Genomic DNA, 72,089 nt, shown 5'->3' with positions numbered 1-72,089 from the left:
ATGATTTTTGATTTCATTTCTTGCTGTTTGAATGCCTATAACACCTTAGACTACTTCACTTTGCCTTAAGCCTGTTTGTATTATATGCAAGGACTATAGAGTACTCTATCCTCCCAATGCTTTCCACTAAACCTATGAAATTGAATATCCACACTTTCTTTCCAGGAGCACACCGGGGTTCCTAGGGTTAAAGACCATGTCAGTGTAAGGGCATTTAGAATGCACAAGAAGAACACCATTTTTAATTTAATTTCTATCTCATGGGTGTGTTCTCTTTTTCTTTTTCCCCTGAGCCTGTCTGTCTGGATTGGTGCCACTTGCCCCTTGTCATGCCTTATTCTGAAACAAATGCAAAGGTCAAACAGTGTCAGATGTTCCTGCAAAAGACAGAACAGAACAAGTCACAAGTCTTTCTCCTGCTGGTCTGGAGTAAAAGACGTTTTCTTTGCCACATCTACCCATTCCAGCTGTTCTCTGTAGTAAACCTGCAATGCACAGCCTATCAGGGACAGCTTGTGAGTATGCATTTATACTCAATTCCCTGAAATGAACAGCACAAGCTGCAACCAACACATTGGACTTTCTGAAAGAACAGACGAATGAGGCAGCTCAGACATGTCTTCTTTTCAAAGCCTTCCTCCACTCTCACAGGAGGCCAGAAATAGCAAGTGTTCTGCTTATTCTCTGTGGACACAGCTGCATCTCAAACGGAGAGCAGGGGCTTCAAAGACAGATCTGATCCTCAAGGAGGGCCGGCTTTTAATTGCTGGCATATTGCATCAAAGCCTCTAAATCCAATGTAGATCCATCTCAAATACAGCTATACCACAAACTAATTCTGCAAACTATTTGAAAATAGTTTTTTAAAAAAAAAATTAAATTTTTTTTCAATTTGTATCTAGCTGTTCATCATAGTCTATGATTTATATACACACTCAAAGTGAACAGAGATGGGTCACTAGGCATCAGCTGGTACCACCATTTCTAAGATTGTCATGATAAGTCATGGTTTCTTTCATAAAATAAAACACACAAGGCCCACTATAAAGAAACCAGCAAAAAGATTGTTATTTTAAAAACAGTGTTTTGGTTTACATTTAACCTAAAGTGTAAATGTTGTATAGGAGCTGCAAACTGTGCTGCATTGCATTTAATTGTCAAAACTATTGGACTGTTTGCAGTTCAGGAATTTATGTCCTAGCTATGGTGCTAAAGCAGCCACTGTTTTGGGTTGAACTGAGGGGTAGGTATGAGGCCGGTTTGCTCAGGACAATGATTGTGACCTAAGCTTTATGACAGGAAGTCTTGTCTATACCAGGATGGAGAGGAAGAATGCCTTGTTTATTTGTGTAAATAAAAACTTGCTAACTTCATAGAGTGATGTAAAAGTGAATTGCTTGTTACTTGTAAAACTGTGTCTTTAGATTTGAGATCTTTAGATTAGATTTTAATTTGACATCTGTGGATTTAGAATGGAATGAAGGAGGGAGCCTGAGCAGTGAGAGTGGACAGGTGGGGAAGCGAGGTGGAGACATTTTCGAGCACTACTCTTCTTCCTCTTCAAACCACAAAGCACACTCCACACTTTTTTTTGCCACCACAAATGGTCCTGAAATTTGAAAATGAATCTGTGTCATGTACTTCATCAATTTGGTGATATCATGTACTATATGATACAGTATATAATTCATAATATGTCTACAAATCCAGATAAATAAAATCTAGTGAATAGTGAAATAGGAGCAGTGCTTGCTTGTTCAGAGACATTCATTCCTGTTTCTAGAGAGCAACGCTGTACAGGTTTAGTAATGTCAATCACGAATGGCTAAACACCAGGAAACAAGTATAATTTAGGTCAATTAAGTAAAAAAACTGATTACATTAACTCATTACAAGTCTGGTGAAATGAACACCAGAAGGCTCTGTAGCCCTGCTGAACCATGACCAACTGTTTTTGTTATAGCTTACTGTTCAACAGCTCCCAATAAACACAAGGGCTAGCAGCCAGTACCTCACATAGTACCTGAATAGGAGCTTTTAAATACAGCTCAGTATGTCGTTCCTACTTTCTCACCAAACAAAGAAATTAAAAATTAAACTACTGTATGTTACTGATTCTTACTTTAAATCAGCCTGGAAGTATGCACTATCCCAGAGGGCGGCAATTTTTTTATAAAATCAACTTTATCGCAAGAAATTGTTATCAAGGAAATGGGGGTCAGTTCCCATTGAGCAGGAAAATAAAAAATAGAAACAACCCCATTTAAATTAAGAATATTGATTAAATTTAAAGAACCTTTAAAGCAGCTAAACAGCTAATTACTGCACATGTTGCCTCCCTTGGAGTCCAATATTGTTTGTTATTTTGGAAAATGGAAAACACACTGGCACTGTTTTATATAAGAGGGAGGTAAGACAATAACAAGGTCTACAAATGCAGTCAAACCACCTTCTTAAGCTTTAAAGATGGTATTCAGTGACTACACAAGTAAATCCAGTGAATCTTTTTTTTTTACATCCGTTTATTAAATATGACTGGGTTCTATACACTCAAAACAAGTTTAATCAATCCTTTAAATACTCTTGGAAGTAAGTAATCAAGCTGTAACGTTGAGTGCCCCTTCTGCTATCATCAAATACTATACCAGAAGGAGGAAAAACAGAGCACCCCAAAAGAAAAGACCACTATACCAACCCAGACTTTGAAAACTGAGGACAGAACAATATATTTAAATAATTCAAAATAGCTATAATAAGGCCTTAAAGAAGTACAATGATTATGTAAGACCAAATTACTCTTTTTCATGAAGAAAATGTAAAAAGTAAAGCGAGTTAAATTCAAAGACAGCTATCAACAATAACTATCTTTTTTTTGAATGGAAATCATTTCTCTTCTTGACACCTAATTTTATTGTGTGAGAGCTTGGAGTTTTTCCCAAAAGGAAAAATGGTGATAAAGGAAGATCAAGCAAGAGCTATATCATTCATAACAAAATAAATCATACAAGTAAACTCACTGATGTGCTAACATATCTTTGAAACTGGAAGATGTCTAATTAATAATCTATTCATCCTTACAGAGAGATATTTCCAGTGAAAAGGATTTTAGGAGAAAAGGACTTGTCAATGCTGATGGGCTATTTGTAAGTGCTGTTCCTCCTCATAATGACCAACTCACTCTGGGAGGAAGAAAATCAATAATTACCTAAAGTTCTGTGCCTCACTAATAGAAGTGCTGTATACATAAACTATTCATAATGTCTTTGCAGAAATCCTCTGTCTCCCATTCTGAGGTGTCTCCGACAACAGACAGTGCTAACCGTTAGAGTGTGTGGGTCCATCTTACTGAATGGCTTGTTCAAATCAGAAATAAAGCACTGCTGCTAAAACTACCTGATCCTGATGCAAAGCTCTGCAGCCTGGATTACCATGGGAACACAATGTATAGTGCATTAAACGAGCTGCACAGAACCAACAAATTAAAAGATTCCATTTACAAAGGCAAAGTTTTGCTTACACCTCTGTAAACAACACAATTGATGAAAAAGAAAAACATGAGACTTAAGGTATATAAAGATACATGCAAATTATAATGACATGAAGGTGACCATTACTATACAAATAATTATTATCATAATAACTGAAGAGCTAATTGTGTTCTGCTTTATATTAATCATACAAGTCTAATAATCTGCAAGAGTCTGAAATTTAGTCAGGTGTCAGAACCACCAAGTTATAAAATAGCACTGTACATATATAATGTAAATCAGCAGATGTTGTACCTTCAAGTAACAAAGCATGTGGCTGTGTTTGGCCCACTCAGTTACAAGCATGCTGCATCAATAGTGTAGTAACAAAAGGAAAGTATTAATAGTTGCACTGACCCCAGGGGCTGACTTCACAGCTTCACTACAGTTCCAGGCAAATGTCATTAAACAATACAGGCATACCTGGCAGGGAGCTGCACTTTACAGGGCTTTGATACTTTACATACAACATTTCCTACAGTTTTTCCTTTCTCTATAATAAGACCAGCTCTGACTTAACGCTGGCGACTGACTTCTGCAATAATGCATATCACACCTGGTATTCGGGAATAATGGAAAAACATGCTGTTTCTGGCTCAGAAGCTCAGCGAGATAAAGTTTTACATGCCATTACAGAGGCCAGAAAAATAATAGAAAAAAATGGCAATAATTATTTCTGAGTAACACACCAAAGCAAAAGCACTAGTGGGCTTATTTTGAAGCTGACATCTCATAAAACTGTTTCTTGCTTCTAAATAATTAAGTGCAATTTCAAAAAGTCAGATACAGAGAAGAAGAAAAAGAAGTTGGCAGCACACATGGGCTGCATATGGTGGGAAAGGTAGAGAGACAAAGATTCTGTGTGAAAAACACTGTAGCTTGACCTGCGGTGATGAGAGAATCTACACCACTGACAGCGCAGAGATAAGCAGATTGGCACAGCCAGCTAGGGCTCCGTACACTCAGAGCATCTGTTTGCCAACAGTGATGCCCTCAGCCAGAATGACTACTTTATGTACAACTAATAGTGGACTAATGTGGGAGTAAGATCTAATAGAAAATAGCAAATATGTAATTAACCATATAGGGAAGTAATTGTGTAGTTAACTGCTGTACTTCTTCATTTGTTTTAGTCCTGTTTTAGAAGGTCCGTTACAAGTCAATTTTTTACATATTGGACTCTTTTATGTTCAATTTGTTACTGTATTTTCAAAGCAGGCAAAAGAATATTACATGGTACTGACCCAGTAGTGCTGGAAAAACTGGCCTTGTACTGTTTCACTTAATACTAATTAGAGAAATCTTTACAACTACATTTATGATCAATCCACAGCTCTATAGGAGACAGTGCTTTGTCTATTCTTGATAGGGTATGGTGCCTTAATGTATTGATTAATTGCAAATGCATCATTCTTCTCATAGCTCCAGATACATTTGAGAAGCAGAGTCCCCTATAAAATATGGATCATTCAGTGATGGATCTCATGTAAAAGAGAACTTATCTACTTAGTTTTCCTAAAGGAAATGCACAATGAAAGCAAATGTCATTGAGCTAGAAGCTCTGGGATCTCTGGTCATCCTTAATTAGGTGTCAGAAGTCATGGGTAAATCATGAGGGAGTGGAGATAAATGGATTATTTAAATTGAAGTTAGAAGTACTGATCAGAAGAGTTTGTGCTTTCAATGTTTGTTCTGTAATGTGCTGTGTTTTTTTAGAACTGGCATCTGATTTAATATTCTTCTTTAATAATAAGTGGAATTATGAATAATAAGGGCAAGGTTTATTTTTTCTGTTTCTGTAGAAATGTCTTTTTATAGCTTGTTTAATTTGTTCATTAAACCTTTGGTTTATAAAGGAATATTGTTATCAGCTATATATGCATGTCCCACTCAGTTTCCACTTGTATCCTCTGGTTTGCATTTCACAGTTGATTATGAAAAAGACTTTGAGTACTTAATTGGCGGTTTGGTATGAAATGCAGAGACTCCACTACTCCTGTAGTGAGCAACGAAGGAATCAGAACATCATCAAATTAACACAGAGCAAATCTAACAGTTCTTCACATGGCTTTTCTGACAGTGCTGTCAGCTCTACAGACAGTGGACCTTCTAGACAAGAGTGTCTTTTTAAAATGATTTTTATCTTTGTGGTATTTCTTGTGCTGGGATGTGTGTATTCAGGCTCAGAGTACTTGTTAATTATTTTCAATGCTGCACTACACAGCAAAGGCAGAATAACCTAACTTCATTTGTATTAAAGCATACATCACGGAATTTAAAACAGTCATAGATACAGAAGCAAAAAAAACAACGTTGTCAGCACACTTGCAGGTCTAATATATTAAGGTAATGATACTTAGCTGAATACAATGGCTTTGCCTGCAGAGATGAGAGAATCTGTGCCGCTGACAGAGCTATGCCAGTCTATTAATTGTAAATGGCACCAGTACCAGTCCGGAAGTGAGGCCCCAGGCTAACTGGATCAATTTCCTGAATTAATAAAATAAATTGAAGGAGTCTGTTTCCCTGAACGAGTGAAAGAAGTGAATCACAGAAGCTGTGAGACAGTGAGTTAGTTGCAGGACATCTTCACAATCGCATCAATTGGCACGCCTTCACGGCGGGCCTGACATTTTAATGGCAGTTCATTAAAGTGTCGTTAAAAACATATGTGGCTATTGGTGTGACGCTGCAGCTAGTGAAACTGTTGCCTCAGAACTGTGTCTCTGCTGTCACAAGTTTAGGAGCACCACTGCTCTGGTGCATTTCTATATCACAGATTGATAGCTCTTTCTTGATTCTGTGGGTGGTAGTGCATGGCTGTTCTTCGTTGGTGGAGCGATATATCACAGTAACACAAGCTTTGCAAAGTCCACAATTTTCCATCACTCACCATAATTCCCCTCAATCAGTTGCTTGGGTTAAAGGCCATAAAGCTGTGCATTACTGCGCCTCTGAGACTTGTGCAAATCCAGGACACAAACATGAGAGGAACTGTAATGATAATGTTCCAGAGGGGTTTATATACATCTCACCTGAAGTGCACTCATATAAGATTTACACACTGAGTAGTTTAGGGAATTAAGTAGGAATCATGCTGTATACTAAGGTATGTACAGTACATACTGTACATATTAAAAACTGGCCTGTAAGCACATGACCTGGGGTCACCGAGATACACCTGCAAATACAGTAGTCATACATTTCTAATGCCATTAGAACTTAAGAAATGTTACAAACAATATAAGGCCATTAAGCCATTAGCCTATTTGGTAGTAGGCCTGACTAGTTTACTATCTTTACCAGAATATAGGTCACTGATATAACTTTAGAAGAGCAGGGTTCCTAGTACAGCACCTTGGTACCCTGCAAATTAAGTCACTTCAATTTGAGTATTCATCCTTATCTGTACCCTCAGTTTTCTATTAAACAATTCTAAATCCTAACACACTTCTCTGAATGTCTCCTACCTGTAAGTGGAGAATAAGTCTTTTATGGGGATCTTTTTCAAAAGTCTTCTGAAAATTTCTATACACCATATCATATGCACTATACAGTATACTGTATTTCCATTACATTGTGTCAGTTCACAAAACTGACAAATTGGTTAACCAAGAACTATCTTTTCTAAACGAATGCTGACTGCTGCGCAGTATCTGCTGATGCTCTATTTCTTGATACATTGTTTTAAATGTTCCCTGCTGGATCTTCCTTTTCTTGGAGCTGTGAAAGATGTCTGCCACATGCAATTCATTATACTGTTAATGGCTTAAATAATACAAATTATTTATTTTTTGGAGTGTAACTAGGGAAGCAAACATTATAAATATTGATTTTTAAATATATGGGACACAGTATTGTCGTGTTATGTGACATACATATTATCAGTACAATGAACCTCAAATCACTCCAGATGGGTTTAATAGGGTGATCACATTCTGAGCCTTAGGTCAGTCCATTGCTGTTTGCAATTTTGTAATAATAAAGCACTGTCTGCCCCACTCACTAACACAGTTCAAAATCAGTTTGCACTTTCACATGTCTAATGGGATTTTAAAATTCAATGTTAAAAAAAGTAACACCCTGAGAGGAAAGACCTTTCATGTTCCCCTAAGACTGGTACTGATGTTTAAGGATAACACATGCATTCCACTGGCAGTTATCAACCGAGAACCTGAGAATTTCAAAGCAGATTAAACAATCAAAAAACATCAAACAACTCACCTTTTTAGTAGTATATTAAAAGAGAACATAATAAGCATGACAATTCCAAGGAAGGCTTAGAGGTCTTAATATCATCATGATATGGAATATCAGAATATAGGAAATCTTACAAACAAGAGGAGTGTGGTCAGCCAACTTAGCTTGTTTGGTTGCTAGTAGCTAGGTGACCCAAGGATCTTATTCAGCCACTTCTTGACAGACGCCAGGGTGTAGTTTCCAGCTCTGTCCTCTGCTTCATGTTTCACTGCTGGTTCAGAAGAACTCCATTAGGCTGATTTGGTCAATGTCGATGAAGGCATTAAATCATGTCACCTCATAGTCTTCTCTTTCAAAACTAAAATGATTCAGTTTGTTTAACCTGTCAGAATAGTGCATTCCTTCAAGTCAGGTAATACACATTTTCACTCTCTTCCTTATGATTCCAAAGCAGATTAAACATGGTTTGTCAAGATTGAAAAACATTTACTACCATCAATATATTGGCATTGCAGCAACGTTTGCATTACATTTCCTTAAGGATTTCAACAAAATCTCTCCACATATTAAAAGAAATTAAAGCAGGGAGATTAGGGATAACAAAGACAACAGGTAGGAAATCCTGCCTATTTAACAGAAAGTCTTTTTAGGAGTTTCTGCAATGTAGTCTGCTTGGCACTGTACACAGCTTGGCAGCATCCAGATTGCAGGAAAGCTGAAAGCTTTAATGCACAATGGGAGTGTGAGTACAGAGCGAGTTTTTATTTCTAAAATGTAATACTGAAAAAAATCTATAATCAATTCTACAAAGGAAGTCATGGAAATGATTATTCACCTCAATGTGTAGGATGAAAGAAATGCAAAGATGAAGTTTAATAAGTTAAAACAACATTTTCCTCTAAGTGCAAGCTTTCAGAATCTTAAGAAACTGGCTACAACACACAGTGCCAGATTATCAGTCACATGAAATATCCTGCATGGAACTGCACAACGGAAACGCTGTAACAATTTGCCTTTGAAGCAGTCATTGGCATCACTGGAACAAATCCACAGCATATGTCAAAATGAAATGAAGTAAATTCTCTGAACATCAGCAGTATTGACTGGTAAAAGTAAATAAGACTAAAGTGTTTGACAGACGCTGAACCACAGAAAAAGCTGACTATTATTGTATTGAATTTATGAATAATAGTTGCTATTATGTGATATATTGCAGAAAAAGGGGAAGGGTTAGCCTTTAAAATATTTCAGTCTGGCAATATCTTAGATGTCAGTAGATCTACACCTACAGTACATACTTATATGGCAATAATTGGATGGACATCCAGCATTGATTCTTCTTCAGTTATAACTGAGCCACTACATGATATTAATCTTGTTAAAATCAGTTTGTGACCATCTGCAGATACATAGTAATTTGGTGTTAAAGGTTGTGTTCATAATAAAATATTCCTGAAAATGTTTTGGAATGTTGGGAAGGAGCTTTAGATGAGACTATAAACGTACGGAGCTGTGCTTTTATATATATAGGAAGGTAAAAGGTTTCCATAATTGCCCAAATCAAAGAGAAACCTCTACTGTTTCTCAGTTTACTTTACATTTAACACATTCTAATTCATGTATTTTTAATATCAATAAGATCTAAATCTAAAATGTTTAAATTACATTTGTTAATAAGCTACATTACATTAACGATTCCAGATAGCCAGGAACAAACTAGTGGACACATGCAGAGGCAACTATTCAATATCAATGCTGCTACCTCTAAAAGTAAAATTTCAGAGTACAGCATAGTTTTAAAAGGCTAAATATGCAATATTAAATAGATAATTGCAGTTAATGCTTCAAAATAAACTTTCTTGTTTCTTGATTCTTTAGTATATATTTTTTTCCATTCACAGGCAATGATGCTGCTTGAACTAGAGATATACACGGTTACCTGAAAGTGCATTAATTTATAAAATAAAAACACTGGATATACAGTAGTTAAAAAGAACTAAATTATCAACTAAAAATATCAGTTGCTGCAACCAGTATATTTAGAATATTTGAGTCAGGCAAATGTATTTCTGAAGTATGGTTTCAAACTTTTAAGGCTTGGACTTGGTTCAGTTACTGCTTCCTAACCCTGATTGCGTCTCTTGACCAGAGGGTGGTCCTTCATTATGGATGTTAGACTAGCAAAGCAGGCAGACTGAAATGTGATCAAGAATATTCTTAGCAACAAGGTATTAACAGAGTCTGGAATAATGAGATACTCTGAAGAGGTTTGTGAGGGGAGCTGCATGGGAACAAGTAGAGGTTAATTCCACGCTGAAAAGTAAAAAAGAAAAAACACAATGTTTCACTATGACACTCCCCAAGAAGGCTCCAAAGCCAAATTCTATTTTTTTTCTTTTTTACTTTTCAGAATGGAATTAAACTCAAAATGTTCATAATAACACTGACTCACATGTGCAGACCTATCTATGGTAGAGACTCCTGAGGTACTTAACAGCCCATCACAAAGCTCTTCACTTTACTTATAGAAGGTGAAGTTATTTATAGTATTAGAATTGCTTATAGTATGCATGTCTCCAACGTATATCCTTATATCACAATCTCCTACTTCCTTAAACATCTCCACCTCCTCAATAAAGATATTTTCATTTCAGGCCTTGACTAAGTATCATTAAATGTGCATTTCTTCTGGTTGTAAGAAAAGGTTTAAAACTCAAATTTGTGAAACATACACAAGCTATTTTTCATTGAAGGACAGATTATAAAAACACCGTACCAGACTTGCTCTGAGTTTTTTTTTCTTTAACTTGTTTTGCTTTTTCATTAGTCTCGGAAAATGTTCCTTTAGATAGAAGCCAAGTAAAGGAACATGCTGTGATTCTTTTTCTCTTTATCTTTTCACACCATGTCATGTTCCTTTCAATTCAGAGGTACTTTCATACAGTATACTGTATTAATCAAACACAGGGTCAATACTTAACTTTTTACCACTGTGACAAAAGCATATAGTAACGGTCTTTGGAAATACATCATTAGCCGTGACACTACTTAGCACTGATATCTCTTATGTAAGTACTTTTCCTGTTATTTTGAGTATTTATCAGCTTTCCCTATGATGTTTAATAAGCTTTAATTTTTTTTAAATGTGTATTTCACTGTTTTATCCCACTGTCCTTTTCCTGTGCAAATGTCATTAATCTACAGAAATAAAAAACAGAATGCAACGGTTTTCAGTATATTCATATTCTCCCGCATTCACAAGCTGGTGTATACTGTTCTCTGCAGGGGAGCCAAGCAGAGCCACAGTTTGTACTGGATCAGGAGGAATGAAAAAGGTTCCTTGCTGAAGTCCCAATGGACTACCCTCTAGTATTCCAACAAGAAATAACCCCCATATAAACTACTGGGAGTGGAAACAGAACCAGAGCAGGGAGGCAGCTTAACCGTCATGGAAATTGAGGTCTAGGACTTTAAACATCTAAACCTCTCTTTTAAATTGCCCTATTTTACCATTTGTAAGAATCCTAACCTGCTTAAACTCTCTTCATTCACTGCACTCTCAGCCTCCTCTCAACCCCTCCTTGTGCGACAATGGCACATTAATTCAGGATTTGACAATATTGCACCACACTTAAACATGAACTACCTTGTTCAAGCCACAACCAATATCATAATCTAATGAGATTTAGAGTAATCCACTATATACTTAAGTGAGGCAGGAAGGTTAAGAAACAGAAGCTTGCAATTAAGGTGAATGACTGTCTTCTTGAAAGGTATAATAAATGAAGTCCTTGATGACCCACATCACAGTGAAGTGAGGCCAGTCTGTATTTTTTAATCATCTGCTTTAAGTGCTTTGTTTTAAAAGGGCTATGCCAGCAAAAACGCAGATGACATGGGCTCTAATGATGGGGAAGGCGGGGAGTGTCTGTGCGACACAGCTCAGAGTGTGCATGGGGGAGACACGTCTGGACTGCAGTGTGGCAAAAGAGGGACAATCAGGCAAATGGAGAAAGGCTTCTGTCTGCCATCCATCAGCACAGCTCCGGTCCTCACTTCCCTGCTCACATTACATTTAATGCCAAGCAAAGAGCAAGGCTACTTCAGGAAGGTGAAGTGCAACTGAGTCACAAATGGGACAGAATACAAATTAGATTCTGAGCAAGCGCTGTACTATATTTCAGCTCATGACTAAGTTATAACTCGGCCCAAACAATCAAAACTGCTATCTGTGAAGGTTTCTTTTGAAACCGGTGCTTTGGCTTTGTTTCCTCCATAAATTACTTTGTTGAGGCCAAGGAAAGCCTTGTGGTATATGATTTTTAAATAATAAATGAGAAACATCAAATAAAATTAAGTGCCATAAAATATACAGACACATAAATGGCAGTTTTCTGTGTTATTTAAGAACCACATAAACAATTTAAATGGTGTTATTACCTTAAAATACTTAACAAAATGTATCTAACCAGATAGTATAAGCATAAAATTAAATAATTCTCTCGAGTCATATTACCAGGGTTTTAAATTATGTATAACTGCTAAAGAAAATATACTTACTTCAATCTGAGGGGTGGGAAATTCCCAATGAAAATACAAAGATTGTTTTTTAAAAATTAAATATATGATGATAATTTAGATTAGGCTGTTTAGACGCCTGTTTCATTAGCACTGCAGCATTTCTCTAAAGCTCAGCCTGACACATCATATTTTCTCCTGCAGGTTTCCAAGAGTGATTTACTCAGCCAAATCATTCAGCCGTTTATTTATAGCCACAAGAGATAAAATTGTTTTTTGCAAGTTCCGTTTGAAAGAGAAGTACGACCTGCATCTTGGAAGATTTGTAAATTTGAGAGAAGATGCCAGTGGGTTCAAGGACAAACCAATATATTGGCAATTTTGAAATTGATATTAGTCATGTACTATTAGTCCTGCTGTGAGCTAATTTTTTTTTTTAAATGTGCATGAACGAAAACCCAATGGGTCTAAATTTTTAGAGGAAGAAATACAGAGCAGTAATATGCACTGTGGTCTTTACAATGTGTAAGCCAGAGATTCCCAATCCGGTGCTGGTGACCTACACACCTGTTGTTTTTGTTCCAGCTGAGCCCTCAGTTACACAATCAAACCCTTCATTGACTTCAGAATAAGATCTGAACTGTTTGTTCCCAGCTCTTAAACACGCTGGCGCTTTAACCGCTGTATTTTTTTAAGTGAAATAAAATCCCAAACTTCTGACTAGAAACAAAATGCAAATATTAAATTGAAGCAACTCGTAGATCAAGTCAGGCTTCAGCGGCCTAATGAAGGTGGGCTGGAATGAAAGCCAGTCGGTGTGTGGTCACCAGGACCCGGGTCGGTAACCGGTGATTTAAGCAGTAATATACCTACAATATTACTTCTACAATGGTGACTATGCACTTGACCGGCTGACTGACAGGTTGATTGCTCAAGCCAGAGTTCATGTTAAATCAACAGGATGACTAAAATCATTTCTATCAGAACTGTTACCTCACACATAGCCTACCAGATCAGAGCATCTACCCTGGTAAAAACACCAGTACAACCAAAACAAAAGGTTTGACCTCAACAAGAGGTATAACAAATGATCTTCATTTGTCATTACATTATATTAATACAATGCACATTCTTTAAAAAATCTGTCATTCTGTAAAACAAACTGGCCTGCTTTTTAATTTAGAAAATTATCCTATGCAGAACCACTCTTTACAAGTAAATCAGTCAAATCCCGTTTTTTTCCTTTGTTTACTTTCCTGTGTCTTCAAACAGACGGAAGTCAGTTTCGTGCCAGTCTATCAGTTGTCCTCCTCTTTTTGATAAAGAGATAGCTGCTAAAGCCAAAATGGCTTTCTTGAGGAAGATGTAATCAATAGAACCTGAATCGGCTTCTAAGTTGTGTGAGTGCAACATTAAACAAGGATGAGTCAATTAAACAATTCTTCTATTCACTTCAAAGTGCTGAGATCCAAAGAAGCTGTGTTCCAGAGCTTCTCAACCTGATCCTTTCATTCTTCCCTGCAGGACTAGCTCCTTAAAACCAGTCAATTCTCCAGTGTTATTCCTTGTTATGGCCTGTGTAGCCTTTTTAGTTCCGGATATATTTTCTGTCCATAGACTTTTAAATATCCAGTATGAGCAGAATCCATCGTCTTTACAGTTTACTGTTTGGCTGATTGATGTGTTACCACATTTAAAACCTGAGCTCGATATATTCTTCAGATGATGGGTTGTTGCAGAAGAAAATTTTAAAAAGTGCTGAAAACAGGGCAGCAAAAAAGTAACAGAAAATGATCATTTTTGTTGCTACTCCTGCAAAGTTCGTAATTTTTATGTATTTCCACAGAATACACAATGATTTGTCACACATTTCCCTGCTTTATCATATTGCTCATAAACTACACAAATGATGAGGGATGTGAATCATGTGATCATATCCACTTTGAGAGCAGATACCAAACAGCTAACAAGATAATGCTTACAATTCTCTAGTCTGAACCACAAGACATGAGCAATCAAAATGATCAAAGAACTGAGTGAGGACAACCTTTACCCTACTCCCTATCCCTTACACACTGTAGCACTGGAGAAAAACAGACTCTGAGTGGGAGAAACTCACTGAGAAGCATCTACACACCAAGTGTAGCAAACCAATCCCAAACCTGTAGGCTAAAAAATGTTGATTCTGCAATTTTGATATGATCTTACTCAGCTCCAGTCACAAATGTGCTTCCATTGTAGGATGTGTGTTAAGAACATACAAATTAGCTGAAGTCCAATTACAATGCTACAGGAAGCAGGACTGTCAGAATCAAGACAATTCCACTTCCTTTAGCATTGTGATGGGACAAAAGCAGAATTAATTTTCATTCTCATTATACTTTATACTTACAATTTGGATATCAAAAGCATTGCATAGAGAAGAATTAGAAAGAACAAATCACATCAACAAATCAATAAATGTATATATTTATGGAGGATTTTTGTTTTGGGATTTAAGAAAAGGTGGACCTAAGTTGTTTTTAATTCAATTGAGTAACTAATATATATTTCATCATGTAAAAACCAGGAATGGTGTAAAATACTACCAAAGCTGTTTCTCACATCTTTTAAGCAGTCCTAATAGCCTAAATGTTCAGACAAATCATTGAACAGATTCAAATACCATTAAAAAAGTCAGAATGTGTATTTAACAGCAAAGAATAAGCTAAACTAAAGATCAGAAATGAAGACAGTGTTTGAGGGGTGAAAAGTAGTATCTTCAGGACAGCATAATCACATGGGAATTTCAAGTTTCCAAAGGTTTTGGTTTAACTTAAATGAAAAAATTCATTAAAATTTCATTAAAATGAAAAAGAAACAATACTGCTTGTTTTTTTGCCTTCCATACAGATCAGAAATCTTTTCTTACCGTTAGACTTATCCCTAACAAACCTGTGTTCTACAGCAGGATAAATAACCTTGCCCATTACTCAGCAGCAATAGTTAGTAAAGTGTGTTGCCAAGGCCTCACAATAATAGCAAGGGCAACACAATGTTGTGGTTAAGCACATGAAAGCCCCAATTGAAACAAGAGAATTAAATACTGGGAAAAATGCTCATAATGATGCAGGCTAATTGACATCTAACAATGTTTTTTAGTGCATTTACAAACGCTAAACAACAATCACATCTGTTTCTGATGTATAAGTGGCTATATTCTTATGAAATAACAGCTTGAAATTCATTCTTTACAGTCTATTAGAAATGCAGTGCTAAGTGTCTGTTTCTCCCACACCAGGCTTGTTCTTGTATATTAGACAACACTCCAATTTTTTACATTTATTCATTTAATCTAAGCACATGTTTTTCTGCAATTTGGTGTCAAAGCATGAATAACACAGACATTTCCAAAGCAGCAAAGCAGCATGTCTGAGTTCAGGTTTAAAAACAGCAAAACGTTTTGAAATGTCACAAACTTTGCCTCTGTCAGGCTGAGTCTCATTGTAATTCTTTTCAGGGTAAATGTGCTTTACGGTAATCCAGACCCACAATCTACTGTACTTATCTGTACTGTAATCTTGAAACCAACTTTTCTTAAAACAAAAAAAAATCTGTTTTATTTGGGGGTAAGGGGAGCTGACAAAGAAATTGACTAAACCCTTAACTACAATGAATTAATCATTTCCAATTTATTCTGCACTCATAGCTGCAGAAGGATTCCTGATCTTTTCTGTGGTTGGTAATTTTTCTCTTCAAAAATATTGGCTGTTTTGACTTAATGATGAAACATTCACACCTAATTACTCTGGAATATGCAGAGCAAACCAGAAAAACAGAAAGGAAAAATTAGCATTGTTCCTTTTCTGATATACACTTTAATTAAATTTGTTCATGAATAAAAATATAGCTTAATATCAGGATGCATTTTTCTCATTTTGCAAAGATATTTGGTTATACCTCAGGACACAAACATGCTGCATTTTGCAGGATTTTGACTCCTAACTCATCACACAAAGAGGAATCAAGTTTGAAAACGAAAAGCATGAGCATTAAGAAACAAACAGGATGACTTAGCATGTTTGATTTTCTCATCGATTTCTTCACAGCATTTCAAAGATGAAGCCGAGTTCATTATTTGATTTTGTCACTCGGTTCCTGCAAAATTGATTTACAGAGGGACTGTAGCTTTTTCCTGCTAATAAAAGACTTGCTGCACAAACGCCAGAACTGCATTCCCTCTCAGCTCCTGTCTGCATATCCTTGACCCTTCTGTGTTCCAGACTGTAATCCACTCCTCACAGGAACTGTTTTTTGTACTGCACTGTACTGTTTCTATTGTCTCCTGAACTGTACAGTTTTAAATGCAGGTTTCCCAACATAAATCAGCCCATAATTCGCAATGGAAAAGACTATGGATCAAATGAATAAACAACTACTAATATCATTTTCCATTTCCATGAAACCAGGAAACGAGTTCTTGCCCTGGAAAGCTTCAGTTTTGTTGTCCAAGACAACATCTGTGAGACCAATTCTCCTGTTATCAACAGGAAAAAACTATGACTGACCAACCTTCTCCAGCTGGCTGCAGCTGCACAGGATAAGTGGTACAACAGCCTACAGTTGTATCCAGAAAATGATCAGGTCTATCATTTAACACTGGCAGGATTGCATTAATCCTCACTGAGGTCATACCTGATACTGACTTTTCTAATATTCTCATTTCAACAGTGTACAGTATCTTGCTTCAAGCTGAAAACATCAAGATTTTTTAGCTGTATTTGTACTCCAATTTTCTGTGGTTTTATTTTAAAAATATGCTTAAAATTTTTGCCTACACCAAACAGGCTTGAGTGTTGAGTTTATTTTGTGCCTTTATAAGAAAAGACCAGATTACATTTTATTTATTATTTTATTATTTTCAAAATACATTTTGAAATTAGGTTTGAAATGAATACAATGTGCAAAAGGGGTTCACATAATGTACATTTAATCTAATCTTGTGAATAATCTGTCATCACTATGTTTATCTGTACAGTATTCAACTTCCTAACGTCTCATCCATCTCCATTAATTCAGTGTATTGGGAGTACAAGATACTGTACTATTTACAAACTCAAGTTATAGAACACAGATAAATATTTGTATACAGTACATTCAGTATACACATGTAATATATAATGTGAAAAGATATAAGTGCACTTATTTTAATTAATAATATTATGATTATTTTATGTTTAGTAAATTACTGTAGTACAGTATGTGATATTATTTTTATAAAGTCACTTTTTGAATACAGTACAGTACATCCTTACTGTATTCATGAGCCTGAGGACTAAGGTGAGCTGTAGCCTCTGTAATGCTTGTGAGTTTGGGAACAGTTTTTCAAATAATGCTATACTTTCTGAGCTCCAGTTACAGCAAAAATTGAAGACAAATGGCTGTAGAGATTTGTTAAAATAGATGAAGGATTTTGAAATCTTTACAGTAAGGTTTGATAAAATTGAATAGGACTAAATATATCAATACATACTTAAACTAGGTAAAATGCAGAAGAATAATTCTAATAGTTCTTATGTTATACAGTAGCATGCATGCATATAATAATGACAAAAATGTCTATTAGATGACTACAGTATACAGGGAGCTCAACATGGACTTACATAGGCATTCTGCCAATATCACAGAATTTAAACATTGTGTACATACCTAGTATGTTCAAAGTCCTCATCCTAACAGCTGTTACTTTAATATTTCAGGTGGGTGTGAACTCCATTGACACCTTAAGTTGTATTTTAGGATATTAAGTTAGAATAGAAATAGAAATTTAAGTGGTGCTTTTCAAAAAATTGTCCTGCAACATCAGTTCATTATCATTATTATCTACAACACTGGGGGCACTTCGTACTCCTGTGTCCTACCTGGATCTTGACCCCACAAACAGATTTGAGCGAAGACCCTAACCACTTCTCCTAGGTACATCTCAGATCTCCTGAATTTTAAAGGGGCTCATTATTCTAAATGAATGCAACTGCTCAAGAACTTGCACCTTGACTCTGCTTTAGTGATTTAGTCTCCTGTCAGCACAGATATTACACTCCACTTCTGAAGAGCTATTAGACTTTGAAATGCCACCAGCCCCTGGGAGCACCTCCATGCCTTGAGTCATGCCTTGAGTAGAAAAGGGTCTTTATAGCTATATGCATAACTGGATGCTTTTGGTCTGAGGCAATACACTCCACTGTACTTACAACATAGCCTATGGTTTTTACATCACACTGTCATAAATATAAATAAACATTACTGCTATTAAAAGTGGAAATAAAAAATGATAACAGGTGTTAGGTTGCTTCTCTTTTAATGCAGAATTATGAAATTTAATGGACAATAAGTAGGACTAGATTAAGAATAAAGAAAGTGGCAAGAAACTGAATAATAGCATGGGTGGAATTAAACATTAAAAAGCTGGAAATGAAAGAAAAAAGGCTTGATGGAATTGGCACCGAAACTATGCTGAAAGAATTGAAGTAGAAAGGGAATTACATCTCGTTTAGTAGGACTGACTACTTCAATGGACACTTGTTTGGCAACAAAATTTTGCATCTTTTCTGTTCATATACGGCACATGTATGTTCAGGAGCACGATAATTGAGCTGATTTTTAGTAAACTAAATGTTCCTGCTTGTTAAAATCTTAATTTAAGAATATATAAATCTTTTCCAAAAGAACAGCAGCTTCCAAATGTATCTCTAACACATCCCCACACCTCCTCAATTTCTGCTTCTTCTTTCCTATCAATTGTCCCTTTAGAGGCATCAGATCTTCAGATGCTCCTTAAGAGTTGCTGGTGTGCACCTAAGATAAGGCAGTTGATGCTGTGCTAATTATTTCCATAGCCTACATTTTAAGGGATTGTAATGTTTTAAGGGATTATATATCAAATCTCTTCTGTTGACTTTTGAGAAACTGCATTTGAGGCCCAGTGGAGCTTAGCAACTAATTTTATATTTAACTGTATGACATTCTATACTGATTAGACTGACTTTCCTTTATAACAAGGTCCTTGTTGTCTTGCCACGGTACAGTGCAAAAATAGAACAGACGTGGGTGTAACGAGCACAACGGACACAGCAGCACAATGGTCTTCAGTGGTTTCAGCACATACCCTTCTAGCAAGATTGTAAAACTCTGCTGGGGGTGACAGTGTTTCAGAGTGCTTCATCACCCTCTCTCTGTGCCACAGCCTGGCTGGCTCCTGTTCACTCCAGCTACGCTGCACCTAAGAAGAGGCACATGGTCCACGACCTTACCAGCTACATTTGCATAATCATAAAAAGGCTTTCGTGACACTTGTAAAAAACACAATCACAGCAATGACAACACAAGGCTTTTTTCCTAGGGATGAAAGTCACTTTTAGTTATTACAGGATTCAGTATCAAAACCAAGCTGAAAACTCTCTAGAGAGATTCTTAGTTTCATTGTGTGTCCTCAGCAGTGTCTTCATAATCTCTTTCCAATACCCAATGGCAAAGTGTGCAATATACTCATGTACACAAACAGTATTCTAAAACTGCCACTCATGTAGCATGAGAAAACAACCAACAGAAACTGAGTAAATGGGTAAAATAAAGATTGTGCTAGTTGTTAATATCGATATCATCACACAATTTCAAAGCTGAGACAGTCCTTAAGGAAGAAAAATACATTTGTTGTTTAAGAAAATGATTGAGTTAAATTCACATTCAAAATAGCTTTTTAGAATTATAAACAAGTTAAAAATGAAAACCTGTTTAACCATTTTGATTTTTCCTTTACTTTATTTTAGTTTGTTGCTGCTTTTAGACAGCTATAATGAGAAGAGATCATAACACTTGATGTGCTAAAATATTATTCATCCTTGTCGATAGCACAGCTCAGCACCTCACACCCTTTCACCAGGGCTTTGAAAGTGAGTTTGCATCACTGCTGTGATCATTTTAGACCTCAGGAATTATTTAAATGTTTAAAAAATACTGGAAGATGATTCGGCAAAATTAAAGTCAGATCTTGATTAAAATAGCTATTGAAATGTTTTGGAACCAGCCTTATAAAACTGCTTGAGTTCAATGAATTATGGACAGAATCAGTAAGTGACTTCCAAGCTACCAGCCAAACTGAAAATGTCACCTTCATTTCAAAAACAGGATCTATTTGAAAACTTACATTTTTAACTCCTGCTTAAAGCATATAAATACCAATTTGCTAGTTCTCTTTATGTAAAGAGTATAGCCTGAGAAAAAGAGGAAGGTGCTGAAATGTCAAACTGAGTCTAACTGCACTGATGGTCTGCTCATTGTACAATAATCCATATACCTTCATTACAAACTCCTATTAGAATCATACTGTACACCCTTGTTAAATACAATGAAATAATTTAATTACTCTAGCCTCTTTAATGGTTATTAGCAGCTTTAAACAGGGACTGAAAGGAGCCATCAGTGCAATCCTCCAATTACCAAACTGCCCTAATATGTAACGCAAAGAAAAGTTTCAACTGATCTTTCAAGTAACAAAACATGGCACTCGTTGCGGCCAGTGAAAGAGTTAACACTGAAATGTTCTTTAGCTGAGGGGAGAGTCCCTTTCCCAATCTTGAAAGTATTATTTAAAGACACAACATTGACACAACATATACAGAATACTAATCCACCTATGACCTATGGAACAAACATTAAACAGGCACTTGTTGACAAAATAAAGAACAAAAAAACATTTTAGTACAGCACAAGGTACACTTTTCACAAGGCCCAGAGTTGAATTTATTTATTGTGCATTACTCTCTATTTACAAAGTGCTTTGAACCCGATGACAACCAGTCAGATCATGGCTTGAAACTTTAGTGCAACAATCTGTCACCTTAAATTTTTCTAATTTACTAACGGGAATGGCAGATACACTAAGGTAGACCACAACGTCATGACCTGCACACATCTGAGTGCTGCCTTCTACAATGTGATTTGGAAACGATGTCAAAAGTATCAATATACATGCAAACGACTGTGCTTATATGCATCTACTTTATAACAAACACAAGTTAATGACTATTATAACTGATGTTGACAAGTTGTACGGAGTAAAATATTGTTGTTACTGAGTTTCCTGCTGGGCACTCAGTTCCCAGTGCAGAGGTAAAGCAGTCAATGCAGTTATCTGTCAGATTTAATCAGCCAGTGCCTGCTGCTACATCTTGAGTGCTGCGTATGACTCTTCAGAATATTAAACATGAAAATGAAGCATTTTGAGCAAAACTAAAACAGACCTCAAGCTTGAGCTAATAAACCTGCTGCCCACTGGGGTTCTGTTAAGGCTGCTGTAACCCCCAGAGTTCATAAAGTGGTTGTCCTGAGATGACCTTACAGCCATGCACACACTTACACCAGGGCCAATTTTTCCAGGCCAGTTTTTGGTAATGCTAAACACTTTGCCATCATGCTGTCTGCAACAATGTAAGTTAATTTCACCAGGAATGTGCAGTGCTCTCGGAATAGGCAGCCTTATGAGTAGAACCCTTATTGGATAGACTGTGATGTGCTTCCATGACAGCAGAGAATGCTTCTGACAGAAACAGACATCGGGGCATTTTGCAATGTAACTGACGGCAGTGTAGGAAGACTACATTTTTATTAAAACTCTTGGCTAAAGCACATTTCTAAATGTTTTGCTTGATTGCCTCCTGGAACCCCAGATACTGACTAGTGGCACTAATGCATTTGTTTCCTCACCTGAGTAAACAGAAGGTATCATAATTAGCTCTGTTTCTGGCATAAACATTTTGCCGATATAACTAAAGGTTCGTACAAACCATCAGTCTTACAAGGTAATTTAAAAAAAATCATGGGTCATGAACTACAGCTCTTGGGCGATGCTGTCCAACAGGTTTTATACTGCCTTTAACCTAGAAAGGGAAATTAATTTATTCATAAGTTAATAATGAGACCAATAATATTGGTCTCATTATTAACTTAACAGGGGGGCGGAGCGGTGGCACTGTGGCTAAGGATCTGCGCCTGTCGCTGGAAGGTTGCCGGTTCAAATCCCGTGGCTAGCAGTGGAATCCTACTCTGTTGGGCCCCTGAGCAAGGCCCTTAACCCCAACTGCTCCAGGGGCACTGTACAATGGCTGACCCTTTGCTCTGACCCCAGGCTCTCTCCCTATCTGTGTGTCTCATGGAGAGCAAGCTGGGGTATGCGAAAAGATTAATTCCTAATGCAAGAAATTGTATATGGCTAATAAAGTGATCTTATCTTATCTTATCTCTTAATATAGAATTAAGAGATCAGTGACAACTAAAAATACTTGTGGCTCTAGGATAGGAGCTCAATACCTCTGCTATAAATACAGGTGCTGATCAAATTAATTTGCTACAGAACATTTTGCACAATGTACAGCAACAAACAATTTTGGTACAAATAATTAAGGGACAACAAGGACTTAATTGCTGGGGTCAATGATAGTACAAACAATAGGGTATACCAGCTGTCCACGATGTCCCTCCATCCATGCACGCTTTCAACCCTGCAACTCACAGCTGGCAGCCCACTGAAGCTCGGCAGGTGTGAGCCTGGTCAGTACCTGGATAGGAGACCTCCTGGGAAAAACTAAGGTTGCTGCTGGAAGAGGTGTTAGTGAGTCCAGCAGGTGGCACTCACTCTGTGGTCTGTGTGGGTCCTAATGCCTCAGTATAGTGATGGGGACACTATACTGTAAAAAAAAGCCCCTTATCACTCATGGCCTCCTAATAATGCCCATCTTTGAACTGGCTTCATTACTCAGTTCTCCTTCCCACTAATAGCTTATGTGTGGTGAGCGTTCTGGCACACTATGGCTGCCAGGTGGATGCTGCACATTGGTGGTGGTGGAGGGGATCCCCATTACTTGTAAAGTGCTTTGAGTGGAGTGTCCAGAAAAGTGCTATATAAGTGTAAGCAATTATTAATTATTACTGTTACTACTACCTTGAAGTTCCAAAAATGCAGCAAATTTCAGCATACAGTTTTGTATGTATCACTAGCAGCATCTACTGGATACACTGGGACTGTGCTCCAAGTGGTGTCAGGTTTTATTCGGATTCAGAGTAAACACACTTTCACAGTACAATGCAATATAATAAAACACTATATAAATAAACAAATATCACATTGTTATAAAATTAAGATGCGTGTGTACATTTACACCCATCTATCCATTTTCAGCAACCAGTTAGTCCTATACAGGTTCTCATTATCATTTAACAATATAATATTCATACAGTTGCCATTATTATTCTTAAATAACTTTGATTTAATCCATGATCAACTGTTCAGCTGTTTCAATTTTTTGTGTCATTTTGTTTTCTAATGCAACATTTTTAAACATCAGAAAGGTGACATCATAGCATGTTTAACACTGGGGCTATATTGCTCTAACCAATAATATTTTTTTAACTTATCAAAACAGCAGCGGTAGGTTGAAACAATGCACATCATATAACATTACCAATTACCAAAATGTATGACACTGTTTCGAAGTACAGCACTGGGGTCTGAAGTTAATTTTAGGGATGTTACCTGGATCCAGGCGATGGAGGATTTAACACCGGTTCAGAGTCTATGCAAAGACTCCCTCCACTGACCCCTTCTGGGCTCTTCAGCTGGGTTTTGGCTCCCTCTACTGCTGAAAAAAAAAGTTTGCAAGACTTCAGTCAGCAGATTTCAGGGGTATTCACCCTTTTCCAGCCAGGGTGAACCGTCCACAAGAATTCCCCATCAAGAATAATGCATACCCATTTAAAAAAAAACAAAAAAATTGAAGTCTACAGCTATGATAATCAGTCCTGCTATGTTTTACTATATATAACAGAACATATGTAAAAAAGACCTCAAGCTGCCCGCTCTGTCTAGACAGTTCCTGGGCTAACGTGCTGCTTTTACACTGGCTGCAGTGCTAAAGTCTCGCATTGCTTTCTGGGACTCCCGGCTGAAAACCTCAGGCCTACACAGATGCTCTAAAGCAACGCACTAAGGGTCATATTCATATCACAATGTAAGCACAAATTTGAATGTTTAGCAATAAATCAATACCCAATGAGACACTATAATCATAAATTATAAATAATCTGAAATGCTTCTACTACTGTATATCCAAATGTGTTGACTGTAGACTACAGGGCATAGGAAGATAGAAATTCTAGTTTCACGATGATATTTTTTTAAAAAATTATATTGATGACTTATTGATCGCTTAATTTATATTTTATAATCGATATGAATTATATCAATTGTTAACAAATCAGTTTCATGACAGCGCACATAATAGTGCTTACCGACGGGCGGCAGAATCGGGCAGAACACTATCCTGCATAGCGAACACTAAAACCCATTTTACAACGAGCAGTTTTTAAGTAGCAGTGAGAACTACGAATAGTAAATGATACTGATACACACTGGACCTCTAGGTGCTATGCTAGTACTCTCCCTAGCTCCTAACCAGTGCATCGCTCCATGTGTTGGGTAGCTGAGTCAGCACTGACTCCGCAGCCATGTGCTCGCCGCGCTGATCACAACACTCGATTCGTCATTCGCTGGAAACAGGCCTACGCAAGCAGCGCGCCCTCCCATTGGCTGCGTTCTGACTAGACACCTCCTCCTTGTGACCCTTTACCTTCCTCCTTGGGTATTTCCCGCGAGCGCCAATACTCCATTTGACTCTCGGTGGAGCGGAGAGGCGGATAGATAGCGTCAGGGATGCAAGTCTAGATTTGTAATAGTAGGTTTGATTCAGAGACTCCTAGTAACAAGCCAGTAATAAGCTAGCATGGCCAAGCAGAGCAATATTTTCAAGTTCTTTACTAAATCGCCACCTATTTCCAGTAAGCAGAAAACTAACGCGTCTCCTGTAGAAGCGGATCTGCCGTCTGCGGTGCGCAAATCTAACACTTCCCCCAAAGAAGAAGCGAAACAAGCAAGTTCTGCAAGCAGCAAGAAAGCCCCGGCGAAGTCAAGCAAAACAACAGTCAAAGCTGGGATCAGTAAGCTTTTTGCAGAGAAAAAGCCTGCGGTTAAAGAAAGGTGAATATCCAACTTTTCTTTTTACTGTTAGTTAATAATATATGCTGGTGTTTGCAATCAGTAGTTGTGTTGTGCTGTGTCATTAAGGGAGGAAAAATAATAATTACACTGTGAGAATAAGTGAAGATCATCTGAAGTCCTTCACAGCGTTGCAGTATTAGTTTGTGTGTGCTGTCCTGTTCTTTCAAACAACTGCTTACGTGCCTCGTAAGAGAGTTATTCTTTTTAAACTTAGCACATGTACAGTTTCAACGGTGCTGATTACCATCATTCCGTTACTGATCGTCAGTAACTTCCTGTAAATTATCATGTCCTGAGCGCAAAAGATTATGGTCCAGAATATGGCGGGAAACCTTGTAATGCTTGTTGAGTACAACCGCCCCACTGAGGGCAGCTGCAGAAATCTGGCTTGATTGGCGTGCTCTCTCCCTACAGTAAATCAGTGTAACTTCCTTAAGTGTGGATGGCTTCTCTTGCTGCGTAGACGTTCACGTCTTCCGCCATGTTCTGGCACGCCTGTTGGGACTTGCCTGTCTAATCCCAATCCGGGCTCTACTGCTCTCCCAGCGGAGAATTTGTGGCTGGGGGCTGTAATTTACAGCGTGTGCAATAAAGTCGGTAACTGTGCTGGAAGAAAGGGCGCGGGGGAGGAAGTCTGCTCAGTCCAGTTAGGAGTTTACAATTGAAATGCATGCATTGTTTAACCGATGAGATGTGCAGTGACATTCGTACATTGGAGAAAGAAAAAATAAATCGGCTCTAGATTATCTGTATTCAGTGTTTTCAAGTGCCAAGTCTTCAGTAGGTATCCTCATCCCTATTCCCAATATCCTAACCGATGTTATGTGAAGAAGGTCTAAAATTGGGGCAGCTCTCCCGAGTTCAAAAGAGTTACCTTAATCTTGATTTCAGAAAGGAAAAGAACTACAGAGGTTAGAGGTACTTTTTGTGGTGTTGGATTACTAGGTGTTCCTTCAAGGCTGAACTGTTGCTGATGATAAGGGGTCAGAGGCTCAGGTACTGTGGCAGAGAAGGGAAGAGTATGTTCCTGTAAAGCGTTTAAGCAAAAAAATTTAAAGCCACCCACATTTGAATCATTCGTATGTGACAGTTATTGAACCTGGAAGAACTAACAACATGACACTAGAGGCATTTGAGGACCTTGACCGTTCCTAAATTATTATGTTTTGAAGTCCCATGTCTGTGAGCCTGCATGTGGCTGTTCTGTTCTTGCTGCCAGCAGCCATATCACCACAACTCGCAACTGGCAACCCACTCAAGCTCAGCAGGTGTGAGCCTGGCCAGTACCTGTATGGGAGACCTCCTGGGGGGGGAAAAAAACTGGAAGAGGTGTTAGTGGGGCCAGTAGGGGGCGCTCACCCTGCAGTCTGTGTGGGTCCTGATGCCCCAGTATAGTAACGGGGACAACTATAGGCCTCATCCTTCGGATGAGATGTAAAACCTAGAGCCTGACTCTCTGTGGTCATTAAAAATCTCGGGGCGTTTCTCAAAAAGAGTAGTGGTGTTGCCCCGGCATCCTGACCTTTACCAATCATGGCCTCCTAATGATCCCCATCTCTGAACTGGCTTCATCACTCTGTTCTCCTCTCCATTGATAGGCGAGTGTACTGGCGCATCATCCAGGTGGTGGTGGAGGGGATCCCCATTACCTGTAAAGTGTTTTGAGAGGAGTGTCCAGGAAAACGCTGCATAAGTGTAAGACGTCTTATTATTGCAGTGAGTCGTGCCAGTTCCGCGCGGGAGCTCTGGTATGGGCGAAGCTGGAGGGGCACCCCTGGTGGCCGTGCCTGGTGTACCCCCACCCTGTGAGCGGGGAGCAGCTGCGGGGACGAGGCCAGGCGCAGCGCCTGCACGTGCAGTTCTTCGACGAGCCCCCCAGCAGGGGCTGGGTCAGCACAAAGTACATCCGGGAGTATGAGGGTGAGGACGGCCACGCCTGCTTTCGATCAAAAAAATTTAATCTGCCTTTGAAATTAAATGAAACATTCACTACCCAAAGCAAAAAAAAAAATTAGTTTGGATGGTTAAACATGCATTTGAATTCTGATGGTATAGCATAGCTTGTAGTGTTTTTATATAGTTTAGCTTGTAAGTACTTTACACTTTTTTTTTCTCTGTTTCTGTCGGACTGTTTAAAATCTTTTGAAATGTCCAGTACTTATTCTGTCATGTACTACCATGCTCCTGAGTCTGCTCAAGATCCTGTTCCCTGCTTCAGGCTCAGACTCCAGTGATGCAAAGGTGGGTGGCACGTTCTTCAGCGGGAAGCCAGTGATCCGGAGGGCAATGGAGATGGCAGACAGTGCCATGAAAGACGACCCAGAGAAGAGATTGCAGCTTGCTGTGTGCACAGAGCCCTCTGATGATGAAGACGAGGAAGAGATGGAGGTGAGCTGCTCTGTTTGCGTAGGCTGGAGTTGATGTAGTATCCATTACTATTTTCTTGAAATGTCATCTGTGTATTTGCTCCAAGGTGTTAAAGGCCACACCTTACCAGAGTTACAAGGCAGGTATTTAAAGGTGAAGGAAGGAAGTTGCAAAAAGAATCCTTTTACGTCCGATGGTGAAAATGGCTTGTGCCCAAACCATCAAAATTTTGGTTAAATACCCCCCAGATAAGTGAAACACTATGGAAATAATTTTATTTTTGCAAACTCGGTAGGGGAAAGGTCACATTAAAGGCTTTGATGTACTTCCTAGGTGGACAAATCATCAGAGAGCGATGAGGAGGAGGTCGGAGCCAGCCGGAGGACCAAGAGGAGGACTCGGGAGCCTGAGCAGAAGACCAAGCGGCGCCGGATCACGGTGGCGTCGGACAGCGAGAACTCGGACGAAGAGTTCAGGCCCGAGGAGGCGGAGGCCAGCAGCGACGAGGCCAGCAGCAGTGGGGTGGACGAACGCGAGGTCAGCGAACCCGAAACGGAGTCCGAGCCGGAGAGCCCCGTCAAACCCGTCAAGCGCAAGAGGGAGCCTGAAAGAGCCTTGAAGATGGGCAGCTCCTCTGAGACGCCAAAGAGATCCCCGTCCGTGTCTGTGGATACCAGGTCCAGGCTGTCTGCCTTTTCTGCTCCGGAGACTTTCGAAAGCCAGACAAGTTCTGGGGGAGCTGCTGGCAGTGGCGCCACAGTCTGGGACCACGAAAAATTGGACTGGCTTCAGGATGGCAAAAGAAAAGATGCCAAGAGACGGAAACAGACCGACCCTGACTATGATCCCTGTACTCTCTTTGTCCCAGAGGACTTCTTCAACAAAGCCACTCCTGGCATGCGCAGGTGGTGGCAGCTCAAGTCTGAGATGTTTGATGCTGTGCTTTTCTACAAAGTGGGTAAATTCTATGAGCTGTATCACATGGATGCTGTTATAGGGGTGAACGAGCTAGGGCTGACCTTCATGAAGGGTACGTGGGCTCACTCGGGCTTCCCTGAGATTGGATTTGCTCGCTTCTCTGATGTTCTCGTCCAAAAGGGGTACAAAGTGGCAAGAGTGGAGCAGCTGGAGACCCCAGAGATGATGGAGGCTAGATGCAAAAGCATGGTACGTCCCACTAAGTTTGACAGGGTGGTGCGCAGGGAAGTGTGCAGAGTGATCACCAAAGGCACCCAGACCTACAGTGTCCTGGATGGTGCACCTTCAGAGAGCCACAGCAAGTACCTGCTATGTATCAAGGAGAAGGCGGCAGAGGAGACCTCTGGGTGCCAGCACACCTACGGGGTGAGTTTCGTGGACACTTCGGTGGGCAAGTTCTACGTAGGTCAGTTTCAAGACGATCGCCACTGTTCCCGTTTCAGGACTTTAGTTGCACACTACAATCCAGCTCAAGTGCTTTTTGAAAAGGGAAACCCCTCTGCCGAAACTAGAAAGATTCTGAAAGCTTCCCTGGCTTCTGCCATACAGGAGGGTTTGCATCCTGGATCTCAGTTCTGGGATGCTTCTAAAACACTAAAAGTCCTCGCTGAGGAGGACTACTTTAAAGAGAACGGTACAAAAAATGGAGATGCTAAGGAGACCCTGCCTGCTGTGCTCAGAGCCATGACCTCAGAGAGCGACACTCTGGGCCTCACACCTGGGGAGGGGTATGAGCTGGCCTTGTCTGCGCTTGGCGGCTGTGTGTTCTACCTGAAGAAGTGTCTGGTGGACCAAGAGCTGCTGTCTATGGGTAAATTTGAGGAGTATGTTCCCCTTGATGTGGAAATGAACCAGGCTGGGGGATCCACCAGCTTCTTTGCCAAGACCCAGCAGCGCATGGTGTTAGATGGTGTTGCACTGACTAACCTGGAGATCTTGCAGAATGCAGCAACAGGCACAGCAGAGGGCACACTGCTGGAGAGGCTGGATACCTGTTGCACACCATTTGGTAAAAGGCTCCTGAAACAATGGTTATGTGCTCCGCTGTGCAATCCCTTCTCCATTAGTGACCGACTGGATGCCCTGGAGGATCTCATGGCTGTCCCGGACAAGATGGCAGAATCTGCTGAGTTGTTAAAGAAGCTTCCTGACCTGGAAAGACTACTGAGCAAGATCCACAGCATGGGCTCTCCCCTGAAAAGCAAAGATCACCCTGACAGTAAGGCCATCCTGTACGAGGAGACTACCTATAGCAAGCGTAAGATTGCAGACTTCCTTTCTGCCCTAGAAGGCTTCAAAATCATGCAGCAGATTATTTCAGCCTTTCAGCCAGCTGTGAAGGACTTCAGGTCTAAGCTGCTGAGGCAGGTGGTCATCTTTCAAGCTGAAAGTGAAGAGGGGCTTTTCCCAGACCTGTCCGGGGAGCTAAACAGGTGGGACACAGCCTTTGACCACCAGAAGGCTCGCAACACTGGCATCATAACTCCCAAGAGTGGCTTTGACCCAGAATTTGACCAGGCTCTGATTGGAATCAAGCAAACAGAGGCCTCCCTGCAGGAGTATCTTGACCGGCAGCGCAAACGTCTGGGCTGCAAGGCTATAGTATACTGGGGCACTGGCAGGAATCGCTACCAGATGGAAATTCCAGACAGCGTCACGGACAGGTATGTGCCTGAAGACTACGAGGTCAAGTCCACCAAGAAGGGTTGCAAGCGCTACTGGAGCAAGGACATTGAGCGACTGCTGGGGGACTTGGTGAGCTGGGAAGAGAAGAGGGATGGAGCACTGAAAGACTGCATGAGGAGGCTCTTCTACAACTTTGACAAGAATCACAAAGACTGGCAGACTGCAGTGGAGTGCATGGCAGTCCTAGGTAAACTCGCACGCATCTACATGTGGTCACAATAATAAGTATACTGAGTTCTGCTACAGTTAACCTCTGTAACATGGTTATCTAGAATAGGTTTAGGATCCAAATTTGTTGGCTTGCTGCATTCTCATGACCCATCCTTTTAGTGTGGGAGTTTACCTCTTAAGTGTAGCGCTTTACAATTCTCCCACTCTAGAGATGCATATTGGAACAGCAGGAAGTGCAGGTTTACATGCTGCAGCCCTATGCTAAGTATAGTGTTTACAGCCCACTTTCCAGCCTAAAGATGAAGAATTCATTTGCATCTAACATCCTAAACTTTCAAGATGTAAATGATTATGTGCAATAGTAAAGTGGTTCAAACAAAGACATGCATATCGGAATAATCCGATAAGAATATTTGAGGGTTTAAGGGATCTGAGTCGTGTGACGGCTTATACTTTGTCTGGACCTTCTGTTTTCATGATTGATAAATGTGTGCGTGTTCCTCTATTTACCTTGTCAAATACCTTCACAGGGTACCGCAAAGACTACATGTAGCTGTTTTTCCTGAAGGAGAGAACTCTTCATAAATATTGATCTGTGGTGTTCAAGGAGTAAAAACAGACAGACTGTTTGTGCCCGAAGTCTTGATAGTGTTTTTCTCCGTCATTGACTTTCTGGGTTGTTGGTTTCTTCCATTTTATGTAGGTAGTGTAGATATGGTTACATCACTTTGTGCTTATCTCGCATTAAAACTTTAAAGGACAAAAATTCCTCTGGGCACTTCTTTGAGAAGCCTTAATTCCAGAATATAAAGAGATTAATTTTAAGTTTGAATAGTAGCACAGATTCCAAATTAAACAGGTAGTATTTTATAGCCCGAGTAATAAGTGCATAATTGAGTCTGGCAGGATAGGAAGGTAATTTTTTTAAATGAATTTGGAGATCCACTAAAAAAACTTCTTGCACCCACCTAGTTTATAAGCACACATTGCTGAGGTGCACTCAATAACCCTGAGTGTGGGTTATAGAATAGTACTGAGGAGTGGCAGCCAAACTGACAGCAGGCCGACTCTGTCCCCAGACGTGCTGCTCTGCTTGGCCCGGTACAGTCAGGGGGGAGACGGGCCCATGTGCCGCCCAGACGTGGTCTTACCTGAGGACTCCGGCTCGCAGCCCTTCCTCCTGCTGCGCGGCTCCCGCCATCCCTGCATCGCCAAGACGTTCTTTGGAGACGACTTCATCCCCAATGACGTCTGCATTGGCTGTGCTGGTGGGGAGGAGGGGGAGGACGGGCAGGCGTCCTGCGTGCTGGTTACTGGGCCTAACATGGGTGGCAAGTCCACCCTCATGAGACAGGTGAGCCCCCTGCTAGGTTTATGTTCCGATCACAGCAGTATCCTGCCTTTTAAAAGAAAACCGCTTGGAAAAGGTACCTCAAGTGTCTTGATACATTTGGAAGTGTTAAAGGCTCTTTGAGAGGAAATGCAAGATATTTCTTTCAAATGGAGTCTAATATCCAGGTAATGCAGACCTTGCTCGTATTGAAACGAGCTGTGACTGAGCACTTGCATGCTCAAGCAGTGGTTCTCAATGCTGGTGCTGGAGTACCCCTGAGTCTGCAGGTTTTTGTTCCAAATGGGAACTTAAAATGTTAATTGATGCAGTCTTTGTTCACATTGCTAATAAAGAATTTGCTCCATTATTTCACTGATCAGCTCTTGATACTTGATCAATTGATGATTAACAGACGGGTAGGATTGAAAATAGTATTGGACACACTCCTACAGTGAATCACTGTTTTTCCTCCTGCTTAAATCCAAGTGCTTATATTTCAACTTGCACATCTCAGTGAGGGTTGCTGCCAATTAGAAATCTCATTAAGAGCTCAAAATAGATTTTAAAAAAGACCTCAAAAACCAAAAGCTACCAGTGTTACCCAGTAACAAGGATAAGAAGCACAATACTGTAGTAATTGTGAAAGCAAGGCCCGAGTGCGGGGGAAAATGGATGAACAAGACAGCATTTAAGTTAGTGACAGCACTTAGCAGTGGCGAGGACCCAGTCTGAACAGAAACCAGCAGAAATGAGGTATTCCAGGACTGAGGACCACTGTTTTAGAGAGATCAGATTGTAAATGGTGAAGTTTGCTTGATAAGTAATTCTATGATTACTTAAAATTAATAATACTATACCGCAAGCCAGAAGCAGGAGTCATAGCCTGATTTAGTGCTGCCCAATTAAGGAATTGCAAAATGACCGAAGAACAAGTTGGGTAGGAAGTCAGAGGAGCCACCATTGCGGGTGCAAGTATAGTTCCACTTCCTGCTGCGTGAGTGAGGGGGGCAGCTGCTGCCATTGTTCACCTGAAGATGGGTTTTATAGGAAGTGGTACAGCAGATGTAAAACAGCTGATAGTGTACTGCTTTTTCTTTTAATGACTTTCTCAGTTAAAAACTGTTTAAATGAGCACTAGTCTAGCTCTTTTAGCAGTTGATGCTGCAAAGCCCAAGACATCCATACCTAATTAAACAATTGCAGTCTTGCATATTATAGTAAATAGGAAAGTCAAATTATATCTTGCGGAATGCAGAGCATTGTTTTTGTGGACAGTCTGCACCACTTAGCTATGTTCTTTTTGTGCACTTGCATTATATTTTAGTGTGCTATACTGACGCATCTGATCCTATGCTGTGTGCTCTCTGCAGTGTGGTCTTGTGGTCATTCTGGCCCAGCTTGGCTGCTACGTTCCTGCAGAGAGCTTAAGGCTGACACCAGTTGACAGGGTCTTCACTAGGCTGGGAGCATCGGACAGGATCATGGCAGGTGAGAGGCTGGGAGGCTCACATCTCTCTAAATTCAGGTCACTGTTACAGTTGGTGAGAATTTAGATCTTTGGTCACCTTTCTAATTTCCCTTTTAGGTGAAAGTACTTTCTTTGTGGAGCTAAGTGAGACTGCAAGCATTCTTCACCACGGAACATGCCATTCCCTTGTGCTCCTTGACGAATTAGGTAACTTTGACTTCTTGTGCTGTAAATCCTTCAGTTGCTGTACTTCTGCAGAGACTGAAGAAGATCCAGCAGCTTGCTAGTGGTATATGATATGTGTGACTTCTCTGGAGAAGAGCTATTCTACCAGCTGGATTATGAAATACACATCGTTAAGTGTTTTAAAACATTAAAAGCCTAATTTTAAACTTTTCTTTCCAGGAAGGGGCACAGCTACTTATGATGGAACTGCAATTGCAAGTGCTGTGGTTAAAGAACTGGCAGCAAACATCAAATGTCGCACTTTGTTTTCCACCCACTACCACTCCCTTGTGGAAGACTTCTCGCACTACCCCGCAGTGCGCCTGGGCCACATGGTAGGTGCAGTCTCCCAATATCGAATCTAACTCACTCTTCGGTTCCAGCTTCATTTTCCTCTCATTTTTGGTTAACCCTTCGTCAGTAGCAGAGTCAAGTAATTACAGCATGAGTAAATCCCGCACTGGTATGGACGGGAAGTGCTATTTTCTTATTCGTCTGCCATCTCTATGGAGAGTGCTGCAAATGCCATAAGAGGCCATTTTGCTGCTGTAGTGTTGCTGATCTACAACTTAGGCTAAAAAGTCTCCTTTAGCCAAAAGGAGACTAACCAATTATCTGTGCCACTAATCACTTGAGAACCTTGGGCAGATCTTTTTCAAAACTGAAAAGTAGTTGTTCAATCCCTGAACAGAGGAGATTGCAGTAGTGAGCAGTTTTCTACTCACTTTGTGTAGGTTAAAGGAGATACAACAGTTTAAACAACTCATTCATTTTCCTGCTTTGTATGTTATAGCTGACTGTGATGCAGTTGGCATGCAAGGATAAATTACAGTAGTGATTTAAAATTCTCATTTCCATTCTACCATGGTAACATGATCAGTCCTATTTATGCCAGCCTGTGACCTTGCTTTGTTTGCAGGCATGCATGGTTGAGAATGAGTGCGAAGACCCAAGCCAGGAAACTATCACATTCCTGTACAAATTCATTTGTGGAGCCTGCCCAAAGAGCTATGGATTCAATGCTGCCAGACTCGCTAACATCCCAGAGGACGTCATTCAGACTGGCCATAGGAAGGCGAAGGAATTTGAGAGGACCACCACCTCCCTTCGGATTTTTAAGTAAGTAGTTAACTGTTTCTCAAGATGAACAGGGATGATGCAGTTTTATTTGTTTTTCCCCTTTTAGCCTGACTTGAAGGAAGTGATTATTTTATCACTGAATCCTAGTGAACTTGAGGCCTCATAAAGCATAGGACTTATGGTTTGGGAGTAAGTGTTAGGATAGGTTTTTTTTCCCCGATAGATATTCATGGCTTCTGCCTTGTTGAATTGGTACATGCTAATTAAAAGTTGAAATAACCTGATTGATGCCTGCAACCCATACTATAACCTTAAGACAATACAGCAAGAATAACCTGTTTCTTAAAGGTATTTTATACAGCAAGTTATTCCCAAAAAAGCTACAGGATTCAGGCTCCTATAAGACCTGTTATTTGCTTTTATCCCAAGGATTTCTTTATGATTTAGGGGCATTTAAATGACAAGTCTGTATATTTCTATACCACTACAATGCATAGAGAAGTTGGGGAATCCAGAATAAACCTAAAACATTAGTATCAAGTAGGAGCTTTTGGGATCAAGCCTCATGCTAGTCATAAATTGAAACTCTTATTGTGCACCTTAAGGGGGGTTCTAAATATAAGTACCAGGATCATATGAACAAAGACTCTTTATTCTCTTGTAGGCAGCTCTGTTCTTTTGCTGAAGATGTAAATGCTGACTCAATTTGCTTCTCTACCCTGATGAAGAAAATGATTGCAGTTTAAACAGCTTCACGCAGTCTCAACCATCCCATTACCCCCCATAAAATGTTCTTCACTACTGTAATGATCTAATAAAGTTTATTTTTAAAAATGACCAGTTTCCTTGTTTTTTCTAGGAAATTAAACCCTTTTAATTCATACTAGCATCTACATAATGGTTATTGAATACTCCACAATATATTAAGTCTAGATGTTATGGTACATGCATACACTTTCAGGCTGTATGATAACCCACTGTCACCAATACACATGAATGAAAAAGCTATGAAACTGTATACGGCTGTATATATACTTGTCTCAGCTTCAATATAGCAAGAAGCTTATCTATTTATAATCTCCAGTAATGTTACATACTTAGACAAGCACCGCATTGCTCAGAAGATAATGAACAACCGAGCCTGCTTGAGCAGTGTTTCCATGAGACCTGTTATAGTGTTTCCATTTTCATTCCTCAACAGTTTTAAAAGGGACAACCTTGCTGTAATGTTCAATTAAAACCAAATGGACAGGAGCATCTTACACACAGAAGGTAAATGTTCCATAGTAAAAGTCAATTCTTTCTATATAAATACATTACAGAAGGAAAATAGGTCAGCAAGGTCTAAATACACTTCTACAATAACCAGTCTCATGAAAACACTAATGCTTAAACCAAACTTTAAACTTTTTACATTAAAACAACATTACTGGAGGTAATTTTAGTGTTTTTTGTTTTTTTCCTCTTTCACAGAAAGAACTTTAGATACTGGGACATGAGTACAATTACAGCAAGTCTAAGGTGTGCTAACCAAAAAAAAGACATTCAAGTACAGTAAGATTTTTGCTTGAAAATACAAAACTACATGAGAAAGCATTAAAATCATATTTCTCAATCAGAGTACATATTTAAAAAACAAACAAAGCAGAAGTGCTAGATCACATTTTACCATACATATATACCGATGCACTCAGTACCCATATATCCATCAACGGCAGCAAGATGGGTATAGCTCTGCTCCTTAAGAGAATAGTAGTGCTGCTGGGAGGACTATGGCTCGATGCTACTTGTAAAAACACCAGCTCTTAGGAAGTTGGATCTGTACAAAACTGCAGCTTAACGTTCCACTTCAGGCATAGGAAGTCTCTCGTTTTCCACAGTAATGCTCGACTGCCCAGTACTTTCATTAATCCTGAGTCAACATATTGCTTCTCTTCACTTTAAAGTCCTTTTTACACATTGCAGGAACAAACTGAGGCTGCAAAAAAAGCTTCACATCCAGACACTGGGACTCTTTTAATGCAATCTTCCTTCGGAACTGGGCAGCTGTGTTGTCCGTGTTTCATTTTAGTTTTTCTCCACAAACTTAACTTTACACATGGAGTCACTAACTAGAGAATGGCAGAAGCTCTCGATTTTCATTGAGTTCAGTTGTGCTGCAATGTATTTGATTCTATAGGTGGAGCCGAGTCATACAGTGTGTCTGTATCATGTGTAGGCTCTCCAGCTAATGTGCAAGGGTTAGACAATGTTCCAGCACCACAGTCACAGAAAAACCTAAAAAGGGACAAGAGAAAGGTTGTTACACACTGCACACACTATCCAAGTACTATCCAATGCTAGACCAGAGAGAATATAAGTACAAAATCTTCTGTCAGGTTTTCTGGTATATTTTAGCTTGTCAGCAGGGTTTCCTTGCAAACCTAACCCTTACAGCAGTTTTTAGGAAATCTTAGTTGATCAAATATACTGAGCATCAAATTAATCAAGTCCAGGTTGTTTCATGTAGCACTGTGCAGGCAGGTTGCCAACAATCGCATGTAGTGAACCTCTACCAATAAGACACACTAGCCCATTCTATCACAGTTGTACCTCTCTATTAGTATTGCCAAGGTGCTGTCATTCACCATCTCTTTTATTGTGCTCCATTTACAGAAAGCATTTGACTGAAATGTCTCACCCCAAATGGTAAGTGCTACTCTACTGGCTCCTGTAACTAAACATCAACAGAACAGGACTCTGTAGTTGCTACTAAGAGGGGTATATGGTTCATTGTTTCTTATTTTTCATAATTTTCAGACTTCACATTCAATGGGTTCAATCAGCTGATCGCCCATACTCTAACTCACTGCAATACTAAAGTCTCGGTGGTGAATGACCAAACATTAAACATTTAATCCAAATCCAATAAACGGCTAAAAACATACATGCATAAGTGGAGAACATTCTACCGATTCTCAGTATAAAGCACTTATACAATAACAATTTTATGTTAAGAAGGAATGGTGCGTTTTTCATGAGGCTGGTTAGCAATAATACAATTTTTGACCTCTCAAATCTTAATTCAAACCAAGAAGAACTTCACTGACCTATCATGCCTTATAAACTCTACATCATGCCCTTGATGGCACTTCTTGATGCAGTTCACGCAAATTGCATTGCGGTCTGTTGTGTTACAGGTGTGACACCTATGACAAAAAACAAAACAAGTATTAGACTTTCCTGAAGTACACAAGTTCAATCTAAATTACAAAAAAAAGTGAGTTTACCTGTAAAAATCGTGCATTGGATAGCTGGTGTAACTTGAAATCTTGTACAGGCACTGACCTCTGCTTACAGCCTTTTCGATGGCATCTTGATTGTTCATTATTTTGTTATCTACAGCAAAACAGGTTTGTTACATGAAATGGTTTCAGATTCCTTCAGTTGTCTTTTATTGCAGTAAAAATAAATTCATGTTTTGGGTCTCAAAATCTGCTGCTGAACACAGTCTTGTATAGGTTTGCTTCTTCACAAATCAGTAGTAGGCAATGTGTTTTAATAGGCAAGAAGCTAAGCCCAGCTCCGAATCACAGAAGTAACTTCAGAACATTTCTATCAATTATAGATCTCATCACCCTGGGTGTTAAATGAGCATCATTCTTTAAGCAGGGACTGTTTTAGCCCACAAAGGGCAAATATATAACTGTTCTAGACTGGAAAAAATAAAACCACAATTAAAATTAAAAACAAAATGCTTTTCATTGTTAAACACTGTCCAGGTTAGAAAGGTCTGGGGTCCTGTATGAAAGAATACTTGAAGAGCAGTGTCACCATGTCTCCCCTTCTGCTATGATTAAGTACATGTATGAGCACCATTAAAGCAGTTGGCTGTCACACAGCGACCAAGGTCAAAGGGACACAGGCAGCAAGTCTCCAATGAAAGTTCTTACTACACAGCTACTTGATGCGGTAAGGTAAACACTTCCCCTGGATAATTAACAGGATTAATTATTCAACCTTTCTGGCTGCATGAACGTGTTACCTGGGTCATTAATTAGTCAGGGAAATGTTAGCTTTCATTCAAAGAGGTCTGAATTACAGACCCAACAGAACAAAAGCTGGACAGCAAAATTACAAAGGAAATATTACACAAATTAAAACTGCAATAGTGTTTTACCTTTCATTGTAACGTTAACACCAGATGCTAGAAACAAGCCACCAAACCGGTTGTTGAAAATTTGATTGCCTTCTAGAGTCGCTGTGGCATGATTTGTGATTTCAATACCTGGTAAAAATAAAGACCACAAATACATGTTTGATCAAGGTTAACCCAAAGAGGTAAAATTATAGTACATGGATTATAAACATGAACAAACACTGACGGTATAACTAAAAAAACCTTATCCCTCTATCCTACATCTTTTCAAATCATTGTTATAATACAGACCTGCTGCAAAGCCGTCGAATATTCTGTTCTTGCGCAAGACAGGATGGCTGTTAGTGCTAATGAGGACACCTGCCTGGGCGTTTCTGAAGATATCATTCTCCTCTAGGAGTCCTACAACATTCAAAAAACCAACTCAAATTAATCAGGACCTACAAGTAACTTTATTAGTCAAATGCAACGGTTTCAGCTACAAAATTGAATATAAAACTGACAGTGCTTGACAGTGCCTTCACCAATCACTCAGCCCACATTTACTGACAACCTGTACTACACCTCCTTTTTCAGTCCCAGCACAAGAACTCTAACATCGTTTTCTGTACCATAATTGTTTTGCTTTAGAAATGATTTATTCCACACAGATACCAAACTTTACATTAACCTTTTTCTAATGACACTGAACACACAAACCAAGACATACCTCTTCCGCCGTTAAATATGCAGATTCCTCCATCTCTCCCATCATGAATTTTGTTTCTTCGTAGAGTAGGATTACTGTCCGTTTTAATCCAGACACCCGCCATTGCATTATCAAAAATCTCATTGTCTTCTATAAATCCTAAACCTGTATTTAAAAAAAAATATTTTACATAGGTCCCCCTGGATTTTCAGGTTGAATGACCCATTGCTATCTGCTTTAAAAAGGTAAAAACTGAAACCTCTTTAAAAAAGCATTTTGTTTCAGGGACTTACCAGAGTTGTAAACAAGGATTCCACCATTTTGCCCTCCCCAGATTTTATTCCTTCTGATCTTCGGGTTACTTCCAGTTCTGACAGAAAACACATTGTTAGAAGCAATGATACATGTACATCAACAGTAAAGCAAAGTAACCATGCAAACCATATTTATGGTTTTAGTGCCACAAGTAATGGGCATGTCTGAGTACCCAAGTACCAGCCCTGAACAAGAAAAGGGAAGCAATTAACATGTTGGAGCATTTTCTTCCACTGTAAATAAAAGATTATCCCACAACACCCAGTTAAAGACAACCTTTGAACTTTACCAGTACTTTAGGAGGTGATGAAAGTCATCACACAAATAAATATATATAACAATATATTCAGCTTTGGATTCATGGAAGATATCATCCTTCACTGCAACGGACAACCAATAAGTGAAAAAGTAAATCTAATGAGCTGAAACTAGGTCACATTCCCTGCTAATAGAGACCAAACAAGAGCCACACAGTAATTAGTAACAGAGTAATTCGTTATAGGAGGCATTAGGTAATACCCACACCTAAATTTTAGACGAGTGCTATTACCAAGTGATAACACCAACCTGTATTACAGTAAAACAGTTCCACTGAATTCGTTTCCCAATGGGTTGCCAGAGTATAAAAACAAGCTACCCAGGCATACTGTTGAAGCCAATACACTGGCTTCTTATAAACAAACATCTAGAAAAGATCCTTTGATCAATTATCTACCATTTACCAAACAGGCTAAATGGACCTCCTCTTGTCTGTAATCTTATGTTCTCATACAGATACAAGTTCCTGTACATGTGCTATTTACCTGATCTGGACTCCAGAGTACATGTGGTTGTAGATGTCGTTGTCTTCAAGCACTCCATGACCATTGTCATAAAAGTAAACCCCCACCTGTTCAAGAATAAAGACATGTTTACGATTTTCAGCTTCAGAGGATTAAGTAGGAAAACTTTCACAAATCAAAATTCCTATCTAGATTCTGTACCTGCTTCCCACTGTGTATTCGGTTTCTACGTAAAACTGGTGTGCTTCCTGTTGTAACCCACACGCCTGCCAGCGTATTGCTGTATACTTCGTTTTCCTCAATTACACCTTGACCTTTCTCGTGCTGTAACAGAACACATCCATGAACCTTCAAAAGCACTGCAAGAGTACCCTATTTATCAAAGGATTAGAAAAATTAATACCCTAACATATGACACACATAAGACATGCCTCTCTTCAAGCTTCCACTGATTGTTCACATTATTGTTGTAGAAACAAAAAACATACAATCAAATGGGTAAAAATTCTATAAAAGTCTACATTAGTTTATACAGTGCCAGTATTTAAAATACACTTTCAGGAACTTCTAGACAGCTGAACGCAGGCTAGTTTTTATAAACGTATTTTATTCTGTAAATAAAAGTACCAAGTTAGATTACAGCTAACACAATGCCGAATACAAAAATGGGGATGACATTGGTTTAACGCCATTTTCTGATGGAATACATTGGCATTTTTACTATGAACTTTAGATGGCTACAAAAACATGTTATGCTAAAAAGTGAATTATGATATTTGCACAGTAGTAAAATCCAAAATGACCAAAAATCTGATTACCACATAAATGCCTCCGTGCTGCCCATCATGAATTTTATTGTGTCGGACAATAGGGCAGCTGTTAGTTCGGATCTGTATACCCGCCAGCGCGTTGCCATAAATGTCATTTCCTTCAATAAGGCCTCTTCCGTCACCAAATATGTACACTCCACCTTGATTGCCATTAAAGATGGCATTGCCCCTGCAAAAAGTATTTCCATAATTAAGTTTAAAACCTTCTATATATGCCACAAAACATTTATTTTGTGGCATTTATTATACATCTGAATATTTTATTCTGTGAACCAATGCTTATTTGAAAAAAAAACATATAGCATAACTATTTTCCTTTGGCAATATATTCTGAGTTGGAAGGTCTTGTATATATTTTCAAGAATTTTGAGAATAATCCTGAAAGTGGTATCTGATGAGTACCACACGATGTCCTCCATATTTATTGATAAAAAAATTACACTCTCTTGCTTAAATAAAATTCTAAAAATGTATACTATAATCATAACAGTAGTGCTGTAATATTGGTCAGTAAGCCGAATTACAGAAAATAAGTCACATTTATTCACAAATCATTTCCGTAGATGAAATCCAACATCTATAATAACAATTTGCTCTTAGGAAGTGCAATGGAGGCCTCAGGAACTATCAAGTGGACTCTGAAGGTTTCCCCAGCATCCTGTGTTTTAAAAGAAGGTACCACACCAAAGACTTTGAACAGTGGCATGCTTAAAGCCAGAGAACTCTCTAAAGAGAGGCAAATGGTCAATGACACCCACAAGTTGGACAGCAATTGAAGAGTCCACTTTCCACTCCAATGTCCATTATTAAGAAATGTAAGACTACTGTTATAGTGGCATTTCCGCCAGGAAGAGGTTAGGTATTTTACCTCTAAACACATTTTGCTTTGCATATAACTGATTCTAAAGGGAACTTGCAGTGTCACTCATATGGCAATATCAAGAGCTGGAAAACAAAATGGTGATTTATCAAAGCCAATCAAATGGAGACACCAGACTGCCAAAATTACACAGACTGCTTCTAAACGTTACATAAAAACAAGCATTTTAGGAATACATACCATCGCATTCCTTTGACCTTTATGAAATTCTTTCAACCTCTACCACTTTTCAAGTATGGATTATTTAATACTGTTTAACACAGAGTTCAGCACTATTTCTGTACTTCCAAGATCTGAATCATGCTGGAACTTACCTAATAGTGGGGTCACTGTTGGAAGTTATCCATACGCCCGCAAAGTTGTTTGCATAGATTTTGTTCTCTATGAACTGCCCTCTTCCTTTCTCGTGCACATAGATACCCCCAGTCTGACCGTGATGGATTTCACATCTGACGACTGTAGGGTTTGCGTAGGCTTTGACTTCGAACCCCGCTATCCTGTTCCTGTGGATGTTGCAGCTTTCAAAGTAGCCCTATGGAAAGATCAATCAGGTTAAAGGTTTCATACTGTGTTCACGACGAGAGCCCTGACAACAAGCTCTTAAATCAAGGTAATACAACTCAATCTCCTGTACATATCTACAAGCAAGCAGCTATTCAAAAATAATTGTTGCTTTAAATATTTTAGATGACATCCAGAATGTACAGTTTGACCTCTACGACAAGTATTGTTGGTTTTCCAACATTTCAAAATCTGAAAGTCCTTTTAGGAGATGTAAATATTGAATTTATTCTTGTGGTACTTAATAAAAACTGCAAGAAAATAAATTACATTACACAAAACAACTTTTAAGCTGAGCAAAAAGTAAATGGTCTTCCAACACATCATACCTCCATTATCATTTCAGTCAGGCCTTGAAGTTTGATTTAAACAGAATTTTATAATAACAGTTTGCAGACAAATTACAAATTAACCAAGCTGTGTAGTTCAATTACCATGCCATGATCAAAAGTGAAAACGCCAACATCTCTCCCATGGTGAATATGATTCCTTCTGATGATGGGATTCCCATGGTTTTTCACCCAAATTCCAGCTAAAGCATTATTGGAGATCTCATTATCCTCGTATATGCCCTGAGGGAAAATGGCAATATATTACCTTTACAGAACCTCCATGCATCTTCAGAACTGGCAGAAAAACATTTTACCCTCTGCCTTGCCTAAAACTACGTAAGTATTTCGCTAAAGTCTTTTAAATATTTGATTTCACTAATCCTGATCTCTAACTCTAAATGAAGGTGTATTTATGTTTGAAAAGATGCTTGAAACCCAGACCATTTTACTAAAAACTCCAAACTAAGGTAACCCAATCTACCTAAAAAGTAATTTAGTGCACAGTATTACATTAGCCAGCTTAAAAAAAAGATTTCGAGTACAACATTAAGCACACTGCAGAGCGCTATAAACCACAGTTAGTAAGCCAAAGTTTCATTTTCAATTCTCCATCTACACCCACTATATCCAGTACCTACCAAGCTAACTGCATGTTTCATTTTACAGTACACTACTCAAAACTTGAAAAAAAATTACAAGCTGCTGTTTTTACCTGTGCATGATCCGTTATGTACAATCCCACGTTTTCACAATCACTAATGTTACAGTGTTTGATGGTAGGACAAGCGCCCTGACCACTGACGCAGACTGCTGAACCAACTAGGAGAAAAAAGGCACACTTTCACACCAAAAAAAGAGAAGAAAACATCTCAAAGAAAAAAAGTCCAAACGCTCAGCTTGGGTCTTAAAGTAGTGTAGCAGAACAGAAAAACATACTGCTAAATGAATTACTTCATTGTTTAGAATTACAAAGCCAGCCAAGTGCCTAAGGCTGATCTTTCAAAAAAAGTTGCCAGAAAAATATTCTATACCTCATCAGGAAATAAGTAAAGACTAATAGAGTTTCCCAGTTTTTTAAACTAGATACACTGCCATATTATAAAACAATCTCTAAATTTGTCTTTTGTTTTAGCATTCTATTAAGAACACCATAGACTCATGTTTATGCAGAACATTTTTACACAAATTTGTATACACATGGAAGGCAACAAAAAATAAATGAAAAATCAAATAATGCAGGAAACGTCACAAACTCAAATCTAGCATGGCATGCATCTGAGCTACGCTTTGGGAACTGGCTACGGAGGCTATAACAGGCCTGTGCTTTCTTTATTGTGCAGCATCCCCTCAATATGGCTCGTAAACTAAAAACAAGTATGAAGGGGAAATGAACAATTACAAATGGAACCCCTCTCCAACTATTTCTCCAAATAACTCTGAATAGAGGCAAGTCAAGTGTGCAGCACCTTCACCATCATAATCTCCATCAGCTGCACACTCCTTTCACATTCATCATCACTAGGAGGTTATGGTGAGTGTTCCCTGCATTCTATTATTAAAAATTCAGTATTTGTTGAATTACTGTTTTCATAATACTTTAAACTACATACACATACTAATACAATTGATTTTACTTGTTTAAGGAAAGTGAATAGGAGGGTATAAGAGGAATGTTCTGATTATACACAACTTTTGGTATAGATGCAAAGTCAGGAACATTACCTAGTAAGACACAGGTCTACTGTACATATAGATACTGGTACATATAATGATTTGAGAAAAGATTAAACAGTTCTTCAGCTAAATGTAGTGAAATGCTGCCGTGATGGAACCACAATTCAGGCGTTTTAACCCAGATCTTACTCGGGTAACAACTGTAAAATAATAGGGAATTCACTAATACTGAGAGTAGGAATGCTTCTTTACACAACAGGGTATCTCAGCCGAGTGGTTTAGGCCTAAACCCTGGGCTCCTTCCTGCAACAGAATGAAACTACTAAAAAACAAAATGATTAAAATGGGCTGAGTGGCTTTAAACTATTTTCACAAAGAGTTGTTTTAAGACATAAAAGATACAGTATGTTCTTTTCAAATATTTCTAAGCTTTCATAAAGGAACATTATGTTCTTAAGCATTTGAATATTAAGGATGTAATTAGAGCACTGAATGTCACAGAATATACAAAATGTTAAGCACCAGATGCCAGAGTCGAGGCTTGCTTAGGGTGTCACTCACCTGTGCATGTGCTGCGAATGATGCAGTGATCTATAATGGGGCTACAGTTGACTGTGATCTCCAGGCAGTGGTGTGCATTGTGATGCTGGGCTGATTTGTCATCCGGGTTAAACTACAAAGACAGCAACACAACAGCTATTAGACAGCTAATGTTTACATGTAGTAGAATCTTAGTTTACATGTAAAAGACTGAACAGTTTAGAGACTTTTGTACCCTGAGGAAGTAACCTGTATGATATAATTTCAAATACTTTAAATGTCAAACAAAATATTTCAGGACATTGAGTGTTTAAAACAAGAATAGCAATTATAAGCAAAATTGATAAAGTCAGCATAATCCTTGAATAGCTCAGTCACCGCCAGGAACACACACAGATCTTTGACATTTTAAAGAATTAACTTTGACCTTAAGAAGTTAAAGCAGTTTTCTACCAGAATATTAATTTATCTGCATTAATAGAAAAGAAAATTAATATATTAGGTCTAAAGCTTTAGAAATGTATCCCCACATGAATACTGACATTTCATGGTTAAGTGTGAAATGGAGGTAGAACCCAGAATGGCCCTGGAAAGAGGAGCAACATGCTAAGTTCATTGGTGCCCGGTACAGACACATGGCCAATCACAGGCTGAGTGCTACAATCCAAGCCTGCGATAGTCACTAGCCACCAATAGTAGGGTTGAAATAATTGGCCAGTTTCTGTAGCTCTGCAAACGCAGCCAACCCTGTGGCCTTTTAAAAGACTGTAGTACTGTCGGCAAAGCACAAGCCTCTATTCTGAAGAGCGCTGAACCTCTGGCGAGGGTCAAAGACGAATGGCTCAAAAGTGGGTGGGTCACAGAAGTGTACCTTTACTTCCATTATCTCTCCTATATGAGTTAATACGGTCCATAGCCAGGAGCCAAGACACGAAAAAAATTTTGTCATCATGCGAGTATTTTAAAAAATTGGAAATCATTAATGTATCACAGGAGAACTTCGTACCCGAATAGTCATGTAGCCCACATAGGCATCCTCAGACCCCTCCATAAAGACAAACGTGGAGTCTCTAGTGTTCTCAATTATCACTTTGTCTGCTACTTTCCCAGGTGCTGAAAAACAGAGAAAGAAAAAAAAGCAAGGTTATTTCAAACTTGAGTTTTTAAATTTAAAAACATGTATCCATTATTTTCACTTCATGATAGTGTTGCTCTGAAATTTATTCTGGCTTTGCAAAGTGGCTGCTAAACTGACTAGAAAATAGTATATTTAGTTGCAAAAGAAAACTGCTACCTGAAGAATTCAGCTTACATAGTAGAAAAACTGAAAAGACTTGAAAACGTTTGGTATGTTCACATAATGTCTCAGACAATGCTGTACCAATATAGTAATTTATACTGCATGACAAGTTTTAAAACAGTGCTTGGATTTCTTTAAAGAAAGAAGTACAGGTTAATTCCATGACAGATGTTTTTAGGCATATTTTGAGTATAGAATTAGCCTCTATGTATTTCTTTGCAACTTGCCTGCAGACAGTTCCCCACTCAAAACTTTTATAAATCTTTAAGGAAATTTCATTCAATGTTTCCATATAAGATGGCTAGGTACTAAAGCAAATCATGCTCAGTTTACAACAAGATAGTTAAAGCAAACTGCTCTTATACATGCACACATCTAAGCATGGCTGACTGAACTATCACTTAAGAACATGTCTTGTAAAATGATATGCTACTAAACCATAGCTGTTATAATAATCTGGGCTGCAAAACAAGTTAACTATATTGTTAAAAGTAGTTTCTGCAATTACAAAAATGCATGTGGAGTGTACCTGCACCGATCATTGTGATTGGTGATTCAATGTAGATCCATTCATCAGTGTAGATTCCAGAGTGAACAAATATCAGACCATCAAAATGTGCTTCCTGAACTCCACCCAATGCATCTTCAATTGTGTCATAATACTGAGGAAAAATCAAAGCAGGAAAATGCTGAATAAAATGGAGTACACAACATTAACTTCAAAAACCCACTATAGCTTTATCACAGTGCAACCCTTACTTAAATGTTATACTATTTTGCAAACACTTATCTCAAACCAACTTATATTTTTAAGGCAGTATTTTTTAATTTATTTGAAGCAATAAAAGTTTAAGCTTTACAATTAACGATCACACTCCTGAAGAAAACAGCAACAATTAAAATGAATTTTATAAAGACCTTAATCACAGGAACTATCAATGAATGGCATGAAAATGAAAATACATACCAACATATTTTCTCTCCCTTTGTATCTGGCAGGGTTACTGTAAAAGTGTTCTGCAAATCCAGGTTTTACATGTGCCCCTTTATACTGGAAACAGAAAAGGTCATTCATGTATTAAACTATTTTCAATCTATGAATCACATGTACTCATTTTAACATACACTAGACATTTTTATTGTCACTGCACAATTACCGCTTCACAATATTTCCATTCTGAAAACAAACTGTTACACAATCCATTTATGCTTTTTAATTATTCATGTTACCAGCCACATTCTTGAGTACTTCCAATATTGGATGCCTGTCAAGCAAAATATCCACAGTCAGAAGGATGGAGAGCTTCATTTTATCAAAGAGAAAACTAGAAGAGTCATATTTATGAAGCTATAAGATGGTGCAATGTTTGCAAAACAAAGAGGAAAGGTTTTATTTAACCCTTAGGGTTTTCTCCAAAAGCCTAGTTCAAAAGAAAAGTTCAAAGAGCAAAAAATATGTATCTAAGACGTGATCACAAGGTTCACATACATATCAACTACAGTAAAGCAGCTTATGTGAAGTTGGATCACGTACACTGAGAACCTATAACTTTCAAACTTCTGATGACAACTTCATCAGTTCTAAAAGGCAACTCGGAACATACCAACTGCTGAAAGCTCTCTTTCCAGGGATTTGGCTGCTCATATTCCTCTGGGTTAATCTGATAAAATTTACCAGTTTCAGGATGCATCATTGGACGCGTGTATTCAAACACTTCCATGTATAGCCTTTTCCTGCAAACAAACAAGATAAAAAATGCTCACAGGTGCTTTGCTCACACCTGGCAAATTGTAAGACTTCAAATCCCATAGACTTACTAAAAATTTGAAAAACTAAGAGAAGGTAATAACAAACAGCCAATCACTTACCACAAAATTGGATCATTAGCTAGCTCACTGAAGCGTTTACACACACAGGCCGCTCGACACAGATCCTGCTCTAGCAGGTATGAGAAGATTTTCAGAACCACCTCATCTGGTAGCTTTTCTTGGAGATATTGTTCAGCTGGGGCAGCTGTAAAACAGAAATGGTGTTTCAGGTTTAAGTTTTCCTATTTTGTATACAGTGAAAACAGGTACGGATAGAAACCAGTGGTTTTGGTATTTGCATAGAACTTATGAAAACTACACTGCATCCAAGTGTTCAACAGTCCAAGTACTAAACCGTTGGTAAGAACTGCAAAAGGCATATTTAGAACTTTCTGCATTAAAGATTTGCATGTTTCTCTGATACTATATACATTGCAGAAAAAAGTAATGTGCAGACAATCAGAGACCTATAACATATCCACAAAATATTTTTGTAAAACAAGCCAGCATGAGCACAAAGGCAGGATGTCTTCCAGTCTTCACACACAAATCAAAAAGTCTCCATATGAGTGGTGTCTCCAGTTACTTACAAAACTGGCAATATAGATATATAATTTTCAACACTGCTCAAAATAACATTCCACTAACATACTGTTATAATAATATTCCTCATTCATCAACAAAAAAGTTAAAAATATATAGCATTTTGAAGAACCAACATACCTGGTAGGTCTTGTGACTTTCCTGATACTCTAGCACGTTTAGCACGGTGGCCAAAGTTTTCCGTAGTAGATGTGGAAGCACCCTATTAAAAAAAAGATGACAGTTCCAATTCATCTCATTTATCAGAACTATTAAAGCTCTTTACAGATCAATAACTATGAACATCCTAAACCAAAGATGAGAGCATGTATACAATGAGCAATTATGATGCTTAATAAATTACCAAGCTACTCAATGTCAAGTCATTCCAGTTTATTTTATAGGGGAAGTTTTATTACACATACCGATGCAATTAAGGAGCTTGAGGTTAAGAGCCCTGCAGCAGCAGTAGTTTCACTTGCTGCTGTTACAAGTGCAGATTAGACTTTATTCAAGAACAAGCAGTAGCTATGAATTATGGAAGGACACTATAAAATAGAATATAAACACTTATTTCACTTTATGTATATAAAGACAATTGGTAGCCACAGACTCTTGTTTTACCATTATTAGTACATATATTGATATAGCTAACTTTGATAAGTGAGACAGTAAATATGCATGTTACAATACTGACAATTTTCAGGGCTATGGTATTTAATTTTTTTAGTTTGAGAGGAAAGAGTTTAATCACCCATAACTATAAAAAAAGCACTTTACATGCTGCCTTCTGTAATTTTATTCTTTAAAACAGACTGTCTGTCCCACAGGTCCTTGTAATGAAACTTGCCACAGGTTGTGAAAGCCTCAAGGCATCCACTTTATAAGAGCATCCCTTAGCTGTCACCCTGTAAGTACTATACCTCCATGCTGCTCTTTGCAGGACAAGCTGTTCGCTTTGGTAACAGAGACTTTCTGCGGAGTTGGTAGGGACTGTTCTGAGCTCCTGGACCAGATTCTTCTGCAACCATATCTGCTGGAACATCCTCATCTGCAATGAAAATGTCATGATCAAACTTTAATTCAATACATGCACAAGTGGTTCAGTCAGTAGTGGTGCTCCCTAGGAGTAGAGGCAGAAACCTAGAGACAGCCAATGACCTACATCACCAGCTAGCATCTGGGCTATGCCACTGGCTGACTGACTATGATTCCCAAAGAGTGTGCAACAGGCTGAACACCACCAAGGTGAGGTAAGGTCTGATCTGTCAGAGTAATCGCTAAAGACCACGTTTGAGTTGCCAGGCACCTTTGAGATAGAAGACTTAACAGTTGTATATACTGACATTTCGAAACTGATGGTAACTCTTGGTTAAGGTTTCTAATTTACAACACCATTTGTCTTTATACCAGAGACACAAAAACAAATGTAAAAAATGCCAAAGCTTTAAAGTGTCAGCCAGAGGTACAATCAGGAACAAACTCAATGAATCATAAGCTGTATAAATCCATTAGTGTGACATTCAGTAATGTGATTTAAATTCACAAGCCTTTTACAATTTTCTCAAACAGGATACCTCTGAAAATGAATACTTTCCATTTATAAGATACACCTATGAATAATAACCATTACAGGCTGTCTGTCACCAAGAACAGCGTATCTGGCAGACAACTTAATCAGACATCATGACAAAATTATGTCCTCACAACATAAAACTGAAGCTCGGACTTTTGCAGAAAGCCTACTGGCTCTTTGATTTAAGCTCAATTTAATTACAATAAGACATGCATAACATCTTGAGTCTTATCTAGTTAGCTCACTCAACATGCTTATATCTGATTATCTTACTAAAGGAAGTCCTCAACATCATGAAAACAACCGTTGGCCAGGACATTTACATAAGCAAGATAATTTGCACAAAACCAACCTGCATCGCTGAAGAAGCTTGTGGTAAAAACTAAGCACTGGGGAGCTTTTAGAAAATGACCAGTAGGTTTGTGAACAAATGCCACCACAGACAGAATCAGATTTATAAAGCTGAAATTCTGGTATATGGCATGTAAAAATACAACTCACTGCAAGTTAGATCTTTATAGACTTGTCTCCAAATTGACAAAAAAATCACTTTAAGGAGTGAAGAAATATAATGAGCCTCAAAGGTAAAACCTTTCTTATCTATGACTTTATTCCTTTATCTTTGGTAAATCACCAAAACATTTTACCATAGCTTTACCATAGTTTTTCTTAGGCATCAAATACTTAGTGGTATAATCTACCTTATCTACACAAGCCATATGATACAGTCATATATACATAATAAAAAAATGTAACAAATCTGTTTTAAAGATATCAGGTAGCTAAAATACACAGGCAGAAAAGACAAGGAGTCTAATAAAACAAGCAAGGTAAATTCCTGATCTAACTTTCTCAAGGATTTTCCAGGGAGATTCCCATACATAGTGGGTATTAGAACCCAGGCATACAGATTAATGGTACACTCCTCTGCCCAGCAAGGGCCTCACTGCTAACAAACACCAACAACAACTTCCATGCCTCTGAACTGGCCAGTACAAAGGTACTCTAGGCTTTCATGTATATGGTCTCAGGCAGCAATCTCTTGGTAAGGTCCAGCCTATGCAGAATAAACAGAATGAGATAGCAGTTTCTTAGTATTAACCACTCCCCCAATTCAGGTTTGATCACTATAATCACGTTAGTCAAACCCAAGTGCTACTGAAGAGCACTATTGACTTATCACATGGAAATCAGCAGCACCCCAACTGGAGGAACCCAGAAACACCCAAGCTATTCATGGAAAATCTTGAAGGCCAAGATCATATCTCGGGATTTAAGTAGCATAACAGAAACATTGTCAGTCAGCTTCAAGTACTGGTTTCTTTACTGCCTGTCAATTTGTCAAACTGTTCTTTGCATTTGTATATTGTCATCTGCTTCCTAACTCAGTTTCTAGGTCTTAATTTAAACTAATGGCCTGGAAAGAGATCCCAAGCCAGAAAAACCTGGGAATCCCTGCCTCAAAACCACCACACTCAGATACAAGGTAATGTATACTTTTAAACACAATTCTTAAATAATTTTTAACTAGGTGGGAGAGGGTGCAAGTTGGACTGACCAGAGGTGAGTCCCAATCATTATGCTGAAAACCCCATGCATTCATAAGAAGGCTTCCTTCAAAGCAATTATCTGGACACTGATAATTCTTTCTTGTATCACAATGTATTACATATATGTACCCAAACACAAGCCATGTGCATGGACACATTTCAACGCATTATACAACAGGTATTATATATATATTCAGGTATGACTCTAGGAGAGTCTATGCAACAGTGGCAATGCTACTTGCATATCAAATCTATTTTAATTAAGAAAAAAAACCTCATCTAATTTCCCTCTTCTTACTGCACTTGAAAAGTTCAACACGGAGAACAAATGTTAAGTGTGAAACAGCTGCGTTGCTTCCTCAGAAACATGCAACATGAAAATTTCATTTAGAGCTATAACCAGTTGTGCAAGAGGTGTATTGAACTGGAAGCTACAACAATCACTATTAACACAAATTTCCATACCATGCCAACATGGTTTACAAACTACAAAGTGATGAAACCAAGCCAGGATATCCTCGCAGAAACTGAACAACTTTGTAGAGAAGTGAAACTACAGATAAATAACCTTCATCATGGTAGCTACTGATTCAGAGATATCAAGATGGGGGATTTAAAAACAAGTTTTCCAATTTCACTTAATAAACCTCCAAAGCTAAAGACAACTGTCTGAAACTCCACATTTTTAGGATTGTTTTCTTACCTGATACTGCTAAGAGATATTTGTCTATACACCTTTCATGTGTCAAACAGCAGTTTGGCTGCTTCAGAACATTATATTCTCCCTCTTTTTTCAGTGCTTTAATTTCTAACACCCCAGTACAGCTGTCTGTTATGCAAGTGAAGTGAATGCCTTACACACACACACCAAACACCAACGTGCCGTGCTAACATTAAGTAGAGAAGGTCCTGGCACAACCTCTTACTAGATTCATGGAAACTATAAGGCATGCTTTTACAGCAGTGACAACAGCTCCAGAATGGCTCTCTAGCATCATGGAAACATGACATAAATGACTCTGAACTAGCACATACATAACTATTTAATTAACCTAATTTTTTAATTATTAGCATGTTGTACTATGTCCTTCATGCTTTATTAAAAACATTTTGAGTGCAAAGGCATCTTTATCACCTCACAATTACCTTCCTCTCTTACTCCAGGCTTACTGTGAAGCAGATAAGAACCACATTTATACATGAGGTTGGGAAGAAATTAAAATAACCTTCTACAGCCAGCAAAGGCTGGATGTTTATAGTAAACCAGCAAGCATACAGTAGTCTTTAGTAGTTCAGGTGGGTTGCTGCGTCAGCATGCGTAGGCTGCAAAGGAACAAGTAATAGGTTTATTCCATGCTGAAAAAAAGAAGAAAGAGAACAACGTTTCGGCCGTGGAGCCTTCTTCAGGTGTGTGGGTACTATGCAGTAGTCTTTGCATAGTATAGTAAGCAGTAAAGCAAACTATTTTATCATTTTCTGTAGGAACCAGAAGACACTTAAAAAAATAATTGACGTAAACATAGGTCTTTTCTCCACAGACGACTCCTTACTTGATGTACAGCTACAAATGCAATAAATAAGCTGTATTAATGCATATTTAGGTCTGATTTTAATGAAATTTAAAAGGTCACTGGCAGGGAAAACCTGACCACATCAACAATATACTCCTACACTCAGAGCTAGATTAAAGAACAAGAGTATGTCTGAGTAAAGCATGAGACAAATTCAAACTGATAACCCATTTTCTGTGTCATATTGCCATCTCTATTGCATTATAGTTAAAAAAAAGCATTTCCGACTAGAACAGTAACTGTGCCTGGCACTAATACTTTACTGATGTCACAGGACATCATTTTTTACCTATTGTAATACAGTGAAAGGCAACTATTCCAAACCAAATGTTTTCAATTAAACTTGCGTCACTGGTAAGAGGCACTGAAGTACATTCTAGTGGTCTATTCCATAGTACGAATGACAGTAGTAATAAGCTCATGTTAACAAGGTAGGAGAATATTTAAACCAATTACTGTTAACCATCTCCTCTCCATTGTAAATGTGAAAAAAACACACAAAAGCTTATAAATGTTAAATAACTATTCACATGGCATGATCACCATTTTTTAAAATTTTAAATAAAGCTGATTTTCTGGTTCACCTAAGACTAAAACATGATAAAAAAAACCACCTAGTATTTAATCCATGAAATCAGTTCAGTACCTCCTTTGGTAACTATAAAAGTTGCTGTTGTATCACTTTACTTAACGTCTTTTGGCATTTACAGTATGCAGAAACAAAGCGATTAAAGTTTTACTTCAATCCCTTGTAAAATTCTAAGGAAAAACATCTATCAGAAGAAAATGGGTACTGCACAGGCCAGGGTGATGCAATATTTTTCAGGAACAACAGACCTTCCTGTATGAAAGAGAGCACCACTCTTGCTCTCCTTTCACTTATCACAGATCAGTGCTGCCTCCTGTTCACTTACATCACTGCTAAAATGTATATGCTTTATCATTAAATGTAATAATACCACTACTCCTACATTTTCACTCAGGCAGACATTTTACCTTGAAGTAATTTCAGAAGTATAGCATTGAGTATAGCAAACCATACTCAATCTTCTACTGTCTCTCCGAAACAAACGGTATAATAAGCAATGTTTTAGATCAGAAGAGCTAATGTGTCAAGTTTGTTAAAAAGGCCAGAACTAAAAGCAAGACTGATTTTGAACCAGATCATTCAAAGAGTATTCATTCATGTATGGAAGCACAGAAAACACATCATCCCAGAAACAAAATGCAATTTGTTACGTTCCATTTTATAATTCTGTGTACATAAGTGTACATGTTGCAGAGTTAGGATAAAACCTGAGACACCTTTTGCATCTAGTAGGCCATTTGTCCCCATTTTTAAGAATTACAATGAATATAAACATAAAGCCTGAAAGGTAAAATTAAGTGATGGAAGAATAATTTACATTCATTACCAGTCAACTATACTATAGATTCTGGCAGCCAACTTGCAAATGCAAAGTAAAATAAACAATACTTCTAATGTGACTAGATCACCAGACAAGTATTGTACGCATTAGTTGCCATTTCATGGGAACTTTGTGGGGTAGATGCACAGGTTGTATTGCCTATCTCCATGCGGTTTCATTTTCGACATCATGTTTTGATGGTTCCGATCAACTGGGTTGTGGAGGTAGGAGCAGCTGGAAGAACACAAATACTGAATTTCACAGGACAAACTCTTTGACATCAGGAAAGCCTGCTACACTATCGGTAAACACAAGTTCATTTTAAATCTAATTCTGTTTGATAGAATGTAATGTACTATGAAATCAAAGTCATCTGGTTTAAAAATCCCAATATCCACACAAGAATTTGTATAATTCTGAAAAGCTAACTATGGCCATCTGTCCACTTTAAATGCCAGTTTAGTTATTAAAGCAGATAAGATTAACTTGAGGAAAAGCAGATGCCAACCCTGGACTGGGTCAAGAAGGCAACCGAAGTGTAGGTGATGCCAGGCCTGCCATTCCATAATGGAGATGTTCATATCTGAGAGAAGGCGGACCCTAAAAAACAGATGCAGAAGAGGTCCACGTCCAGGTTTGCAAACTCAGTACAACATCAGACAGTCACAACATGTAGGGAAAAATATCAAGACGGCAAAGTACAAGTCATACATTTAAATCTGAAAGCTTCAGCAATGTGTGACAGCGCTTTTAAAAAGTACCTTTTGTGATACAGACTTGCAAGTAATGAAATCAGCTAATTTGATCAAAGGAGCACATCCATGAGACAATCGTCCCAAATAAAAAAAAATTAAGAACTAAAAGTTTCTCGTGATCAAAATATGTATTGGCATTGTTTTAGATAGAAAGCAGTCAAAGTACAGCTCTTTTTCCAATATAATCAATGCAGATTCCTACATTCCCTGCTACATTTCAGAAATCATAAGATATAAACACAAAGCTTTTCCAGTTTCCTCAGAAATTCAACTGTACCAGCTATTCGCCAACACACAGGATTTTTCAATCTCCTAGTTAGAAACAGGGAGACCTAACGCATATTAAGTAGGCACTAGGTCCTTTATAAAAGCCATAAAATTAATAAGTTAGTCACATGTTTAGAAAACTTAAGAATTTACTCTGTAGATTAAGCTACCAACAAGAAGTTCAATTTCCTTACTTTGTTCAATTTCCTTCCCCCCTCGCAACAGCTTTATATTGTACAGCAGAAGCAATAAAATGAAAATGCCCAAGCTTTTACTGATAGATCTCTCCAGGTTTAATAAATCAATCTCAGATTTAAGAATGTGACATTAGCTGTAAGAAAGGTAAAAAGCCATACGACACAGTAATTTTAACAGTCATATCTTCACTGGCAGCTTACATAAACTTAGAACTTTTCAGCAAAGAATTCTAAACGTGACAAAAAATGACTGCAGCTGCACCAAACTGCAGATTGTCTGCACTAACAAGGGTGACTAAATCCAAGTACAGATGAGTTCATTTGTAAGTATGCCTATGAGCTTGTGGCTAAACAACATTTTGATAAGTCACCTGGTCTTTGAAAATACAAAAAAAATGAAAATACAAAAATGAAGAAAAACGTGCAAAACTACACCATTACATCTAAAGCAATTTAAAACCTAAATTGGGTAGACAATGATAGTCACATTTATATTTTTAACATTTGTTTAAAACTAAACAGTACCCACTTACCCTTGTAGCTGAATACACTCATGCTTCCTCTGTGAACAAAGAACTTAAAATCCAAGCAACCTGCAGTGACCGCTTCAGTAACACTGACTGTTGCTCTGGTAGCATGGGGCTACCAGGCTACTGGCATGTAACCACTACAAACACATGCAGCATGCCGGTCTGCTTGCTTCCTCTGTATGACCAAAATAAACTTCAGCCTATCACTTATAACAGCAACAAATTCATAAATTATCAGAAAAACGTTCTGTAGCAGGTGTGCCGACAGCGCGAACACTGTCATTTCTCAAACAGTTCTGAAAATGGGGGTCTCCTGTAAAACAAATCCCAGGCTAATCGTCACTGTTGGTTACGTTGCAAGATTGTCCCACTACTCTAGTAAGGTCATAATAAACATGTCAATTTACTGGTCTTCAGTCCTAGATGCCACTTGTCTGGCAAGAACACTCATCTTGCAAAAAAAATGGGTTTTACATGAGCACAATGAGAACGTGCGTTGTCTTGTCATCTTATTGAGAATCAGTTCATGATCTCTCAGATTATTATGGCCTGTGATTGAAAGATCGTGTTTAGCTGCATGATGATTGAATCCCTTGAAATACTGGGTTCGGTTAATAAGTTATTTATTTTTAATCTGAACAGTTTTAATATAAAAACAACAAAATACAAAGAGTGAGGTTATCACGCAGGCTTTCATTCACCCTCCGTCCTTCTACCACTCTCTCCGACCGACATCTCACAAACCATAGAACTCTCTACTTGAAACACAAACCAAAGAGCACCCCGGGAGCATCCCAAACTCTAGTTCTCCATCTGTAACACCTTCCCAAGTTAGGAACTGCAGTCTATGAACATTCCAGATACCAAGCAACATCATGTAGGCTTACTGTGGTCTCTATCATACTCAAGGCACAATGGCATTGTTCTCTTGATAAGTCAACACAGTCGTTTATGTATTAGCACCAGGCGTGAAATTAAACAGGGTAAATCACCTAAAGACCTAAGCCCAGTCAACTCTCCCACTAACAAGGACACCGAGTGGGAAAGCAACAAAGTCACATCATCACATCATTGTCAGTCATGAAAGATCAATATTTAATATTGGAGATAAGAATTGTCAAAATCAGTCATGATATTTCACAGTACACAAATCACAGATGAGGATGCACTAATACTGCCAATCTGAATTTATCACAGGCTCTGTATACTAATTATAATCACAGACTCCTATGTTATGACTTGTAAATGCCATTAACATCCACATATTAAAGTACAAATTCATTTCACAACCAAATCCATCTTAAACATTATGGTATATAATGATACTACTAATATATTATTGCTATAATTAAGGATGTATAATGTAGCCAGGCTAAAAGCCTCCGAGTCTTTATATACTTTCAGTACTCCCAATCCATTTCATGACTAAAAAACTTTCATTAAAGTATGCATTAATGTTTATATGACCGTTATAATAAAATAACTCAAAATCTCCAATTCCAGCTTATTCAATAACTAAAACCAGCCTCCTAGCATCTGCAGAGCTCTCCAGCACATGTAGCGAACACAAGGAAAATCCAACATTAGCCACATAAAGATGTTCTCCTCTGCATCAATTCTGAAAACCAGGGTCATATTTAGATTGCACGTATGTAGAGAAAAAATGATCACTATTTGGTTACCTGTGTTTAACAGATACTTAACTCGGTTCTTTTCTTCTTTCAGAAACGTCTGGAGATTTGGTTTAACTATATTGACATTTCAGGAACAATTAATACCCGATTGTCTTTAAATGTACAATTTCCACCAAATAAGCACTGAGCCTGTGTTTGTGGATTCAAATTCTAACTACTGAAAAGTCTGTCAAACAACGATACATACAAAATAGGAACACATAAGCAGCAACATTTTGAGTACAATATGTGCTATATTGATTATAAACTGAAGTAAATGTTCTGCAAAACATGGAACAAGCATTTCACAGTTTTGGGGGGGAAAAAATGCATTTAATGTTACAATTCCAGAAAAGGCACTGAGAAGACAGTGTTCTGGATCCGAGATGAAGTCTGTCTCACTTATTCCCTGCCAATACAGCCCTGGCACCCAAGCTAGGGATGACAGGGTATGAGGTCTGCTCTCTCCATGCACTCCGCACCGGAACTACAATGTGAAATATATATATTGAGTATTTCACAACTCCATAAGAGACTCTTCCAAAACAAACATATCAGGTGACGATTAGAGTGTAATTATGCCAGTAAATCAAAAGCTTGGACTCCATTGCTATAATGCAAAAGAAATTTATGTAGCTTATCAATTCAACCAACAGAAAGAAAAGAGGGGTATATTAATACAAAGACTGCTGCCATCTGCAAAAACAGGTTTCATAGTATCTGTGTGTGGAGGTGAGAGGGGGATGAATGAATTCACCAATATAAGTCACCTGCCCTTTTACTGAGAAGTAGGCTACATGTGACAAATCTAGTGTAGGGACAAGTTACAAAACATACTCATTAGCATTTTTACAGTTGTAAATTAGAAGCTCAGCAAAACTACAATGCACAAAGTTTTCTTCTTTATCTCCCTGTGATGCTGCAAGACAGCCTTATTTGAAGCAGGCTTTCTCTGCAAAAAGAGGCATAAGAGAAGATCAGAAAATAAACTGACCATCTGAACTAAACATGCCAGCCCTAATCCATTTAAAGGAGGCCCCACAGATTAAAACCTTTTCTTAGACAACCGCCTAGTTGTAATTAAGGATGGATAATTACAGCAAGTTTAGCATACCACGTTAACAGAAGCAAAACATTTAAATGACTAAAACAAAAAAGTAACAAGCCACTTTTGTTCAAGAGAACATCCTGATTATCATTCAGTGCTGACTGTCATTTCTGCTGGAATGCAGGAACCTGCAATTTATGGAAAATTACTGACACCCACCTTACTTCAGCAATACAGCCACTACATGACATGGAAGTCTCCTGTGAATGGTGTACAGAAGATTGGAACTGTGCTCAGTACAGAGTTCCAACACCCTGCTTAAAACACATTCCCTGCATTTTGGATCTTTAGCACTTTTTACAACAAAGAAACTCCAAGATTCAGACACCTGACATACCAAAGTTGAGAAACTTAATGAAACAGGATAATAAATCACTAGGGTAACCAAGACTCAAGAGATTCTGTGAGTCATATATTAATGAGAAATGGCTAGAGGAACTTTGTCTCTTAGGTTTCCAAAAGTAAGGATTTCACAACTACAATAGCAGCAAGAGCTACAGTTTGAAATAACTTTCACAAGTAAATCCACGTGCGTGCACAAGCAATAAAAAGCCCTTTAATTTTTAAATTCCAACTCTTAAGCAGTTTTGCTCATTTGCATTAAAGATATGCACCTATAAGCAACAGGGGAGCATTCTAAATTTCCTCTACACCCCAGGTACAGAATTGGAAACGCGTTGATACACCTTAATTAGTAATGTCAGTCACCACATTCTCGCTCTCCAATCTAACGAAAAGTATGTACAGCCATAGCAAATAGTACAGGGCTAGTCTACCATTAGTGTCGGCTTACAAATGGGATTTCAGTAATTTCTCCCTCTGCAATGTTTACCTTTCACTCTGATCAAATTAAAAGTGCCTTGTTCAAAGGTGCAATGCCAAAACTCAAAAAAAAGAAAGTGACCTTATATATAAGATCACTTTATTGGCCATATACAATTCCTTGTATTAGGAATTTGTATTTTTCCATAACCCAGTTTGCTCTCCATGAGACACACAGACAGGAAGAGAACCCTGGGGTCAGCAATTTATACGACGTCCCTGGAGCGGTTGGGGTTTAGGGCCTTGCTCAGGGGCCCCAACAGAGTAGGGTTCCTCTGCCGGCCACGGGATACAAACCGGCAACCAGCCAGCCACAGAGCCACCACACTGCCCAGAAAGAGTTCTTAAAATTACTATAGAAGCACTCACTGCTACAGAAAATGGTCTTGAAGCATTTAATTTATTTAAAAAAAAAACTTTGCATCTAGAACAGTGCATGTTGACAATTTGTTGTACTACATGGGCAAACTGTCCACCTAATTAGGCCCAGAATTGTGGATGTGAACCACTTACTACACTAACCACACTCTCCAAAATGTCTGGTTGCATTATTTGAAAACACTAAACAATTAGAAACACAAAAGTCTTACTGCTGGCTTCTTGCAATGGAATGTTTCTGTTCTCAAAACAGAAGGGTTAAATACTCCCTCAAAATGATGACTACACCTTTGGTCCAGTACAAGTGACCAACAGTGATCCCTGTGACCCCCTAATATTCACTGCAGTGCACTGCACAGGCAGGGAGAGGAAGGAAATTCCATGCCATTTTACCACTGTGCCCTTTTCTTTTCATCAAGCAAAATCTGAATTTAAAAGACTGTACAATTTAAGAATCTGGATGAATCACACTGGCCTGCAAGTCATACTGTACTTGCATCACCGGGCTGCAATTTTATTTTCTGGAGAAACTCGTGTATAATTAGCCTACAGGCTACATACAGAAAGGCCATATAAGAAAATCAAAAATGTAATTTTTCATGTCCAAAAGCCATTACAAACAAAAGATGAGTTACAAGATTTGTTCCTAAGATTAAGTCTATAATACTCCAAAAAAAGTATTTCAGATTGTCTTTTGTTCTTTTATTTGAAATTTTGCTAGGTTACCTAGTACTATGAACTATTAGCAAAAGAAGACAATTTAACATTGCAGCCATATTTCACAAGACCATGTCTTATAAAATTTGATCTTCACCAAAATGATTCCCACCTTCAACATCGCTCTTAGGCTGTCAGTTTGGAAAACAAGTTGACCAAACATTAAAGACGCACTTGTTTAAAACAAACCTGTTTTCATTAGATGCCTGACCCAGTTTTTCAGGAATGCACACTGGGCTACAGCCCTGCTGCTCCCTACCACACACTCTCAGGGCAGAACACACATCCAGCTGACAGCACACTTATTAATCTGCAGCGTATAATTACATACAACAAAAGAACAAACCAGCAAATAAAGAAAATCATGATTTCGGCAACGCACATTGATTCCCCAATGTTTGAAATGGGAAAAAAAATCAAATGGATAATCAAAAAAAAAATCAAATGGATAACTGCTTACAAAGCCACATTCAACACAATTCTGTAATTAAGTATACAAATTACTTAAGCAGGTATACCAGTCTTTAATAGCATATTAACTTGCGACAGTCATGATAAAAGATGAATGTTCATTCCCGATTTTATTTCCTGCATGAATCTTCCTTTCGCCAAGTGAACATGACCAGGAAGGGGCTCCGTTCAGCCAGGCTCTGACCTACAACAGTGGTCACTGCAGTACAGCAAAAACCAATCAACCTGAAACAGCCTCTCCCCTTGGTCCACGGAAGGATCACCAACACAGGAGACGGTGCTCCCCAATGGCATCCAGACAACATGGCCAATTATTCTAACCCAGGTGACAAAGTGGCGTCGTTCAGAAACTTTGATTAAAAAGTGCCTTTTTGTTTGCAAAGAGTGAGAAAAATCAGCACATGACAACAGCCATCCTCATCCACATGGAAGCAAAAAACTGCAGGCTGTGGGTAAGGGCCACATGTGACAGAACCACCACCCTGGGGCAGCAAACAGTAACTCCAGAGCCAGTTGCCTCGCAAGATGCAAATCACCACAGTCAGGCAAATGGTAACGAGCCTGTCTTCTATTCACGGGTGGCTAGGAACATTTAACTGTCAGACAAAGAAATGAAGTGCAATTATATTTATTACTTTTCAGATGCTATATACATTAAGAACTGAAAAAATGAAGCAAATACAAAGCAAAAGAGCTACTACTTCTAAAATCTAAGTTTGGGAAAGCATCTAAGCGGGGTTGAATTCTTGCAGAGTCTTTGCTAAGTCATAAAGGGCTGGGTTTCGAAGTCAAGCAGCAGCAAGCTGCATGTCTCCCTTTCCACAAAGAAGGCATGTTGCACTGTCTTAATGAACCAAGAAACATTTTCACAGCTGCATTACATGTTTCCTTTGGGAAAGTGTTCTCCATGTTCCAAAGAAATGCCAGAAAATTAGTGAATATATATATATACAGTACACAAACCCTTGCAGAATCATTCGCTTCCATTATCTTCTGTTGGAAAATGTCATGACTCCCAGTCTTCAAACATAAAACTAAGAAAGAATACATTTATGATCATGGAGTTTTTATATTCACAGAATGGACTGCACTAAAATTCAGACTACATATTTTTTTCTCTATAATGTATATTGCACATAAATCCGGTTAAACCTGAGCCACAATAACTTCAGCAAAACTCAAAATCATGTCAGAAGCACCCTGAGAAATTTACAGAATCTACTGCATCTCAGAAGGAAACTGCCAGTAGTGAAATTAAAAAGTCTTTTCTGACAATATAAATCCAGTTTTAAAAGTTTAAGTTTCTGTAAAAACTGCAAACACTAGAAGATTAGGATGAAATGGAGAGAGACATCTTTCACATCTATTCTTAACTTTTACCATTACATGAAATTTTGTATCCATCCTTACATGAACACAGAATGATCTGCTAAGGTCTCTACAATCTATAGATACAGCATTCCCTGACTGTGTGATCAAAAATGTAGGCTATTACCTTACTTCACCTTTAGAACACAATCCTGTAACAGCTTCACCTTGTGGTCTGATGAAACCTCACCTTGTCCTATCACACAGTAATTACTGTTTCCTGGATTCCACACTACTTTTCCTACCTCATCAGCAAAACACCCACACACAACTTCCCTACAAGACAATTATGAAACTTTTTAAATACATGAACATACATACATAAACATGAATGCCCCTGTTTATATTAGACCACAAACTCACAAGAAGAAAAATATCACCTATTTAGGTAAACCAGACAAATTACACATTTTATTAACTGAACAGCTATGACATAAGTGTGGCACTGCTGAACTTTATTAAAATCTGCTATGAATCTAAATTTCAAAAAAAGTCAAGAGGGCAGACAAGTCTAAATAATGGCCCTGATCAATTGAACACAGTACACAGATGAGTTCTTTGCAGCCGAGAGTACCAAGAGTAAAGTTTTATACAAAATTAAGACGGAGGAAAAATTATTGTAAACAGTGTATTACATATTCTATTTTTACAGATTACAAAATTCGTTTTTTCCAGAAGCATTTCATTCATTAATTACAGTACTTGTAAAAATGATAATACAATGGCTGGCTACTTCAAACACAATCACAAAGCAGAGGCCAGCAAAGAGTGTAAAGACCACCGCATTCCATGGTTTCAAAACAAGTCCGCAAGGTAAAGGGTCAGCCTATTTAAAATATGCACAATCATGTAGATGGCAACAACTAGTAAACTACACTAAGAGAAGTGAATTTAAACCTAAACCTAAAGAAGTGGATCAAAGTAGGGTCAAACCTCAGTCAAGTTAGTGAGCCATTTCATTTATTTTTGGCACAGTTCTCAGTAGAAGCTAGTGGGCTGACAACCAGCTCTGGTTCAAAGGATTATTGTAATGGGTGTCATCTTGTGTAATCAGAGAGGGGTGAGGGTGTTTTAATTTGCATTTGTCTTAATGCATGTGCCATACAGAGCAGTGAGTACACAAAAAGAAGACTCTTCAGTTTAATTTGACTTTGGATTTTTTAATGCTTTAGCATATCAGCAGGACAGACCTGTACTCCTCCAAAAATAGCATAGCAACAAAACAGTGCTTTGCTAAATGACTAACACTCTATGGCAACAAATCTCTACCAAAACCTTTGTTAATTTGGTCCTGAAGTTGAATGTCAACAAGCACATTTACCTTCTCAATTACTTTTAAATCTTTGAACCAAAGTGATTAATTAGGTTAGAAGCATCTCAGAATACAAATATTTATGAAACATGTTTTAATGTGTTGTATGTTAAAGGCCACACATTGAGATTAAAACAACAAAGTAGTTTATCTTGTAAATCAGACCACTTGTTCAATGTATAATAGCCCGTTTTATAAACCATAAAATCCATGTGGAAAAACTCAGCATGTCTTCGGATACAATGGAGGAATAGAGAAAGTGTTTCCTTTGCTAAAAACAGATTTATAAATCCAATGGGACTGATAAAACAACCATACAGTCTGCAAGGATTAGCCTTCATGTTATACAGGACATTTTCATCATGAGCATAATCTTCAAGTATTTTAAAAAGATTCCCATTAGAGCAAGGATAATCCAATTACATGAGTCCACATGATTTTAATACAGAAGTTCTTACTGGGACCCCAGTATTGCCATTAATGTCATATTTCCTTTTAAAACTTCCATGTAATTAACTATATGTACACACTCATGCTACATGCTATTTCTATCACAAAAATTTATTTGAAAAATATTGTAATTACATTCATGTTCATTTTACCCATATTCAAAAAGTCTGTTCATTAGATACATACTACACAATTTCTTTAGAAAGCAATTCTCCAGCAAATGTCGAGATTACAGGCAGACTACAAACAATTGCCATAATGTTTTTTTTAATTATTGTAAAATTAAAACCAAACATCCTTACATTTGCATGCTAGAAATGATACTACCATCACTGTTGATGATAAAATCTGTTTTGTAGTATTTGCTTTTTTACTATGAAATAAACCCCTAGCATGCATCCCTTCAAGTTTCATTTAATACTGCTGACAAAAAATTCACTGTGTTCATCTCCTAAAGTTCTGCATATTCTTTAAATATATTCATTGTATATTTTTGGCTCTATATAAAACTCATTTGTTTAGAAATTAAACTTACTTGGTGCCCTCTGAGAGGATGTTTAATGCGTTTTTCATCAGTTACATTAACGTAACATTTAAATGGATAATCTAAAGGGAGCCACCATTACCACGAAAACATTTTTTAAAAGAACTTCTTGAAGAAAATGGTATTAAACATTTCAACTTCAGTATTGGTGATCTCTGGAGATCACATGGTAAGGAAGCAATCAAATACATGCCTTCACCTGTAATAAAAGGGAACATTTCAATTACAGAAAGTCATTAGACCCTTAGGTTTTATAATTGCTTCCCAAATATTCAAAAGCAACCCTTGAACTACAGTTATCTGAACATGAGTACATCAGCCATAACAAAGGAACTCAAAGGAACACTCACCAGAAAATTGCTAATTAGGTTATGTGTAGCATGATTACATATCAAGTAGTGACAAATATTACTTTATATAATTGTTTTAAAAGAGCTTAGATCTTTGGTTAATCAGCCCCAGGCGCACACACATTATATAGTGTAAGTTATTTTTGCATTGTACAAAATTAAGCAAGTAAATTTAATAAACAGAACAATGTAAACTGTCATTATGTAATGGTGACTGGTTTAACACTCTTAGACCCATCAATAAAATAAGACAACCAAACCACATCTGGGGAGTTCTTTTCTGTATCACTAAACAGAACAATAAAATGTACACAAATTGAAATCAATTACATTTGTATTCAATTTAAATATTCACTCAGAACAACTAATTCATATTAATGGAAGTTATGCAGCATAATCTGTGTGTGACATTTTCATTGTTTTGTAATCATGTTTCTCATTTCAGGAAATTTGTGGTCCGTTATAACTTGACTGAAACCAATAGAGAGAGATGTTCATTAACATGCTGCAATAGCCTATATCAGATCATAGCAATGCAATTGCAGACCACATATCTAAAAAACAAAACTGACACTTCTTGAGATCCTAATGAATCTACCCCATGTCAAATAACCCAAATAAAGTCTCGTTTTGACTTAGACTGAGGATGTCAAATTCATTCCATATTTCAAAATAGCTCAACATTTTTACAAACTAATAAGCTGTTTTGACTACCATTAAATGTCACTCTGAAAACAGGTATAAAAATAAAGACTTCTTGTCTAGGAAGATAAATGCCTAGAGATGTAAACAGTTGTGCCAGATTAATCATTACAGATGCCCATCAACACCCAAAGCAAGACCTGGTTATTGATAAGAGCCCATGAAAATCATGATACGTCGCTGTTATGAACAAAAATAAACCAAAAACATCAACTGCACAGCACATTTTCACAGTAGTGCTTAACAAATATGCTTACTAGAATAAAAAACTCAGGTTGAATCATCTCCCCTGGTAAGGCCTACCAATGACCCAGTCATCCTGATAGAGGAAACTATACAGACACCAGTCTAATTTCTTTAGGGGAAATATTATGACAAGGAAATAAACTGTAGATATTTCTGTTGAAATGCTGAAAGATTCAGAGAATTGTTCCATTTACGTCTGCTTGTGTATAATAGTACAGTATTTAGAGCACAAACTGCCTGGCTGTGCTTTGGATCTACCAGCAGATGTGTTATTCTCCACCACAACCAGTCTTATGCACTCCAATCACGTTTCACACTAGAACCCTCTATGTTAAGTCTTGACAGCCACTGAAAACTGTTTATGGGAGAATCAAAGGTGCCTGTTCAGGACCACCATTCTTCAGACTCAGTAAGTAAATCACATCCTACAAGTCTTCCTTAACAATGAACTTTTCCAAGCTCCAACTCTGACTCTGCTTTCAGATGTCCAGTAGCTCATTTTATATGCTGTGGTAACATCACACAGAGAGCACAAGCAAGCAACAGCATCTTGTGAAGTAAATACTTACTGACAGCCAATCAGGTAACCCCTGTTCTACTGTTATGCAGAATTAAAGCTCATACTTAAATATCACCATACAGGTCTATTATTGGATTTCTCTCATAGAAGCTTATATAAAACAATGAGTGGGGCACAAACAATTAAGATGTTCTGAAGACATTTTGTGAAAAAGTCACAAGATCACTAAAATGGCATTTCAGTAGTTGCGTCAACTGTTAGGCCATACCACCACTCTGTAGACAGTAGTACAACAATAAGATGTCAAAGAAACAGACAAATTAGTAATATTAAAAATATATTGATGTTTACACACATAAGAACTATATAGTCTAGACTCTCATCCACGTTCCAACAAATCTGATATTAATTAAAATGTCCTGTTCACATAAAATGCATTAAGATAATGATCTGACCTGACAAGAATATCAACAGCCATGGTACAACAGCAATACTATGTACTACATATAAACAGGTGAAGAAAAGCCTCCCACTGCTTGCAGCTTCATCAGGTATTCCAAGCTGCAAGAAAAGCAATGTTAGCAATTAAACAAATCATGAAAACAGAGAAAGAGATCTGTATTTGGCCATGTAAATGAATAAAAAACACAGGACTAGGAACTAACTAAAAAGTAACAATTAGACAAGATATTCCTATTTCTTCCTTGATGTTTTGATGCATTTTAACCAACAGATTCAATAATTTGATATTTGATACAAATCAGATAATTATTCTTTAGCCTAACATTCTTAATCAGTTGCAACGAATAGCATTGCTGTGCTTTCATGAGTCCTTTACCGGCAATTACCAGCACTAGGTCAGACAGTAAAATGGATATAAGAAGCACAAATGCCACTCCCACAAAGGAAAACCACCTATGCATTCCTGCAGCTTAAATCACACGCTCTTTTGCATGGGGTGTGGGGCATGACACCTTGATTGGCTTTTGCTGGAAACTTGACAAAGGCCTACCATGCCAAGACAGATTGCCACACACCATCTACGCATAGTTGTCTCAATCAAAACATTAACTGTCTGCTGTGCTTTGATGGGCCATCTTTGGTTATTTCTTATCAGAAGTAGTGCCAACAATGCTTACATCCCTATTTCCCCCCCCCCCATATTTTTGAATGACCATCACTCACTACAATGGAAACTGATAGTCACAGACATTGGAAAGTGTTAAACATTAATTTCTTACATCTCTACAGTGCTTTTCATCCCCCAAAACCCCAATGTTCCACATATTTCAGGGGAACCACTTCATCCACCACTAAACTGTAGCATCCAGCTGAGTGACACGCAGCAGCCATTATGCACCAGAAGGCTCACTACATAGCAGATGAGGCAGAGAAGTGAAAATGACTTCAATTGAGTTGAGGGGGCAATTCAGAGAGGGCCGATTGTGCAAGCCAAAAGCAGAATGAAACTTCTCTCACAAACAGCAACATGCGATACTTAAAGGCCACGTAGTCAGGACTTCAGTTTAACGCTCCATACAAAGGTCAGCACCTCTTACATTACACTGTCCAGTTACCATAATAGGGTCAATGGCTTTGAAATCATTGTACAGAAGGAAAAGTGCCACCTACTGGTCTATCAATACCACTTACAGTAGCAACCTGGTCTTCCATCCCAAATTTGACAATGTCCAGCAAGATAGGATGAGATCAGGCTACAAGATGGTAATGCTCCTCCGTACTTTGATGTGCAAAGGAGTTATAGCCTATCTGGCAAACAATGGACACAAGACAAGATATACCCTGGACATGACACAAGTATGTCTCTGGACCATGGTAGGAAACCAGAGCACCTGGCAGAAACCCACATGAATACAGGGAGAATATAAAACGCCATGCAGATAGTACCCCGTAAACTGAACCCAGGGCTCCAGTGCTATGATGCAGCAATGCTAACCTCTGCGCCATCTGTGCACAAAAGACACCCATCCATTTTCTAATCTCTTCAGCCAGTTCAAGGCTGCGGGGGGACCTAACCCAGCAAGCAGGGGGCGCAAAACAGGATAGATCTTGGACAGGATGCTAGCCCATTGTAGGGCACACACTCACACCAGAATTTTTCTAGAAGCCAATTAACCCATCTTTAGGTTTATGGACTATGGGAGGAAACCAGAACACCCAGAGGAAACCCACATGAACACGGAGAGAACATATAAACTCCACACAGATAGCAGCCTAGGTCTGGAATTGAACACTGGGCCACAGTGCTGCGAGACAGCTATGCTAACCAACTTTTACAGCCACCATGCCAGCCACCACAAAAGATGTTCACCATTTTATTTTTTTCTAAACTGTAAATTGTTTGGTAAAGCATTTTAAAGCCTGACAAGACTCAAATTCAGCAATTGTCACAATACAGATTTCAGTGCCCGTTTGTATCATAGTAACAGTTTTAATACTATAGTTTACATTTTGGCGAAACATGACACTGGACTACAGGAAATGTCAAAAGATGTTTTTATTTCTCACCCCCGGTACATTGATCTCTCTCTAGCTATGGAGAAATACACACAAGAACAAAAAATTGTTTTCAAGAAATCAACATGTGCCTGCTTTAGTACAGCATAAAAAATAGCTAAACTAACATACCATTTGCAGATATTGGCAATTACAAATCATTTTAAGTGAAAAATATATACTTTTTTCCATGTCTGTAAAAGACTACTGGATTGCACACGAGGAGTTTGGATTATGTTCCTAAAGCATTTGTAAAAGTTGACCTAAATTGGAAATTTCTATATAAACTTTGTATAAGCTATGTGACATGACTGAAAGGAGGAGAAATAATATAATAGAGTCTATATGATCAGACTCTAACAACCTCTCAAGAAACTAAAAGGCTGAAAAACATGGAAATTCACTAAAAGTCAAACTGCACAAATGAAAATCCCTTATTGACACCTCCTGTTTGAGTTGCAAGACATGACCCAATATTCAGGAATAGCTTGATCAACATTTACCAATATAGTAAAAAACCTTTTTTTCCTGCGTAATGTAAGACACTGGGCCTCTCACTGTACGTCACTTCGAAACCGAAAATGTGTTTACCTAAAAAAACAGACTTTTGTCTACGCGTTATTTTAAAATGCCTACTTCTGAAGACAATGGTGCGTGATTGATCATCACAGATGCCAATCGGCACCCAACCCAAGGCCTGAATATACGAAAGACCCCACGAAAGGCATGATATACTGCGGTTATGCACAAAAATAAACCAAACACAAATCAATTACATGTTTAGATTATTAGCATTTCCACCCGTCACTAGGTCGATTCTAGTGTTTAGTAAGCTCCTGTAGCTAAGTACAGCCTCAACTACGCAGTAAACCCACCGTAAACATACACCATAGTACTGCTTGCTATCAGGGATACCATTTAAAAGACAAATGATTGCTAAGGGGGTTGCCAAGTAAGTTAACATTAAACACTACACCCCCTCAAACAGGGAAGAACACTAAGACGAAAAACACAACGCAAGTAACTGTATTTAGTAAAACACGATGTGTTAATAATAATTTTGGGGGGAGAAATTCTTTCATTGTTTAAAATAAATGTTATCATAGTTACACTGGAAACGACGATCCCCAAACACTACTCACATCAGCAGGGATTAGGAGCAAGCCAAGCCAAACAAAGCGCGGCCTATCCTATCGGCCACTAAAGCGAAGCCTCGCGTTTTCCTAATGTGAGTCTACCAAACAGTACGGCCCACAGCCCACCAGCTGTAAACAGGGCACAAGGCGAAATCGTTTTGCATTATACGTAACACTACAGTAATATCTTTCAAAAACACAACCTTTCATCGGTAATATATAAAGACTAATTCTTACCTCTTTCTCCGTTGTTCCTTTCCGGCTGCACCGGGCGCGGCCTCGACACTCGCCTGGGTCTTCTGTTGGTTGCTCTGACGGAGTTCATTTGGGGAGTTTATTATTTTTTAAAAAATTCGAACCCTTCCCTATAATTTGCCTAAATTTTCTTAACTTTCAACCCAATATTAAAATTCCGTTTACCCCCTAATGTAAAAAAAATGCTTATCCCGTCTCGGAATCGTTATTTTTTGGATGTTATTTATGTTTTTCTTAATGCTCCCCCTGTACTCCTCTGTCTCAGCTCCGTCTCACTCTGGCAGGAGGAGCCATTTACTCACAGAGAGACACACTCACAAAAAAATATCACACGGGAAGACTCTCCTCCAATCGCAGGCAACGGTTCATAGTTTTTAGAAGCCACTGCAAATAGGAATGCCTCTTTTAAAATACTTAGTAGGGTTCTGACTTGGATGCCGGAGAGTGGAAATAAAAAGGTACCACAAAATCGTTAAAGCGCAGTTCGGTGAAATACACCATCGCCTTAGCTGGGCCAGCTAGGCAATATAGTCTTGTTATCACTTTCAGCTGACAGGAAACTGATTTCTAAATCAAATGCGTGGAAAGAGTCAT

General features: G+C 38.3%; 2 protein-coding genes across 2 annotated transcripts; one reads left to right on the top strand and one right to left on the bottom strand.

Annotated features, from left to right (window-relative positions):
• The first annotated feature begins 24,962 nt into the window (after positions 1-24,962).
• Positions 24,963-35,476, top strand: msh6 (mutS homolog 6 (E. coli)). The gene is made up of 10 exons (XM_088933747.1): positions 24,963-25,311; positions 27,050-27,252; positions 27,551-27,720; positions 28,033-30,550; positions 31,614-31,888; positions 33,238-33,355; positions 33,453-33,542; positions 33,741-33,895; positions 34,480-34,679; positions 35,305-35,476. Exons 1-10 carry the CDS (start codon positions 25,058-25,060, stop codon positions 35,384-35,386), a joined length of 4,065 nt encoding a protein of 1,354 aa, XP_088789873.1. The 5' UTR covers positions 24,963-25,057; the 3' UTR covers positions 35,387-35,476.
• On the bottom strand, positions 35,448-71,774 carry fbxo11b (F-box protein 11b). The gene is made up of 22 exons (XM_088933748.1): positions 71,478-71,774; positions 49,995-50,122; positions 49,213-49,294; positions 48,550-48,694; positions 48,285-48,414; positions 47,648-47,731; positions 47,210-47,342; positions 46,387-46,493; positions 45,402-45,513; positions 43,879-43,985; positions 43,269-43,406; positions 42,588-42,805; positions 41,382-41,562; positions 40,765-40,887; positions 40,585-40,670; positions 39,760-39,836; positions 39,488-39,631; positions 39,070-39,180; positions 38,800-38,907; positions 37,910-38,018; positions 37,730-37,828; positions 35,448-36,917 (listed from the first exon to the last, which is right to left on the bottom strand). Exons 1-22 carry the CDS (start codon positions 71,563-71,565, stop codon positions 36,788-36,790), a joined length of 2,640 nt encoding a protein of 879 aa, XP_088789874.1. The 5' UTR covers positions 71,566-71,774; the 3' UTR covers positions 35,448-36,787.
• Positions 71,775-72,089: the final 315 nt, after the last annotated feature.

The sequence above is a fragment of the Atractosteus spatula genome, chromosome 15 (genome assembly GCF_055471065.1).
Source record: "Atractosteus spatula isolate fAtrSpa1 chromosome 15, fAtrSpa1.hap1, whole genome shotgun sequence".
NCBI classification, from domain to species: Eukaryota; Metazoa; Chordata; class Actinopteri; order Semionotiformes; family Lepisosteidae; genus Atractosteus; species Atractosteus spatula.
The sequence above is the reverse complement of the archived record's forward strand: the minus strand, read 5'-3'. Positions and strand labels throughout refer to the sequence as shown.

What these genes read in the sequence shown, in the direction of transcription:
- msh6 (XM_088933747.1), top strand. Translation starts at nt 25,058, where the DNA reads ATGGCCAAGCAGAGCAATATTTTCAAGTTCTTTACTAAATCGCCACCT. An exon ending in GGAGTGCATGGCAGTCCTAG is followed by an intron (nt 30,551 to 31,613) that starts GTAAACTCGCAC and finishes CTCTGTCCCCAG; the next exon opens with ACGTGCTGCTCTGCTTGGCC. An exon ending in AGTCCACCCTCATGAGACAG is followed by an intron (nt 31,889 to 33,237) that starts GTGAGCCCCCTG and finishes TGCTCTCTGCAG; the next exon opens with TGTGGTCTTGTGGTCATTCT.
- fbxo11b (XM_088933748.1), bottom strand. Translation starts at nt 71,565, where the DNA reads ATGAACTCCGTCAGAGCAACCAACAGAAGACCCAGGCGAGTGTCGAGG. An exon ending in TGGGCTACATGACTATTCGG is followed by an intron (nt 45,514 to 46,386) that starts GTACGAAGTTCT and finishes CTGTCTTTGTAG; the next exon opens with TTTAACCCGGATGACAAATC. An exon ending in CATTCGCAGCACATGCACAG is followed by an intron (nt 43,986 to 45,401) that starts GTGAGTGACACC and finishes TTTTTCTCCTAG; the next exon opens with TTGGTTCAGCAGTCTGCGTC.